General features: G+C 34.8%; 1 protein-coding gene across 2 annotated transcripts; it reads left to right on the plus strand.

Moving 5' to 3' along the window:
• Positions 1–3,634: 3,634 nt before the first annotated feature.
• Positions 3,635–44,075, plus strand: LOC124367658 (sphingomyelin phosphodiesterase 4). 2 transcript variants are annotated; one of them, XM_046824656.1, is made up of 14 exons: positions 3,635–3,795; positions 6,094–6,402; positions 7,324–7,426; positions 7,898–8,114; positions 9,299–9,470; positions 10,562–10,633; positions 12,868–13,001; positions 13,145–13,291; positions 33,718–33,886; positions 36,642–36,806; positions 37,029–37,226; positions 39,014–39,094; positions 42,176–42,313; positions 42,704–44,075. In XM_046824656.1, exons 2-14 carry the CDS (start codon positions 6,100–6,102, stop codon positions 43,082–43,084), a joined length of 2,280 nt encoding a protein of 759 aa, XP_046680612.1. In that variant the 5' UTR covers positions 3,635–3,795; positions 6,094–6,099; the 3' UTR covers positions 43,085–44,075. The 2 variants fall into 2 exon arrangements, with proteins under 2 accessions (XP_046680612.1, XP_046680613.1); XM_046824657.1 differs by lacking the exon at positions 10,562–10,633.
• Positions 44,076–72,089: the final 28,014 nt, after the last annotated feature.

Consider the following 72,089-nt stretch of genomic DNA (forward strand, 5'->3'; position numbering starts at 1 on the left):
GGACTCACTGGCCAATGTTCACACGTCAAAATAAATTCCACATCTTGTTGTGACGCGTTAAAAATTTCTATTTGAGGAGAATCTTTAATGAACGTTTGAGAATCATGCTATATTAAAAAATGAAATAAAGCTTTTAGTAATTCACTTGTATAAATATTTAGGAAAAGACAAATTTATTGTACAAAATTGAATAGGCAGGTTGTAATCATAAAAAAAGGAAGCAAAGCATTGGTTTTAAATAAATAAGGATGATATAGTGTGGTAAAAGAAAAGTATTAAAAGCAAATAAAAACGTATAAAAATATAAAAGTAAAAAAAACATATCACTTAAAATAGGCAACCTCTTCAGGGACAATAATTTTGCAAAAAAAAGAATAGTAATACTACACCTTAGAGTAGAAACCTGTCAGCTGGAAAATTTACATTGATCTAATTCTCAATAAATCAGTCCAAAAAGCTAGTAAAAGTCCAAATGGGTGCATTAAACATTTGACCATACTTTAGGTTTTGATAAAAAATGGGTACAGATTATAAATTCAATGTCGTTTTTTTCTAATTACTTCTTATGTAAAACATTCAAATGGCTCAACAAAATACAGTATAAAGCATCAGGAATACACTCTCAGTATTATACCCACATAAAAATTCAACTAACACGTGTTAAAAATGAAGAATCGTGTACTTGAGGCACAACGTAGGGACTCACAAAATCAGCTGCTACAACTGACTGTAAATAGTCCAGTAATAATAGCAAACAGTGTTACCAACTTCAAAAGATGTTATTGGGCCCATCTGGGCGTTTTCGAAACGTTATTCGCTTTCTGGAAATATCACATCTTTCTCCTGAAAATAAACCGTTACTGTACAAAGTAGATTTGAAATCTGTCTGGACATATGGAATTCAACTTGGAGAGCAAGTGATTCTACGTTTCAAATTCAAAGTTCTGAGAACATTGCTGCAAGCTCCATGTTCGTTACAAATAAGGCGATTCATCCACAGAGACACTGGAATTGCTTACATAGAAGAGGAGATCAAAAAGTTTAGTTTACGCTACCTAATTAGCTTCTTGATACGCTTGAAAGATATCTAAACCACATTGCTTTGAATTTACTGGGCATTATTGACCATGTTTGTAGACTTCAAAGGAACGACTTCCTTGATATAAGTGGTCGCTTATAAGTTCTTCATGTTTATTAAAGATTTTGGAATCTAATCAACAATTGCTTAATCTATCTTGTTTATTTACTGTTCACATTTTATTGAATAGATTGTAATAATATATTAATGTTTTTCAATTCTACACTTGATTTATATAACGGTTTAGATTTTGAGTAGAATAAAGACTAATTTTAGAAAAATACTATAAGGTTCAAGATGCTTGTTGTTGAAAAATGGTGACGGATTAAGCGGACATAGAAGACGACAAGAGTATAAATCATACAATAAAGAAGTGCAAACCCCAATTTGAACAAAAATTGAACTATTTTACTATCTGCTTTATGCCAGAGCTTTGAAAAATTGAAACGGATCATGAAAATTGGAGCATTCATTTCCATAAAGCAATGGAAGTTGATAAGTTTCTTTGAGTTAAATGCAGAACTAAAGTGAAGACAAACAATTTTTTAAAGTGTATTAACTCCTAACAGTTTTTACTACTTAAGAACTAATCAGACAATACTTATAATGAGCTCTGTTATTCTTTGCAGTCTTGGCTAGTATTAAATATTTACGTAACAATACAAGTTTTTCAAACTATTTCAAAGTTAAGGTGTGTTTTTAGTTCGTTATGTCAAAGATCTGAAAACATTACTTCCAAAATGTAACTAAATGCCGAAGATACTATGCTTTAAACCCAATTTATTCGTTGTAATAATTTAATCTGAGTTTAATAATGAAATTTTTTGTTCAAACTAGACGCAAAAAGTCGTAAGCAATGTCTTGATACAGTTTTATTATGAGTAAATCAATGATAAAACAAATAAGTTTTCGATATCTAACTTTTCTGTCTTTAATGCGTAAGAAGCAAGGGGTTCAAGGGTTCAAATCTCAAACTCTTAGAAAATTGTGAAGACAAAGGTATTTTATAATGATATCAGAATGAAACAAAAATCGTATTTATTTCTATGGTGAACTTATGCCTGTATATGCCTCTCTTCCAATTAACTTCTAAAATATAAACTTTAATTTACAAAAAACAAAATCAATCTACTTCCAGTATTTACGACTAACATACTACAATAGCATTGAAATTAAATTATGAAGAAATTAAATCAGTTTACAACTAGTTTAATATAAAATCATTACATTCTAGAACGTTCATAAAAATTCAGGTAATGCTGACGATTATATAAGTACTTGCAGGTTTATCAACTCAAAGATATACGCTTCGGCTCTAGAACCGCCACCAAGATTACGGTCATCTAACATCCTCTAATAATCCCACAAAACAGCTTTCCACACCTTGGGTTTTTATCAATTAATCATTTTAATCTTTTCGAACAGTTAGTTCCATAATAAAGGTGCAGTAACTGTGAAAGATTTATTATATATGGTTCATAATTATACGATGTTGAGAAACAAGAATTGAAGTGGCGCCGCGACGAGTTAACACGTCTATATGTGAGATTTATACTGAAATTTCCAGACAAATATTTGGGGTAATCTTTGCCTAAGCCTGAATATACTAATTATACTACAACTTTTACTACTAATTAGGATTGGTAATTACTAATTAGGATGGATGGTCACGAGTATGTACGTGTCATATTGTTACAGGATCTTATAAAGGTCCGCTAAAACAAAATAGCACTTAATAATTTCGGTCCCATTGGATCCTACCAAACAGTTGCACAGACACGTAATTGATGATAACATCACAGTAGTTAAAATGTGTAAATACCAGAGTGTTTACCAACATCATTTTAATTTTATTAGGAGGCAGAATATAAGACAATTATAACTATCCGCCACGTTACTTTGATCGTTTATCTACATCATTAGTCCAGTCTTTGACTAAAGATCCATATCACACTATTCATTGATGGCGATATTGTTTCAGAGTTGTATAGTGAATCCTTGAACACCACGACACGACAATCAAATGGGTGTGTACAAAAGGTTATCAAGTAATAACTACATGTGCATAATGAGAATTGTAATTGTAAAAAGATAAAATTGAATGAGCCATTCTTTTCGCATTTAGAGGGCATGAACGTATAAATATTTCCGGTCATCAGTGCCCCCTGTGGCAGGAAAATGTCATTTTGCCCATATTTTAGAAGTAATTTTTCTGATTTTAGGTAGAAAGTCATGAAAGACTAAAAATACTTTTCAACCGAAATAAACACATTTTCTAATACTATCCAAAGAATTCATAAAACATTTAAATAGGAGTTATATTTGATGATTAGAATACTACCCAAATTGAATTGATATATCTTATTTGTGATTTTGTAACTAGGATGAGGAATAATTTATATTTAACATCAAGCTGTTGAATCTGATCTATGACCATACATTTCCTGTAAGCTAGGAAGGAAACAACAACCCAAGAATGCCCCGGGATTAGTTTCTCGTTGTTTTTTCGTGGACATCCACTTCGGTAGTTCCAATACAGTTTTCTCTATTCTTTGGCATCAATCAAAAAATAATTCCGTTTGTTTGAACTTTTTCAATACAGAAGATGGAGGGAATTGTGTAAATTTACTGTAACTGTAACTGTTAATTATATTTTATAAATGGATAAATTTTTGTAGTTACTATTAACTCCAATTGCATAAGGTACCATAAATCAGGTATGAATACATATTAATTCTTTTGATTGTAATTCTTTTGTGGTTAATGTATTTTAGGTTATGAATTACTGTTCGGTTCGGAGTTGTTAGGAGATTTACGGTCTCGTTAATGTTTTGCGCTGAATAATTTAAAATATTTAAATTTACAAAAGGAGAAGCTCAAAGGCACTAAAACGTAACTTTCAATTTATATAAATATGTTAGCTATATCAAAGATTATCTGGTTATTTCTATTATCACTTATCTACAGAATATGTTAAATCCAATCATTCTCATAAACCCTATCTTAACACCAGTTCTTAAAAATAACCTAACCACTAAGTAAGTAAATGTTTACTGTAGCCACTTCACAATATATGTTTATTTTCAATTAAAAATTAATAAAAATACAACAAATAATTAATTGTTGGAAAGAACAATACTTTTTTAAATCTTTTAACATGCACTAGGATTGGAACGGACTAACAGTAATGCCACCACCAACCAGTGTGACAGAGAAAGAGATCCATCGAGATAGTAGCGATCAGAAAAATATAAAATTTCAAAAGGACGATCACTAAGTTAATAATGCTTGAGAGCTAAAAACATTTAAACTCACCTATTAGCCTATTCTAGGTTTTAGGTCAATAGTCACTACTGTAGAAATGCAAAAACAATTTAAATTTCCGTTATGGAGTAAGATAAAACAATACGTCTTTTTGATCCACACTGACAAAATAATAAGTATCTTAGTATATAGCCTTCTTTAAAGTGTATTTATGATACTAACTTCTACAATGAATAGCCTATGACAAAAATGTCACTCACTAGCATCACAAAAGAAATAACAATGAATAGTTCTGTAAATAACCATATAACTAAATCTAACCAATCAGAAATCCTCTTAATAACAACAGCTATCTCTATAAGCTGTATGTATTTCCCAAGATCTCGATCATAATATGTGTATGTAAAAGATATGCACAACTTATTTATGTAGGCCTAGGCTAGGTAGTGTTAGTATTCACCACGGTTGCTGTGAGCTTATTCATGTAGGTGATGTTATTCACTATTGTTGCAGTATATGTTACTGAATATTCAAAAGTGTACATTTCTTATAAGTTACGTGACAGAATTTCAAGTAATAACTCAGGTATTCTACATTTGATAATGTTTTGCAAAATGTTGGAATATTTAATTCTGAGCCATTACTGGGTCAATTTCAATTTCTTTTATGTTTTATGATGATGAGGTAGTCTTAAGGAAGTGTGAAACATGAAAATTAGGTCTCAGAAAGTTATTTAATGTTGCTGAGCGAGAAGAGTTCACATGTTGTCACTTGTATACCGGAAACACTTAAATCAGTCTTATGCATGATAGACAGCCCAATATATATATATACATCACGTAACAAGCCCACCGCCAAACGAGCCTGTTACGTAATAAGAGCCCGTAGGGTGGGGTGGTCCCATCAAGTAGTTATTTTTCACTAACAGACTGTAAATAATCCAATAACTAAGAGAAGTTTGCCTCCTTCATATCCAAGGGCTCTTTCAAATCCTTTCCGGCCGATACTCGAGGTGACTGAACATTCTAGTCTAGCCTCAAGTATTCTGCTGACTGTTCCTTTTCATTGAAAAATCTACAGATCTCTTAGTCACACTACTATTTCCTTACAAAAAGTATATATGGAGAGATCCCTGGCTGGCTTGTAATTTACATTAATTTTAGAAGTTTATTTTTCTTTCGTCAAGGTCAAAGCTGTTGCATCATTTCTCCTAAAGGTCTGAGAAGAAATTTGTCTCAGAGGGTGTCTACCATAATGAGGTTGTAACCACTTCTTCTCAACTTCCTTTTTGAAACTAAGAGGACACTTAGTCTAGATACCAAATTTGATAATTTACTTTTTTTGCCAGAAAATTAAATCCATCTCCCTTAGAGACTTAATGGTGTGTGGCCTTTGACATGATTATATTTTATGAGTTCTTTCAGCATTGGCAACAGCTTCAAATTAAACTCATATGCTTCAAACCATCAAGCTGCTTTCGTTTCTATTAAGGAACTGTTTCTGATCCCTTATTCTGTTTGATAATGGACACATGTAATTTTTAAACCTACAACACTAAAAGTCAAAGTATAGTTAGTTTTAAAGCTATTCCTATAAAATAGAATCCAATTTTCAGTTTCAGTTTATAACTGATGTAATTTAAGAGGCTTGTGAAAAGAAATTTAGTTTTATAGGTTTTAAACATATTTACAATATGAAATTGAAGTAAAGAAAGAAAACAATTAACTTACATTCACTAATGTGTTTTCCAGGTAATAATGGACAAAATGCAGCAAGTCTTACAACAACCACTTCAGTACAGATGTGATCAGATCACTCATTGGGTTGATGAATGTACTAACAAGGACCTGGAGTATGCGCTGCCCGATATCATTGAGGACATATTCGGCATCAGTAATCGGGTCGGTTGGGGCCTGCTCAATATTGAGTACACTCTGAACCCTCAAGAATACGATCTCCTGTTCAAATTTCTGCATCCCAATGGACCAATGTTCCGGCTATGCTACAAATTGCTGTCAGATCCATACATCAAGTACAAGTTCCAACTCTCATTTTTGCCCGTAAGTAGAACAGCACTGTTGTAAAGAAACTTTTTATTTGTTTGGTTGCTGAAACGTTATTTAGGTTTCACTGCCAAACACACTGTGATATTAATAGTTATTTAAAGTGAATGTTGTTTTTAGAACTAAACACTTACTATGTAAATAACTTTTATAGAATATAAAATTCACACTTATGTGTGCAAATACAAAGAGTGAGTTTACACTAGGTGCTACTCTTCACTCCTTCAAAATTGACCTGTAATTTTGAAACTAAAAGGACACTAGACTTACTCAAGATACCAAATTTATTAAGTTACTTCTTTTGCCAGTTCATAATTTTAAATCAATTGTGCTTTTTTAGTAAGTTTTTAGCTTGTATATGCTTAAGACTGAATTTTCCATAGGTAAATTATTTGTTGTTTGTATGTGAGGTTCTTATTTTTATTTATGAATTATAAGCCTTACTTGTAAAATTACAATTTATATTTTCCGTTTTTTATAGTCTGTTCAAATTTGACAAGTGTGTCTTGAATTTTGAAAACTCAAAACTAAATTATCTTTTAAAAAAAATTTCTAATGAGTTTTGTTTTTGTATTTACAAATTAAATTATTTTCAAATTTCCATAAACCTCTAACAACAAAGTTGCTTATAACGTTATCTCCATGGTCTTCTTGTTATTGGTTCAAGAATATATTCTGTACTGTAACTGTTTCCCATGTACAAGTGTTATTTTAAAATACCTTAATTTTAGACCTACTATATTACGTTTATTGTGTGACAAAGGGGCAATGAAATAAGGGGAATTCACAGAATCTTTTACAGTTTATATTTTAATTAGCCCTTAAAATAATTAACAGATTTTATTGTGTGTTCTTGATAGATATAATATAAAATGTTCAGCCTAATGAGATCTTATGTGATGTTTGTTTTAATCACAGCAAAAGATAAAACAGTCAATAGAAGAAGGAACGGCTCTACCATTCTACATGGAAAAGCTTGAAGTAGAGCCCCGGACTAGAGCGCCATTACATTTGGCTCTGAGTATCCTTTTTTACAATTATTTTATTTATTAGATTGGTAAAACTGGTTTATCAGAAAATGTAAAGTCTCTTAATTGTAAGGTTATTGAAAGAAACAATTACATCATAAACTTTATAGTGTGTTTTTAAAACCTTAATATCTACAATTTTTATTTACTGACCATGCAATAATACATAGCCATAGACAAAATTGAACTTGAATGGTCATTGCTACCCATTTGCATTGTGTTGACTACAATTGTCTTAGTGATTAGCAGTAGAATTTTGATCAAAGTCTCTAATTAGATTCTGAACTTTGATATTCTTATCCTATTCTTTTCATGGTTTTTAGACAAAAAAACTGCAGATGTGATCTAAGAAAACGTTCCTGGAAATAAACAATAAACTGAAGATTTAAGATAATTCTTTAATTTTTCTCTCTTTTTTACAGCTTGTTATTACAAAAGCAAACTTCATTCCTTAACAAACTCAGATCCGTTTGAGTTATATATGTTCCACTTCATACACCATGTGGTGAATCCCTGCTTAAAGTCAGCACCATACCAGGAGACCAAGGTGTACTCCTCTCTGTACTTACGACTCGCTGAGGAGTATCTCTGTGTGTTCCTGCCGTGTGATGGGTCGACTGTACTACCTGAGTTACCTAACCATTACATTTCCCAGAGCCCTCACCGCTCTCTTCCACAGAAGTATGTATGTTTTGTTACTACTGTTTTGTAATCAAGTTTGTAAATTCTCAGATAATTCCAAGTGATGTTAGGAGTGCCTCATGTTCCCACTTTTTCCCTTCCTGTTCAACTCGAGAACTAAACACCGATAACATTTCTCTGGTCTATATACCTCAACTAATAAATTGTAATACATTAAAGTTTGTTTAGTGAAATTCACTAATTACTGTAATGCTGCATTACCTGCATGTTTACGTCCACACTGCTCCGTTAACATATGCTAATGAAGACACTACGTAAAACAGAGCCCAGCTGTGAACACACTGCAGGCTTCCCCTCATGTGGGCATCTGGTGCAACATTACATAATCTGTTGTATGTGCAGGCCGATGAGAACATCAACACTGTTCCACCAGGACATGCTAGTCAAGATGCTAAAGCAGAGCCCAGCTGTGAACACACTGCAGGGTTCCTCTCATGAGGGCATCTGGCGCAACATTACATAATCTGTTGTATGTGCAGGCCGATGAGAACATCAACACTATTCCGCCAGGACGTGCTAGTCAAGATGCTAAAGCAGAGCCCAGCTGTGAACACACTGCAGGCTTCCCCTCATGTAGGCATCTGGCGCAACATTACATAATCTGTTGTATGTGCAGGCCGATGCGAACATCAACACTGTTCCGCCAGGACGTGCTAGTCAAGATGCTAAAGCAGAGCCCAGCTGTGAACACACTGCAGGCTTCCCCTCATGTAGGCATCTGGCGCAACATTACATAATCTGTTGTATGTGCTGGCGATGAGAACATCAACACTGTTCCGCCAGGACGTGCTAGTCAAGATGCTAAAGCAGAGCCCAGCTGTGAACACACTGCAGGCTTCCCCTCATGTAGGCATCTGGCGCAACATTACATAATCTGTTGTATGTGCAGGCCGATGCGAACATCAACACTGTTCCGCCAGGACGTGCTAGTCAAGATGCTAAAGCAGAGCCCAGCTGTGAACACACTGCAGGCTACCCCTCATGTGGGCAATTGGTGCAATATTCCATGGTGTGTTGTATGTGCAGGTCGATGAGAACATCAACACTGTTCCACCAGGACATGCTAGTCAAGATGCTAAAGCAGAGCCCAGCTGTGAACACACTGCAGGGTTCCTCTCATGTGGGCATCTGGCGCAACATTACATAATCTGTTGTATGTGCAGGCCGATGAGAACATCAACATTGTTCCGCCAGGACGTGCTAGTCAAGATGCTAAAGCAGAGCCCAGCTGTGAACACACTGCAGGCTTCCCCTCATGTAGGCATCTGGCGCAGTGAGCTTGCTGTGCAGCTCTGTATAGACTTTTGGCTTAGCATGCCCAACAGTGAAGGCTATGTGAGTGTATATTCTCAACTATTATGACCTCTCGTAACAAGTGTTCAAGTTTCAAATAATAGAATAGCAAACTATCAACACCATCTATGATTAAAAAAATTTATTAAGTTATAAAGGTCTCTATAACATTTTCATACATATTTTATAGAGGTTATATTTATGTACTGATGTCTAAATTACAACATAATTTAAATGTAGTGATTGTTAACCACGGAGTCTAAATATACATTATTAATTGTTGTATATAAGCTCAGTCTATTTTTAAGCCAAAACCACGATCATTTATTACTATGGTTATCTTTTAAAAGTTTTTCATGTAAAAAGTACAGAAAAAAACGTACCAAGGTTTAGTGATTGTCTGTTTACTATTGAGCAGTTATCATCCCTTCAGCGTACAGGCAGCAAATGCATGATAAACACAATCTTAAAAATTATGGACCTAAGTCAAATTTTTATTTTTAACCACAATATTTCACAAATATTTTATCAATCAATGTTATAAAATAAATGTATGCTACTTATTGTGTAGCTTCCGATATAGCAGAAGTCCGCCATGTGTAATACAACTACCAATTTTATCTACTAGGGATTATTCATAGGTGAAGAAGATATGAGTAAAGAAGATGATATTGATAGAAGAACCGAGTAACATCTAAGGTCAAATCATCGTTTACTTCACAGATGACTCATAAAGTAACGGACAATTGAAGGCTCTTCAAAAATTTTGTTCTGAAAATTTTTGCTTTGTAATAACGAAAATATTGAGTCTTTTTTGGTAGCGTTATTAAATACATTTAATAATGACTGATCTGTGAGTAAAAGTGGTACAATTTCAATATTGAGAGTCTGTTACGCAAATACCAGTGCAGTAATAGAAATTGAACTTGTAAAGTTACCTGTGTTAATTTGGATAGAACTTTAATTATTTAGCCTCTATAGTGCATATAATACATTTAAAGAATGAAGAAATTTTCGTAATTTGAAAAATCAAATTTTAACTGAAAAGGATTGTTATTGTGAAAGGCCAAAGATGTCAGCTGAGCACATTTTCAAACAAATGTTTTAATTTATGTTGTCTTTTGGTGTTACAGTGGGGTTATGAAAATCCCCAGTTATATGGGTTCAGTCAGTCGATGTTCTTTGCCGAGCCTTTTTCCATGTCTGTAAGTCTATACTGAATGTTGGCGGTGCTAATGTATGTGTCTAAAGTACTAACACACTCTGCTATTTTTTGTCCTTTTGTGCTCCTATGGCTTTCAGCTTCATTTCACTAGTCCTTTAAGTATGAAGATTTTTAATTTGTAAATTTTATATATTGGATAGGTGCTAAACAAAGTAATTGCAATTTGAAGTTTATTTTTTTGTCATAAAGAAGTCTCAAGACTAAAAATAAATACTAAGAGTAAAAATATTTTAATGAACAACTAGGTTCCCCACAAGCAGATGTTGAACTTGGAATTTTATTGAAAGGAAATGTATTGAGATATAGTGGTATTATACTCTTGTATTTGACCTTGGGTACCTCCCAGTTGACCACAAATTTAGAATTATCAAACACAGAGCCCTAATCAAATTTAGTCACTCTGTTAAATTAAGAGAAATTTGTTGATTAAACCTCTTGTGAAAGGGGTAGTTGAATGAAGGAAAAACAAGCAATTGAATCTGATAAGAGTTCTACATTCACTCAAGTAAAAAATTATGGAAAGTCGAGTTTTTTATTGTATAAATTACTAATTTAATGTAAATTTCCCTTTAAAACTTTGACTGCCATGCCTATGTTAACATCAGTGAACCCACTTTTCATGCTACTACTGCACTCTAATGGCTAACTGTGAATCTATATTAAAGCTTATGTCAAATAATGAACGATCAACATATAATTCTGTGCACGGAAATTTTGTATCGCAGTATTTTCTTTTTCTTTATTTTTTAGTGCTTCAGTTGGTATAGTGGGAACTGAGGAAATAAGAAATGAAATATATTATTATTGTAGATTACTCCAGTTCTTAGTCAGCTTTGAGCACTTTACAGTTTATAAACAAATATTTTTTTAATGTGATGATTTGGACTTTCTATGTTGTTTTCAACCATAAATTCACAGACATTAATTGTGCATTATTTTACATTTCAATTGTTGTAAGAAATTGATTGGTTTGGATTCCCCAAACTGAAATACTAAATATAATACAATGTAATTCTTTTTTATTTTATGGTTTATGGGATCATTACAATAGCTACTGATAGATTACGTGCCAAATTCAAATCTTTAGTGGTACTCGCCACAACCTGAAACTGTTGACAGACGCTATTTCTTGCAAGCTGTAACTGTCATTGCAAAAAACCATATTTGCCTAATAAAATAGCATTATTATTAAAGTAAATGAGTATTTTTCATATACTTTTGTTCATAATCATCAAAATAATGGTGCGTTTTTTTGCGTTTTTAATTTTGTGACACCAGCTTTCCAAAGCCCTCTTCAGAGAAGTTTGCTACCCAGTGAACTCTTCTAGGTACATATGTACAATCCTCTTCCTTGTTGGTGGCAAAGCATTGTCTAATTACTTTTCTGTATTTTAAATTTTTAGTCACAACTACAACTGTTTGGTAAAGATCTTAAAATTTCATGGATGGTGTTTACACTCACTGTAAACTTCTGTTTCGGACACCCTGATTGGAGTTTGTTCCTCGCAACCAATAGGAACAGACTTGCATTCTGTTTCAGCTTGAAATAAATAATAGTTATATCCATAAGACAACTTTATAAGGAGTCAAAGTCTCAACTTTCGTCAAGTAGTCAGTCTGTATATGGTTAGCTGAGATTGATTTAAAATTTAATGAATAAATATATGAGAAAAAACATTGCTTTGTATTTTTAAACCTTTCAATACTCTCCTATTTTGAGTTATATATAAATTTACAGTGATAATGGTAAATTTATTTTATAAGGGAAATTTCTCTATTGACTTCAAGAAAAATCAGGTGGTGGGCTTTTACAATGCAAATTAGCTCTCAGATCCGAGATTTTTCACTTGACATTGAACTCTTGCGATGGGTATCACTAGCGCTTCATCCCTCTAACTTGTTATTATTATTCATAAAATCTTGTAAATGGGAAATTTAGCCCTGGTAGTAGTTATTGGCAAAGTAGAGATTGAGGTTATATTGTGCAATGACTGAACGGTTTCATACCAGTGTTAAAATTGTCTTTTAGCATTTTAGGCCACTGGTCTTTTAATAGATTAGATTTGATTGACAATTAATAAACTTTAGTTAGTAACAAAATTACAGAAGACACCTACACTCTACACATTTTTCATTTGATGAAATAATGTCCGCACCTTATAAAAGACTGAAGTTGGAGTTGCGAAGAATATATCAATGTTGTGGTGGTTGCAGACGCAGCTGCTGTGGGCAGAAGACCAGTTGCCCAACAGTGAGCACTTGCATGCTGTCCGGCTCTTGGTCAAACACCTCCACTACTTTGCCAATAGTCTCGTAGAGGATTCCAGTGCAATGGATGAGCTGAAAAAGTATGTATGTTTCCAATATATCTGCGAGTCTCTGCTCTGTAGTTCATGTGCTGGCCACTTCCAACTTTACAATAACTATTTTATAAATTGTGCTTTAAATTCTTCACTTTAAAACAATTCACTATTAACACATTTGTTTATAGGGTGATTATTCCGTCGAGTCAACGAAGGGTTTACCATTTCATTCGGCAGACGATGCAACACTGGCCTCTGGACTCTTCCTTCAAGCAGATATTGGAGATTTGGCTGAGCTACATCCAGCCTTGGAGATATATTGACTTTAAGACCAGGTATGTATTTACTGGCATTTCTTAATCTTTTTTAACTGAGCTGGGTAAATTTACGTATCCAGGATTCGACTAGGGCGCCCAAATCCAGCAACTAATTTGAGGGGTTCTTTTGCGAGCCCGCAAGGGCCTTTTGCGCACCCCAGAAGCACACCTTGAAGCCTACCGGGGTCTATAATTTCAGCAACAACCTATCAAGTCCTCCTGAGGAACTTCACCACCCTTGGAATCCTCCTGAAGGATACCGACTCTGTGAAGATGCTTCCTCAGGTGACCTTGTCCAGTAAGACCTATAACCCGAGAAGACATTGATCTATTTAGTGAGAGAAGGTCAGACGCCACTCTGGAGGAAGGCGACTGTAGTACCATTCTGCTCATTCTCATGCTTGGATGCAACCTCCACCTTCTCTCATGTTCACCGGGAACCCATTTCGAGACAGCCCCAAAGGATTCACATCTTGGAATACCGCAGAACGGTTGAGGGTGTGTCATAATTGACACTGGGCCCTGGTTGGCCAGAGCATCAGCTCTTTCATTCCCAAGGATCCCCTTATGACCAGGAACCCAACAAACAGGCACATTGTTGATTCTGGCAAGAGAAGAAACGTCTTGATAGCAATCCCAGACAAGTTTGGATTGGAACATACAAGAGTCCAGCGCCATCATTGCTGCCTGACTATCCGTGACAATATTGATCGTCTTACTCCTATAACGCAGACAAAGATTCTCACAAGTAGTGATGGGATAACTGAACCGATGGGATAATGGTGATGGAAGGTTTTCCATTATGAATATTGAGTTTAGCTCCATTTCAACTTACTCCCATTGAAATCTGACACTTTTACAGTCTTGACTTTTCCAAATCTGAGTTGACATCCGTCTAAGGATCCAGACAAAGTTGGCGGCTTACATTCAAATCGAACTTTTTGCATTGATTCGACATCAGAGACGAAACTAACCTCAGTGATCTTGGTCGATCTTGCCATTACTAAGCAAACCGTGTGCATTCCATAATTTCTAATAGAAGCTCATAAGGTTTTAAAACTTCCCAAGAAATATTTGAGATGTAGAGGTAAGATCCCCATTTAATGCCAATGAGCTAATTCAGATTTTAGTCAGGTTTCCGATATCGCAGCAACCAGACATAATATGTTACGGAGATTTTATTCTAATGATCAAGTTGACTACTGCATTAAGAAATATTTGATTTTAAGGTTGCATGCTCACATTTTTACCACATGTGTTGACAGTAAATTTGAAATCTATTTCCAACTAATGTGTCAGGATATAATAAAGTGTTAGATTTCTTCCAATAAATTTCATTTCAAAGTTTTGGTATTACAGGAAACTTGCCCTGGAGCAATGGAGTAGATCGTAAAGACGATGTTCTTCTTAAACTTATTGGTTTTAGTGATGCTAAAAGACATTTCACTGCTCATGCAGGGTGGCCACCCGACCGGGAAAACCGTGAATTTAACGGACCGGGAAAAAACTAGGAGCAAGCCGGGAAATTTAAAAAATAATTTTTCTATCTCCAAGAACTTATAAAATCAAGACATAATTTGACTGCTTCTTGAATCAAGAACTGATTAATCACGAAACATCGTATTTTAAGCGACGTGGCTCGTGAAATTGTGAATGAAGATCGTCATATGTTCGTGAGCTACATCTGACGCCGGTTGATCTAAGGTTAACTCCACTAGTGTAGTGAGTTTATCTTGGTTAGTTCTACTCCTGTGCCGTGGCAATCCTCTGCCCCCCCCCCCCAAAAAAAACGTTACAATTCATTGGACAATTAAAATCGGCCGACCGATCGTTTCTGACTTCAGTGCTAAACGAGTGGTACACTTTAAACAGTAACGTGGCAGAGCGGTAGTAACCGCGATACAAACGGGTTTTTTGTACTTCAGTATTATTCAGTCGCCGAAGTGGGGTCTCCGGATGAAGTTGTCCAACTCTTATTCTTTAGGGAAAATAGTGTTTTGGAAAGACGTGTGTTAGATAGATGGCATAGGTCTAAAATGTACAGTGTTATAAACAGCTTTCAGAGTTCGTTTTCTTGAATAATATAATGTTTGACGGTTTGATGAGAGGTGCAGCCCGGGTTTTTGAGTACACCAGAATGTCAGTTTGATTTATACAAAGCTTAATAAGATAGGTATCTGGAGAAGAAAGTAGTGGATTATTTACAACAAGTAACATTGAGAATGGGGCGTTTGCGTCCTGTTGCACAGCAATGACAGAATGAGCTGAGGTTGAGCGGCAGGAGAAATATTTAAAATCTAGAATTGGCAGCGGACAAGCGCCATAATGTGATAGTCTCCTCTCGATCCAGCGCTCACAGCTTACCGCTCGTATCTCGGCCGAGACCTCTGTTGGTCTATGAACGATTGCTCCTCACACACTTTATGATTGTCATCAAATTACATAGGTTAAAACAAAGAAAGTGATGTTATGTTTTGATATCACGGTCACATTCAAATCTGCGTTTACACCAGCAAAAAACGGCGCAAATTTTGTATCCGACTGTAAAAATTGCTAGTCTAAACGGACGCAAGAGCTCTCACGAGCGCTGCCGCAACCAGTGCCGGACAGTTGGTTACAAGAACTGGAGAATAGTGTCGTCTATTAAAATTTCAATTATAAACTTTACTGTCATGTGTGAACAGACTTCATCTTGACTCCCGGATCAACCAGCAATACAACTGTAGCACATGCTTGCGACAGTTCTCGTTAGTAAAATTGCTTATATTGTTCACATTATTCTGCACTAGTTGTGCAAATTCTCTCGTAACTTTACTTGCCAACGCAACTAAACTGCCCCTTATAAACGCAACTAAACTGTCCCCTTGTAAACGCAACTTAATATTGTTGCCAGTCTAAAAACGGCAGACGGCCAGCCGATCGAATCAGCCACGCTGATCAGTTTTCGTTGTCAGAGCGGCATTGGTTGGACGACGGCTGGAAATCCCGTCAGTTCTCCGGTAAAATATATACCGGGCCGCACACGTGACGATCGTTTGGACGACTCAAACTGTTCAAACCAAATAGTCCAATGTGCACGAGGATCTTTATGTCTTGTTGTTTCATAGTCCTTGACTGCAATCTAACTGACTGTGTCTGCGCTGTCTATTCATGGAGAAAAATGATCGGCAGTACTCAAATTGCCGATTGGTGAAACATGTTTTTGTAGTTATTTGTGTATAAAACTATTTAGAAATATATAGCAACAGATTAACGTAGTTTATAAATAATATTATAATTGAAGTTCGTTTTTTCTGTGTCTATTTTTCAACGCTAGCGTGTCTGCTGGTTCTGTGCGCGGGCTTTAGCTCCTCGATAGTAAATAGACGATCGTTAATTCGTATTTTATCCGTACGTCGTACTTTGTTATCTTTGTATTTTCGAATTGGAGACATGTATTTTCTAAACATCACAGAAAGGCAAGTTATTAGGTATACACATTGTTATGTCAACACATTGAAAGACACAGATAAAAACTAAGGAGCTTAAAATAGGTGATAGCGATAAATCGTCACTGAATTTCTCGCATATCGCTAGCACGAAATGCTAGAGCACTGCAGCTTTGTGGCATTTCTTGCAAATACTGCTAGTGATGCTAAAACGTAATCGTTGCACTTGGCCATACAGTACGATACCAAATACAGTACTACAGTTATTTATTTGGTTTGAAAATAGACTAGATAATCGGAAATTTTCGACCGGGAAAAATCCGGGAATTTGAAAAGAGGTTTTGAGTCACCACCCTGTCATTTTAATGTACTGAGTAACTTCTTGGTGAACGCATGAAACTGGTCCTTGAGTTTGGAAATTAGGATATCTATCAATAAATCAAATGACTTTAGATGGTAAAGCACATTCCGAAAGCAGACATACAAAATTACTGTGTGATACAATGACATTTTCCAGGAAACAGTTCTCTAATACGACGACGTAAATCCGAGCATGATGTTTTGCTGATACCAAACATAAAAGTGTTCTATTCCTAAGTTATCGATTTGGTTTTCTATGATTACCTACCCAATGTTAGGCCTCTATTGCAGAGCTGTTGTGTAAAAATCACACAATTTGACTGCATAAGCCTGATGTTCGTATAGAAACAATGGTGACTAATATTATTCTGTTTTCAGATTTTAATAATTTTGCAACGATTCAGGCCGGATGACAATAATATTTTGTTCCATACCTATCACAAATAAATTTAACATAAAATGTATTCACAACAATGATATTTCTTTGCTTTCATAGAAACCAAATAAGTGAAAAACTTCTGTATTATTAACTATTACCGTGGAAACCAGGTGTCTTTTAATTAAAGGCTTGAGCTTCTTGCACGTGTTTTAACCCTAGAAGTGTGTCCATGTTACCAAAGATAAAACGTCAGTCCATTTTTGACGTGTTGCAAGGGGTTTTTTAAAAATTCGTATAAAATACTTGATATCAAGAAAACATATATTGTTATATATCGTTTTTTCTTCTCAGAAGTTGTACTATTTGAAATAGGAATAAATGTTTTGATATACTTTGGTTTAGTATATATTTTCATGAAAATAATGAGAAATTGCAAAAAGTTTTATATGAAAATTTCAAGTTTGGACCTCTGTAAGGTATTGAAATATTACAGTAAGGTCAAAATGTTAAATGTATAAAATGTAGAGAATTTTATGCCAAATTAGAAAATATATTAAAAATTTCTATTAAACAAAAATTGTAATTTTGCCATTTTTTTTTACAAAAGCGAACATGTACAAAAATGTACAAGGGTTTGGGGTTTTCATTTTTATTACCTCCAAATGTGACTATATATTTATATGAAAAACAGTTTTCTATTGTAAATTGTACATGCTATTTGAAAACACTAAAAGTAAACAACAACAAAATAAACTGTTATTTTATTATAAGTTACAAAAAAAAATCTTTTGAAAAATGAAAATATTTTGTAACAAAATTCAGAAACAAGCTACAAATTTTCACTTATACTTTATGTTCATGTAATTTTTGAATATACCCTTAGTAAGTACGTTTGTTTGGCTAAAATAAAATATAAGATATGTTCAAATACTTTGAGAAGGAACTGAGTTATGACATTTTTTGTCAACAGTCGCACGTTGAAGAATTTACTCATAAAAAGTAATCTGGTTTGCAATGTAAAAAGAATATGAAAACATTTTTTTAATTTTTTTACTTGTTATATTATGTTAGCACATAATGTTTGAAAGAAATACACTCAATAATTTTTGAAATTGAGTAAAAAATAAATGTTGTGCGTCAAATATTGTAAAACCTTGCATTGTAAAATTTTTGACAATATATAAACAATAGATATTATACTTCAAAATAACATTGTTTTATAATGTTTTTGTCATTTCATATGCATTTATGCAGTAGAGTATTTCAACCTGAAAAAATAGAGACCTAAATTATGAAAATCGGTAAAAAAATAAGCTCGTGGTGAAATAAAATGGTCAACAATGGCCGACAGGGATGGGTTGGGTTGGTCTTGATGCGACGCCGTGATTCATCTCTTTTGTTTCGCACTGCCGGAAACGTACTGAACTAAATTTACCGCTGAAAGATTGTACGGTAGATCGTTTCTTTCACTTTACACTGTTTTTTTTATTTTCTTTATTGACAATAAATAACTGTGTGAATGTTATTATACTAACCAGCATAAAATATGCTGGTTTACAACTTGAAAATGACGTATTTCTTTGACCCGGCCACCCGCGAAATTCAACTCAAATGATGACTTCTTCAGAAAACATTTCACCACGACCGTAATATTGATGTTAGAAAAAAAACGTTTATATGAAAATTGTAGAGTGGAATCTCACAATTTCAATGATACCAAAAACATGGTGATTGTTTAAAGATAAATAATTATTTTTAAAGAAAAACTGAACCGACATACAATATGCTGGTTCCGCACAACACACATAAATTACAACCAACATAAAATATGCTGGTTCCACACTTCTAGGGTTAAAAGCTCTGATACTGTAAACAAATCGCGGTTCAATCTTATTGAAAGGTAATTCCTACAGAGAGGTCTTAAGAAAGTTCAGGAGGTACACAAAGAGGAGTTCAGCTACCCAGTTGAAAGAGGTTTCCAACCAAGAAAGAGTTATCCAAATCTCCGCTAGAGGCATCTGAGCTTCGTCTTCAGTGAGGAAAAGAAAGTCAACCACCAGGGTTTCTTTTTGTGGTAGAAGACACAGTCCAGCGGAGAAGACAGAACGTTTTTTACTTCAACAGTTCCGAAAAGAGCTCCTTCTTTGAATTCTTAAGTCAGCAGAGAAGAGCCCTCTCACATCCATCTTTTTGAACTTCAACAGGACAGGCGCCCACAGAGTCTAAGGGAGATTTCCACGTTTTCTTCTGTTTGAAAGAAGACCGGGCAAAAAAAACTCCGAGGTTCATCAGACTTCTCTTCTTGAACGCTCGTCTCCTTAAAGAAAAGCGTCCGGAAAGTTTCCTGCGATCTTCACAACTCCTCGCATCTTGACGATTCTTTTTAGAATCATCTGCAACCAATTGGCCTCCTAGTATACAACTGAAATGTGGTACAGTGGTTCCAGTAATGATTCTGGGAGCCGTGCTGCATTTACAAGGTAGAGGATGACCGCTACACTACGTCGCGATGGTCGGGGCGGCGTAGACAGGGGGGCAGGACGCCCCCCACCCCAAACACAACCACCAACTTTGAAACACACAAACACCACACCACACCAACACAGTATGAGGGCAATGGAATTGGTGGACTTTCTATGAACACAAAATTTTTGTTCCTGTAACCTATTTAAATTTATGTAATAAAATCTAAATTTCTATTGTTTTATATTGTTAATCGAGTTTGAGAGAATCTAACATATAACACTATAAATAGTGCACATTATTGTATTGCCACTAATATTGGAATGACTTATAAGTTTGAATATAAAGTTTTATAGACTATTGTCCCAAAAAGGAAAATTAAAATATTTAGAATGTTTAAAGTAAATTTTCAAAAATAAAAATACACATCAAACTGACATAGATCGATGTATAATTTTACTCCTTAAAAATTTAGTGAATAGTGTTAATAAGGACTTTCAAGTAAGATACTATTTCTGTTGTGCCACAGAAAAGCATTGGGCAATTCAAGAATGTTCCAAGCTGCATTTTGTAACTATTGTGCCTAATGCTAAAGCTTCAAACGAATGAAACATTAGATTTGTGTTATATATTTTTAAACTAATAGTTTAAATAAATCAGGCAAATGTGTTTTCAAGATATTTCTAGCAACAATACAATTAGAAATGTTATTGAAAATTGTTAATATTTATTTATTTATTCAAACAATTTTATATGACAGCTACAGAAACATGTTCCAAAACAGCTATCTTAACTAAGTTACAATATATAGACATAAATAGTAATGTACAAGTTATAATGAAAATAATATTCTGACAGTCACGTTAAAAAATAACCAAAAGCATATTTTTATCTAAACTTAAACTAATTCTATGAATAACTCTAAACTCAATTAGTTAAACTAAACAGGAATATCAATATAACTAATCTAAATCAAAAAGGTTGCTACATTTCATTAAAAATACACTTAACTTATCATTAAAAACATCTAGATCGGAAGCATAACAATTTAATAATCTCAATATTTTGTATAAAGGAAAGTTAAAATGTGACAGTGTTTTACACCTTGGTAAGGAAAACAAATTAAATGTTCTTACACTTCGTCCAGGTACATATAAATGAATGTTCTCTAATAAAAACCTGCTATCGACAGAACCATTTAAAACTTTGTGTGTTAAGGATGCTAATGAAAGTTTTCTTCTCAGAGACAGTTTAGGGGCAGCAAAAATGTTTCTCAAATCGGAAGTAGGAAAATCAAAGGGACATGAACGAGAAAATCTTTTGAAATATAAATATCTTAGAAATTTATTCTGGAGAATTTCTATTTTATCACAATCAGACTTGGTTATTGAATCCCACACTACCGCACAGTATTCCAATTTGCTTCTGATTAAAGTTTGGTACAACCTTATTATGGCTTCTGTATCTTGAAAAGACCTAGTATTTCTTTTAACAAACCCTAACAGCTTATAAGATTCAGCTATCACGCTATATACGTGATCATTAAAAGTAAGAGTGGAATCAAAGATTATGCCCAAGTCCTTTATTGTATTGACTGACTTTAACGGAGTACTTCCAATATGATATAAATTATTGATAGAAACATTTCTCCGAGAGTATGACATAGCAAAACATTTCTGGACATTGAGATATAATTTATTAAATAAACACCAGGAACTAAGTTGATCAATTGAGATTTGTAACAGTTGTGTTTCATCTATGGATGACAATTTAATTCACACAAGAATTTCTTCGGGGTTTCCATTACCAAGCACATAAGATAAAACAGCGGAATTATTAAAAGAATATTCTTGCTTGGTATGGTTTTTCCGTAAATAAAAATTACATTTTTTACTTAGAACATATATTTCCAACCACTGGCAGTTCCATTCGAAGTAATTCTAAATGTCAAATACAATAAACATATCGGTCAATATGCAACAGTTTAAAAAATATTGTTTGTATTTTATATTTTTGTGCCATAATTAATTGTTTGTTTAGTTGAATGAATACCTTCAATCAGGAACTAGTTATCTGAACACATTTCCTAGATGAAAATAAATTCGTTAAATTTCGAGCATTAGTTTTAATATTCAGGTTCTTTTATAAAAAATACCACGGTACAAAATTTGCTTCAGGGGCTTGCTAATTGACTACCAATGCTGGGCAGTTGCTCGGACATACTCAGATCTAAAAAAAAATACAGCGTCTTGAAGTTTAGCAAAAAATGGGAGTTCTAAAATTGTGACGCGTATACTGTATAAGCACAATTGTTTAGCTGTAAAATGAGCCATCCTTTTGGTTCAAATAACCAAGAGTTAATAGTATTTTGGACATTTGCCTTTTTTATATGTTACAAAATGTATACCTAACACTGCATTTGGAGGACTGAAACCTACCCTCTTCACCAGGTATAAAAACTTAATACATACTAATGAACTTAAAATCTACATCTTGAGACAGTGAACTGCCACTACAAAAAGTTTAATTAAGTATAAATGAAGTTTCATGCAAAACTTAGTCTACAGACGAAATCCTTCCTAAGATTAATAATAATTTCCTGTCACTTGATACATTGACATTTTGTTTAAAGAGTTAGATTTATAGGGTAGTGTTTAAATAGTAATGTTCTGGTGAGGTAAGGAAGGTACAACGCATAAGTGCGCTGAAATCAAACCTTGTTTTCCACTTTTAACATCGAATTTCCACTCTGTTATTTTTCGTTTTACTCTAGGAATAAAAATGTTACATGTTAAATGTTTAATGTACTACTATATTTGTTTCTTCTGCTACTTTCTCATTCCCAACATGGTTACCTATAAGACCAATGTATCGCTCAGCCAAATCCTATGGAGTGACATGCACCATGATCGACCTCAGTGTTCATCATATATAAATGAAGCTTCGTGCAAAATGACAAGACACAAGTATATTTGGATGGCTATTAGAGCGTCGGCCGCGCGCTCTGATCCCTTGGCCCATTTGTAGCTAAAGCCGACTCTCGATAATTCAAACAGTCGATAATTCAAAACTCTTGGTAATTCGAACGAAAAGGCCGGTCCCTTGAAAAACTCTCGCTATTTCGAACTTACCGCAGAGGACAGACTAATTTTGAACACGCAGTAATTCGAGGTCTTGTCGGCGGAACTCTCTATAATTCGAAATGACGTAAACGAATTGAGGTTAGGCCTATACAGAACACGCAGTAATTCGAAGTTCACTTGACAGAACTATTTGCAATTCGAATTGAGAGTCGGCCGGTGGGAAACACGCATTTCAACTTATTCCTGTCATAACAAGAAACTTTGCATCCTGTGTCCCAGAGCATACTCTTTGCAGTGTTGGTTATGTTTGCGCCGTGTTGTGTGGAAGTCGTGTTTGTTGTGTGTGTAAGAAGTGTTTGTCGTGATGGCTACTAAGCAAAAATATAAATGTCTTTCTCTTTCGGAAAAGAAAGAAGTGATCGCGGCGGTAGAAAGTGGTAAAGCGAAGTCGGAAGTTGCAAAAACATTTCAAATCCCTGCGAGTACCTTGTCTACCATTCTAAAAAATAAACAAAAAATAGTTGAAGTGAGTTCCGTAGCAGGAAGAAAAAGAACGACAAAAGGTGAATATCCTAGATTAGAAGAGTGTTTAGTCACATGGCTTAGACAGTGTAGAGATAAAAATGTTCCTGTTGGAGGTTCGCTTTTAAAAGAAAAGGCAAAGGCATATGCTAAAGAGCTTGGCATCCCCAGCTTTGCAGCAAGTGAAGGCTGGTTGACTAATTTCAACAAACGTAATGGTATATTTTTTAAAAAGGTTTGTGGGGAAAGCGCTAGCGTTAGCGACAGTGTGTGTTCCGATTGGCGTGCAGAGTTGTCCAGCTTAACAGAAAGTTATGAACCACACAACATTTTTAACACCGACAAGACCGGCTTATTCTTTAAATGCAAGACATTTACATTTAAAGACGAGAAATGCCACGGAGGGAAACATAGTAAGGAAAGGTTAACTCTTCTGTTGACTGTTAACATGGATGGTTCCGAAAAATTGAAGCCCCTCCTCATCGGGAAAGCAGCAAAACCTAGGTGTTTTAAAGGTATCCAGTCATTTCCCGTAACCTACCGCTCGAACAAAAAGGCATGGATGACAACGGAGTTGTTTAACGAGTGGTTAAATTCATTGAACAGCGACATGAAAAAACAAAATCGTGAAATCCTCTTATTCCTTGATAACTTTTCAGTTCATAACAACCCTCCAAATCTCTTGAATGTGAAACTTAATTTTTTCCACCAAATACAACATCCAAGTTGCAGCCTCTAGACCAAGGCATAATTCAAAACTTCAAAGCATTTTACAGACATGAAATAGTCAAGATTGTACTGGATGGAATTGACAGTAATGAAACTCCAAACATCTCTATTCTCACAGCCATGTTGATTGTTGAAAAAGCGTGGAAAAGTGTGTGTCAAACGACAATATTTAACTGTTTTCGTAAGTCTGGATTCTGTGTTAACACACCCGATGAAGAACTTCAAGTTGTGCAGCCAACACCTTGGGAATCTCACCCTGTAATAGGAGATGTTCCATTTGAAGATTTTGTGCAAGTTGATGACGAAGTTGCAGTATGGGGAACCCTTACTGATGCTGACATCTTGGCCGCTAAAGATGAAGAACAACCTGATGTTGATAACGATGAGGAAGACCAGGAGTTCCCGCCTGTCACACTGAAGGAAGCCAGCACATCCTTAGAAAAGCTGCGCCATTTTTCTCTCCAGGTAAAAGCATCGCAATAAACTACTGTAGTTAGCCTATCAATTTGTTAAACTGATTTTAAAATGCCATATTCTCCACACTGCAATTTATCCATCATTTTTTTACTGAATTTGATGTCCGAAAGTAGCGTAGACTTTTTTTAACCTTAGGGTCTTAGGGCTGTAAAATCAGCTGTTTGTTTAGTTTAAAACTTCAATGTAAATACTGTATGTCATAAGTTATAATACAACCAACAAATTACGTAATTTTCGGCATTTGTTACGAAATACGCTGTGACAGTTGTTTTCTTTCTTTTCTTTGCAGACAGAAGTTGGGCCGGAATTGTTCGACGCACTATTTGTGTTAAACAAGGTCGTCGATGAGGCACGAATCAACAAGAAAAAGCAATCAAAGATAACAGATTTTTTCAATTAATCATTAGAAATTAATGTTCTTTAAGTTTTGTTAGTTTGCCATATGACATTATGTATTTAATAAAAGAACTCTTGGTAATTCGAATAATTTTCTTTTCCTCTCAATAAATCGAAACTCTCGGTAATTCAAAACCCTCACTAATTCGAATTTTTTTGCATGTCCCGCCAATTTCGAATTATCGAGAGTCGACTGTATTAGGTGATATAAGCTGTTTTCTACCATGATAATTGTCGCCTAGGCACTCTATGTGAATTTTATATTGAATGTCAAAATAACCCAAAAATGCCCAGTACCTGTCACATTGAGGACGATTTTGAAAGTTTCGCCTTGGTTGTGGTGGTCCTACACGTCAAATCTTGGTTCACACCCAAAATTATCGATGTGTTCAGTCCGCCTAATGTATGTCAAAGCTTGACTACTGTTTCTCTACAAAATTGGAGAAAAACTCTTTCTTGACGGTTTTTTAACATCAGAGCAGCATTTTTGCTCAGCATTTCTATGGACTTATTGGTCATAAATGGCTCCTCCAGGTTATATTTTTGGGACACCTGTGCACTTTTCTATCAAGGCACATGAGCCACGCTTCTTGGCCTTGTTCAAGTAATGAAACAAAACACAAATTGATATGGGAGTGAGAATAAGAGATGAACTGTACTGATAATGAAAGTACGACATATCACTGGATAATGAATTTTTCATAAAATAATTCAGAAATCAAAATATTGAAACTCAATCTGTGTTCTAGAACACCTAAGTTCATTTTCGATAGTCTGAAACCCAAGAAGTATTGTCCACAAGGAACCAGTTTGAAAATTAGGTTTTTGATTTATGTATGGGTGGATAATGTGGTAAAAAGCAGTTTTAATTAGTTGAAGTAATTTATTGAAGATGGGCGATTTGAAATGGACGTTTTCGAACGTTAAGTGTTACAGAAATAAAATAATGCATCTCAAGGATAATAATCCATCCTCTTGCCAGGTATAAAAAACCTGAGGCGTAAGGTTAAAGATGAAAAATTGAGAACTAATCAATATATGGTGATGAAGGATAGGTTTTCCATTGTGAATATTGAGTTTAGCTCCATTTCATCTTACGCTCATTGAAATCTTACACTGTTTTGACTTTTCCAAATCTGAGTTGACGTCCGTCTAATGATCCAGACAAAGTCGGCGACTGACATTCAAATCGAACTTTTTACATTGTTTCAACATCATAGACACACAGACCACAAAAGAGCTCTGTTGTTTTCCAGAAAATAAAGCTAAACACAACGTTTACATTGAACCGATCTTTCTCATCATAGATACGTTATGTGTAGTTTTTCTGTTATTGAAAAATTGTGAAACAGACTACAACGATAAGTAATGAATTGTCTCATAGACATCCCCCGGGCTATAAATGGGCACAGTGAGCATCTGCCCAGGGCGCCTAATTTTAGAGGGTGCAAACTTTTGGGTTAAAGAAAAAATTATAAAAGTTATAAAATAATGAAAGGCGTGATAAAATGATATCCAAAATATAGTCTACGTAAATTATAAAAAAATTTGAATGATATTAAATACACACTTAAACTTAAAGCATTGAATTATGTTTTGAACACAATTTTATTGCCCTTAATAATATTGAGTGTTGATGATGGCAACACTGACTCTGGTAGAGCTGTAGTGGTTGCGCATTGCATGACGGTCGGTCAGACGCTGCTTCTGTTCTACAACTAGTGATGGGATAACTGAACGATTTTTATAACCGACTAACCAATCAGTTATTTCTGTAGTTAATCGGTTATTTTAGTCAAATGAATAACCAATTACTTTTTCAATTCAATCCAGATTGGCTGGTTCACTTAATTATGTAGACTTCACATTAATCAGATGAATTAGTTGAATTGCCACACCCAATTTACTTAGTAATATTAATAGTTTATTTACACATTACCATTATACTTAAATAAATAGACTACCGTTCTGTTTAACTTATTTTTAATATAATAAAGCTTCCAGTGTCATATTTAAATGAAATCTTATCATTGACGAAACACCTTCATAATCTTGTAAGAAAGTTGTGCATTTGATGTTTGACATGTAAGATCTTTGATTTCGAGTTAAGAAGGTAATGTTTGCAATAGAGCCTAAATAAATCAAAATTAAAACTGGGCATCAGTTATTGTTGACATTTATTTCATGTAATTCATTTTTTCAAATCAAATCACAAATAAGACTACATTAGAAGAAAACAAAATTAGTAAGCTATAAAGAAAATCTTAATATAACATAAAAGTTATAATATAATATTAATAAAATGGGTAAGTCACACATAAAACCCTTTTTTGTACAAAACATAATAAAGGAGGTTAATTTATCATTCAATTAAAATTGCGTTGTACTTCAAGAACAAACAATGGCTGGATTAGAAAATAAACACACAAAAATTAAAAATTTAAATAATATTGGTATGTTGCAAACACAGTGAGTGCACTATGTTTTACGTCTTATTATATTTTCAATGGAACCTTAAAAGAACAAAACAATTAACGAGAAAAAGAAAAACTAATGCACTGTATTTACCAAGTAACAAAGACTAATTAAAACTTATAAAACACACAAATAAATTAAATTAAACTATCGTAAACAAAATGGTTACAAGCATTTAAAAATAAATGTTTAAAATTTTTCATTCGCGTTTAAAAATACTATTTTATTAACCACTTGATCACCCACGTCACCGTCAATTACGTAATGAACACTAAACTTAAACGCCACAATCACAAATTCGGTACCGTGTCCATCCGCCTGCGCCTGTTGATTAATTGATAGATATGGAGAGTCAGAGGGATGGTTTGGGGTAAAGAACCATACCTATTGAGACAAGAACGCAGCGCGGGCAATATATTGGTGAAGAATTTCAAATCAACCCCGAACCGGCTAAAAATTTCTATAATCATATTATTATTATTAATTCTGTTTATTCATTTTAGGTATATAATTTTGAAATGTAATATTATTATATAATATCTAATAGACTACAATATAATTACCATTTTAATGATAATATTATAATTCATTTTAATTATGAATCACCAAAGTTAACAGAAAGGTAATTGCTAAAGTACGAGACTGGCGTAACTAAAATAACTGATTAAAATAAACGACTAATTCAAATACAGACTAAGTTTGCACAATCAGTTAACTTAATGAAAATTAGTTTGTAGAAAATGTAGTCTTAGGACTAATTTAAAATAACCAATAAGAATAAAGTAGGGGAAGTGCGCTTAAATTGCACCTGTGCCTAAAATGCACCACTGATGTTGTGGCAAAATGAACAGACATACAGCGCTCCACGAGGGACCAAGGTGAAGCTGTAACAGTAAAACAGTCACCCCACTCACTTGGGTTAATGAGGGAGTTGATTGCCGTTCATATAAAAAACTTTTGTTTATTTCACAGTGCGCTAGTTATTTTTGGTGATTTTGACTTTATGGTGCCACGATCCTGTGAAGGGTGAGTAAAATTCTTATTATATCACTATATAGTAGGCAATCTTAGCGTTTAAATGAAACGTAGTTCGATTTAAAATATGCAACCTAACCTCAAACACGAAGTAGTTAGTTTCAATATGGCGATTTGCCTAAAATGCACCGCACCGGTTTCCCTAAATTGCACCTTTTTTTTACTGGTGCAATTTAGGCTAATATGATGTTGTTCATTTCAGATGGCGAATAAAGGCAGAAAATATGGTATATGGAAGGAAGAGGATATGGAAAGGGCGATTGCGTCATTCAAGAACGGTGATATGGGCATTAATGCAGTTTGTCGGGTGTACGGGGTGCCGAAAAAAACATTAAAACGTCGCCTCGCCGGAACAAATACTTATGCAACTGATTCTAAACAGGTGTTCGGTCGTCCCCAAGACTTGCCAGCTGAGTTAGAAAATGAATTGGTATTAGATTTAGAGAAAATGTTTCTTGGAGTTACCCGAGAAGATTTGAAGAAGTTGGCGTTTCAACTAGCTGAGGCCAATGGTCTACCGCATAGATTCAATATGGAAACCAAAATGGCAGGGGATAAATGGTATTATTCTTTTATTTCAAGGCATCCACAGTTGTCTTTACGAAAACCGGAGGCAACATCAATGGCTAGGGCCAGTGGGTTTATAAAGGAGAGAACGGATATTTTCTACGATACCCTGACAAAAATAGTTGATGAAAACAAGCTGCAGGCCTGTGACATTTTCAATGTCGACGAGACTGCCCTTTCAACCGTCCAGAGGCCACGTAAGGTTTTGGCTCAAAAAGGCAAACATCAAGTAGGGTCAATGACTAGTGCAGAAAGGGGTACCCTGACCACTGGGATATTTTGTATGAGTGCAGCTGGTGTTTTTGTACCACCAATGCTTGTTTTCAAAGGTTTGAGATTCAAACCGGAATGGAAAATAGGAGCTCCTCCTGGGACCACGTTTGACATGACTGAGAGTGGTTGGAGCAATGCTGAGGTATTTTTGAACTGGTTAAAAACCTTTGTGTCTTTTATCAAACCTAGTAAAGATAAAAAATGTCTCATTATACTAGATGGCCATACGTCACATACAAAAAATCTGGAGGTTATAGAATATGCCAGAGATCATGGGGTCATCTTGTTATCCCTACCATCACACACAAGTCACAGGCTACAGCCGCTCGATGTCAGTTTCTTTGGACCCTTGAAAACCAATTTCCACAAGGCATGTGAGGTTTACTTTAGAACTCATTTGACAAAAATTACTGTAAGCCATATAAGCCATCTACTGAACGAAAGCTATCCAAAATCAGCCATCGTAGCTACGGCTATAAATGGCTTCAGAGCCACTGGGATTTGGCCTATAAACAAAGACCTTTTTGAAGATCACGATTTTGCCGTTCATACTAATATGCCTGTTGTCATCAGGAACGACGCTGTCACAAGAGATCAGCCATATGATGACGTCAGACCTTCAACCAGCCAAATTATGAAGAACGGCTCTGACCGGCCTTTTATGCCAGAAACCCCCAGTTCTACTGCTTCCGTTGGAACCTCTAAAGCTAAGAAAACTACATCTATTAAAGACATTTCCCCTTTACCAGATACTAGTGTTTTGCTAAAGAAAAAAAGAAAATCAACTTCAACACAAATTGTTGAGGTTCTTACAAGTTCACCCTATAAAGCTGAGCTTTTATTGAAAAGAAAAGAGAATAAAGAAAAGAATATAAGAATGAGAAAGAAACTCGAAGGGAAGTCCTTAGCAAAGAATGACGCTAAGGAAAAAAGTGTTTCAGCAAAAAGAAAAATTAAATTTGACTCCGCAGAGGATCAATCTCGTTGCACGAAAACGGTGAAATTAAATAATGATAGGTCTAACTTTAATGAGTCATCGTGGTTTTGCAAAATGTGCGAAGAGGAGAGAGAGGAAGATATGATTCAATGTCTTAATTGTAGTGATTGGTTTCATGTCATTTGTGTGGGGGTGAAACCATCCCAAAAGATGTTTAATTGCAATGTATGTAAAGATATGGTATAGTAACTAAACGCAAAATGAAATCCAGTTATTTGAGTTAAAACATTATGTTGATTTCATTGTATAACACAGTAGAGTTTTCTTTTCATGTCTATGATTCATAATAAATTGTTTTTTTTTATGATTTTTCGTGGTTTTATTCTTCCAAAACTTGATTTTAAACACGGTGCAATTTAGGCATAATGGAGGTGCATTTTAGGCACATAAGGTGCAATTTAGGAAAAACTTTTTTTGTTTAATTTAGCTCGCAATTTTTTAAAATGGATACTTATTCTAAAAATAGCCATGAAATCTTCTTTGTATATCCCTTAATGATAACATTGAAAAAAACAAAATATAAAAAAAAAATTTTTTCCTGAAATATACATGAAAGTGCTTAAGGGGTGCGACATAGGCGCACTTACCCTACTACTTCAGACTAAGTCTGCACAATCAATAATTAACTTATTGAAAATTAGTCTGTAGAAAAATAACCGATCAGGATTAACGACTAGTTTAAGTATAGATTAAGTCTGTTCAATCAGTTAACTTATTGAAAAATTAGTCGGTAGGATAATTAGTCTTAAGACTAATTTAACTGGTTGCAGCAAAAATAACTGACTAATCGGTTAAATTAAAATAACCGAACTAACCATTTATTTTCATTCAGTTATTCCCATCACTATTCACGAGCACATTCCATAATGGCTGCGACCTCCGCCTGAAAAACTGTAGGATAAGGACCCATAGGGACCACCAGCTCCCTGCATGGTCTTACCCCCACAATTCCAGTGCCTGTGCTGCTTAATGTTTTAGAGCTGTCTGTAAACCATTCAAGCTCCGCTGGTGGAGAGAGGTTTCCTTCCCTCCGACCAATCGCTCCTAGGAGGTATCACAATCCTAAAGGGTTTTTTAAAGGAAAAGTTTTGTGCCATCTGATCAGAGACCATGTGCAGAGCATCCCCTGAATCAGGATGCTAATTCTACAGTGCCCACCGCTGCAGCCCGATCAGAGTCCCACTTGCTGAAGACAGTAGACACTCCTCCTGGTCATAGCCTGAATAACAATGTCTAGAAGGGGCAAGGTTGAGGCAACAATCTAGAGCTGGCACCCAGCGCACTAGGAAAAACCAGACAAGCTCCCGCCATCTTGGATTCCGTTTTTGGCCTCCAGACAACAGCCCATACATTAGTGCAGATCTGACTACGGAAACATAAAGCCAGTACAAAAGCCTCGGCTTAAGTCCCAAAGACACACCTATCATGCATCTGCATTTAATTTAATTTAATGCCAAAATTATTAGTAACAGAGTAATTTCCTGTTTACAGAGAATTTAATTATTTTTCTCAAACAGTTTAGGGAAAGATATGATTTTGAGACTAATAACCTATCATCTAACTCAATTATGGGGCTGAATATTTGGTATTCTCAGATGATTGTTTTTTTTTATTATTGTTTTGGTCTATAAGAATTGCTAAAAACAAATCTTCATCTCTTATCTAAGACAATCATCTAAACTAAAGTAGTAAAAATAAATACAGTGATCGCCAGAACTCCAGATGCTGTTCAGGATCAAGAATTGAATCCATCCACCCCTTGTAAGAAAATAATAAGTTAAGTTACAAGTAGAATAACTGTTATACCACTGTTCTCTCTTTTCACTATTTCTTCAGTTATGTTAATTTTTTCATGTATTCTGTACTGTCACTGAAATTTATATAAGTTTGGCTCTTTTTGTCTAACAGTGATATAACAATTATTTATGTATCTTATGGTTGGTTTTAAGCATATCAAGCTAGGGAAAATGTAATCTGAAAAAATTATAATTTTATATTTTTAACCCAATTTGATACTTCCATTTCACCTCCACCAATCCTAGTCCAGCTGACAATCGTTTACTTTCTTGGGAAAAATGTATCTTTCGATTTCAATCAAAACCAGATTGTATGCTTATACAATGTAAATTGGCTCTTTGTTTGTGGACTATAATGGTAGTGGATCTATCTACATTATGATCTAGTAATAGAATTGAGTTATGACATAATAATGTTTAAATATTTAAAAAAGCCTGTTTCACATTTAAATGAAAATGTATCTTAACCCTCCATCGGGCGCTTAAAATTAGAAACACCATCAGGCGCTCACGGAGGTTTCCTCCAGGTTGGCGAATAATGGATATCATAGTCGTTTAAACTGTTTTTATTTGTTTAAATATTCATACTGATTTAATTACAATGTAATATATTGATTTTTAGAAATTTAATAAAAAATTACACTCTTATGTAATGAATTTTCCAAATAAGAAATTCAAAATCTTAAAAAATGTTATTGTATAATAACAACATGATTAATTTTAAGGAATAATGCAATTAATTGTAAAAATGTTTAACCTTCTGTAAATATGTATGGAAATTAACTTAGTTTTTAACTTCTTACAAAAACAACTTACTTCAATTCTTGAGATATTATACAATTGTAATGTCAATTATTGCTCTGAAATAAAAATTTATTCTTTACTAAAAATTTTGTTACACACTGCACAAAATTTCAAAACATTTTCCTTCTGGTTGTTATAGCGACAATGTTCACTCCATAATCATTACTGAAATGTTCCCTAGCACACTGGTACTGTACTAACAAGTCTCTCGTCTTCATTCTCCATTTCACAAAATTCAAATAAAATATATAGTAAAATTTAAAAAGAAACCATCACAGGTCACACATTTAGGCGCACACGGATTATTACAACATAAAAACTAAACACAATAAGGCGCTCACGGTGATTTCGTCCAAGCACTACAAACACACCATCGGGCGCTCACGGAGGAATCGTCCAGTCACGCACGGAAGTAGACCTCATACTGACACATTTTGATAAATAAAAGCGGGAGGCTATTGTTTCGTTTCCCCGAAAGATGCTCGTGAAGTACACTGCGGGAAACGACTGCCGACATCAGAAAAGTAGTACTATTTTTAATAATAAAACATACACGGAGGAAAACTCCGTTTAGCGCCCGATGGAGGGTTAATAGAGTTTTTTACAGCAGAAGTAGCCTATAACAAATTGTCTGTTATGATATTGGCTGTTGTTTTCCAGATACAATAGACCACGTGGAGATCCAATGCCAGTTGACTCTCGTTGGTTACCTTTCATCGCTGAAAACCTTCTTGTGTATTCAGTTATCTTCCATCAACTCATTGAACGCTTTAAAATGCTGGATTTAGCAAGTGCCAGAAATGCTTACATGCTTTTTCGACTCACAAAGGTAACAAATCACACCTGTATTTAGTGTTTAATACAAAATTCTAATTTATATTTTAACCCTAATAATTTACTGACAGAGATGAATGAGAGATTATTTCTGGTTGGCATGCAGATAAGTGCTAATCATTACTGTATGATTTGTTGTGGCACAAAAAATTACTGTTTAAAGTTTCTGTCAGTTAGTTTTATCATCTCTATCTTGTACTATGTGTATTAGATACAAAATTAATGGAATCAACATACTTAGTGTAGTCTACAAATATAAATATCATGTATGAATTATGGTTTTATAGTATGAAGTACTCGTACTCTAGACATGCTAAAGATGTATTTATCCTTCAAAAGAGGGCTGTTGAAATTTTAACAAATATACCTCCACATAATGATTACAAAATAAGCTTCATTAATCTGCATATTTCAATACTTTTATAGCTAACTTGTTTTAAACACAGCATGTTCAATGCTCAGTAAAGTTTAAACTTTATATACAAGGTGTGTCCTAAAAGTATCCGACCTTGACGTCTGGCATGAACTGACGTTACTCGGCGGCAATGGCAATCTGGTCCCCTTCAAAGTACTCCCCTCCACAAGCCACTACCTTATTCCAACGCTCCTCCCACTTCCGGAAACACTCCTTAAATTCATTTTGCAAAATGGCTAACATATCCTTCGTCGCATTTTGTTTTATTTGTTCAACATCGTCAAATCTTTTTCATTTCAAAGGAATTTTTAATCTCGGAAATAGCCAGAAGTCACAAGGAGCTATGTCAGGACTGTAGGGAGGCTGTCATAGTTGGTTGATGTCGTGTTTGACCAAAAAACGCTGAATAAGATTTGAGGAATGAGCTGGCGCGTTGTTGTGGTGCAGGATCCAGTCACGGCTTGTCCACAGTTCAGGTCGTTTCCTTCGCACTGCATCTCGTAGCTGCCTTAGGACCTCAAGATAAAACTCCTTATTCACTGTCTGGCCTCTTGGAGCATATTCGTGATGGACAACGCCATCCTGGTAAAAAGAAACTGTCAGCATTGTCTTGACATTGCTTCGACTTTGTCTTGCTTTTTTCGGTCATTGCTCTTTGCGAGTTTTCCACTGTGAAGATTGAGCCTTTGTTTCTGGGTCGTAGCCATAAACCCATGACTCATCACCAGTAATAACTTTTTTAAATAGCTCTGGGTCACTTTTTATCAAATCCAGATTGTCCTGTGCGATTTCAAGGTGACAGTTCTTTTGGTCTTCTGTCAGCAGCCGAGGAACAAATTTTGCCGAAACACAGTTCATTTTTAAATCTTTGTGTAAAATGTTACAAACTGACGATTTTGGTATTCCTAAATCTTTTTCCAGCTCTCGAGTAGTCAATCGACGGTTTTCATTAATTGCTGCACGAACACGTTCAACATTTTCAGCGTTTCTGGCTGTTGAAGGCCTGCCAGATCGGTCATCAGTCTCCACTGATATGCGGCCATTTTTAAACCACCTAAACCACTCTTTTATTTGTGTATCGTCCATAGACACGTCACCATAAACTTTTCATATCATAGTAATCGTCTCTGATGCTGAATGGCCAAGTTTTTGGCAACATTTAATGCAAATGCGCTGCTCAACATGTTCAGTCATATTGAAATGTGACGCACACACACGGCAGTACTGTACGGAACAGAGCGCTGTGACTCACTGAGTGACCGGATCGTATTCAATGCCTAATATGGGAAGGAGCCGGTTGGTTACGCCGCGGCCGCCTACTGGTTGGCGGTCGGATACTTTTTGGACAGACCTCGTATTCATGGAGAGGCAGCCAGTCCATAGTCATTGCTCAAGGTATGAGAATAAAATAAAGTCTGTGCAACTCGGCTGACTTTGATTGCAATTTCACCTACTGTATTTAAGAGATTATTTGCCCAAGTAAGTTCCTAAGGACTCTCTGTCAACTGCTTGAGAAAACAGCATTCTGTTCGCTAACATAATTATGTAACTTACTCACTCAATCCTTTGGCCAACGATTCCCAAGGGTATTTGGCCTTGCCCTCAATTTGCCTCCACTTTTACTGAACTTCTGTATCATCTTCTGTGACCCCATCTTGTTCATGTTGTAAAGCAGTTCGTAATAGAATTTTGGACATTTACCATCGTTATATGTTACAAAAAGAGTAACATTACGTTTTCAGGATTGAAATATATCCTCTTTCTCAGGTGTAAAAAAACCTAATACATAAATATGCGCTTAAAATGTAAAACATGCGGCAATGGACTGTCACTAAAAAAAATTGTTCATAAGTTAATACCTGACTGGTACACCAACAGGATTAACTCTAGACTGGAGAAACTGAACCCAAGCGATGTTACTACAGAAATCAAAGACACAAACACACACCAATGAAAAAGAACACTTTCAAAAAATTAATACTGTAACTGCATTTTCTGGGGTATCACGGCATGTCATTTGAGACAATAAAAACAGGAAGGCGATATTCAGGAGGGTGAGTGGCTGCCACCTTCAACCTTGTGTTTTGGTCCTTGACCTAACACACCATGATATTTAGGTAATGTCTACATCTTAATCTATTTTTTTCAACACTCATCAGTCCAGTGGTCACTGTGCAACTGAGATTGTTTTCTGAAACACAAAAATATTTCCTATCTTTCCTAAACGTTTCAACGTGTGTTCAGGTGGCCTGATCTGTTATTACAAAACTTTTTATGGAGTTAAAACATTTTGATCTATGTACGGGTGACCTAAGAAATGATATCTTTGTTGCAGGTGTTCTCTCAACCGAACCTCAGTGAGTTGCTCAGACAGGTGGAGGGCAGTCTAGTGGAAATGGATGGAAGAGGTTACAGCAAGTGGGTGCAGTCACACCTGGTAGACCTTGAGGGACCCACTTTCCAGTATAAACCTATACTTGCATCCGATTCCAACATTCAGGTACCAGAGTCACCAAACAGTCTAAAAATAAGATTATCTTTTAGGAAAGTATGCTTACTTGTATAAATAGGTGGAAACGTATTCATCTCTGAAAAAAGTGTACTTTGAAGACCATTTTCATTGTAGGTACTGTGTTGTTAAATCACATGTTATTTTATTAAAATTGTACACAATGTTTCGTTGTTATATATTAAATTAGTAAATTTCATTTCTCTGTGGAAGGCCTTCATACGCCTGGTGAAGGAAGCAGAACTGCAGGCAGTTACCAGGCTGGAAGAAGAACTACGGAAAGATGAGCAAATGGGATTCTGGGAGAGACTGTTCTCCGGAGGTGGCAGTGACACTTACACTCTTGCTGAAAGGAAGAACGTGCCTATATTTCTCTCTGCATCCATCAAGAACTTCATCAGTATGTTTCAGGTAAGCTGTTGATGTAGTGTTGTAACACAGCAATCTAAACTAATTTAAATTACAATACAAATTAAAACTCAATACTTCAAATACAAATAATTAAGATATTAGAATAATTAATCATTTAGAAGAATATTTTATGAACAGTCGTTACATCTCAGATTACCATTGGTACGTAAATAATTTTGGAGTCACCCTTCCTGGGCAAAATTAATTGCAGGTTAATTTAAAATAAAAAAATTCGTGGGATTGCCAAATACTTTATTGGGATTGTAATGCTAGAGATGTATCTTTTATGTATATTGAAATAGGCTAAACTATGCTCTTATTTGTAAGGATCATTATGAATCATTAGGCAAATTTGTCTTATGTACACAAAGAACAAAAAATATTTTCAATACAAGTAATTTACAGTAATTTGAATGTATATTTATTGCACTGTATTATCCGTTGTATAATGTTATACAATACTTAAAAACAAAATTTACTTCAATCTATTATAATTCTTTTTGTATTTTTACAATGCTACGTAATTTTTAAACCAGTATATTTTCAGCCAAATAGTCATAGAAAATAGATAAAATTAAAGTTTTACATTTCATATGAATGTTGAGTTCAACTCGATTTCTGCTGGAATCTGGAGTCAACGTCCGTCTGAAGATATCCAAAAAGTTCGTGATGAAAGATCTAAAAATTAAATTCTTACATCATATAGATTCCAGGAGTCGTCTGTGACATTGCTGCAGATTCGGGACATTACACTAAGTGAAAGGTGAAATGGAGCCGAACTCGACATTTGTATTGAATCAATCCTTCTCACCATAGCTATGTTATTTTATAATTAAGTAACTTTTGTTTTCTGCAGTTTCAGAAGTTACAGAATGTTATTTGTAATTAATTAATCCTACCAAAGGCGCAGGTGCACTTGGTATGAGTACATTTTGCATGTGGCTAATACAAAATAATAATTTTTTCTGGAACTAATTATTGTAATTTAAACATGCACCTTGAAAGTTTTAGCAGAACCATAGTGTATTCATAATTGTTTCTCTGTAACATCAATACATTATTTAAATCAGTATAACTTTCAACATCGAGTACAAAATAACTGTGTAGATTCTTGTCTCCAATGAATTTAAAATGATATCTAATAAAGTGATAAACTTTATAAAGTGGAAATCTGTGTTGATTCTGATTAACCTCATTAAATGGTGTCATTGTTTTATCAAATGACACAACAAATTTAGTATCGGTGAATTATTTTTATTAAAAAGTTTGTATTGTACAAATTTACACGCAAAACTGAAATTATAATTTTGCCATAGTAAATATAATTTACTACATCTTAATAAAACATTTGACAATTCCTTCTATATAACCACTTTTATTCAGTTATGTGAGTCTGATGATTTGTTCCTTGAATATGAAAGGCCTCACAAAAATAATAAGCGTATTATTGGAGTGTTTGTTTGCAAATTAATAGAGAATTCCAATAAGAAAAGAGCTTCTAGAATTAGTTCCTTCTATTATAACCTGTTTTCTATACTCATATTTTGTATTACATAATATTCATATCCTCAAAATGCTAGTTCAGATTATACTCAGTCATAACACTAATACAGATTTAATCTTTACCCACAGATCTTTTCCTACCGAAAAAATGTATAAAAAATGTTTTTTTAATGATTAATTTTTATCTTAGTTAACCTAGTAATATATTTTTCAACTAGGCCTTGTTGCAATTGTGATTACTAGTAATTAATTAGTTCCATCGAATATTGAAATGTAACTGTCAGATTCCAGAGGACTCTGTTGATAATGTGACAAGAGCTTTTATGAGCACTCCTAGATCATCAAGGCCTGCCTCTATTAATGAAGTAAGTATAATCATTGTTACATTTTAATAAGTTTAGTAAAACAACTTTATTTGAAACAGATCTAGATGCAATTTTACTGTATTCTTAATTAATTAGTATGATACACAGTAATTAGAATATAATTAAAGTGAAATTTCAAAGATGTAATTGAATTGAAAATTAGTCACTTAAAAACAAGTGGATTTATGCTATGTCCAGACCTTTTAGAAAATAAAATAAAGTTCACAAAGTTTTTACAATTCTTCTTGTTTTGAATATAAAATTCATTCACACACAAAAACTAAATAAAGAGTCTGACTATTTTGTAAAATTAAATATTCTTTTAACGAAATTCAACTAATCTTAAAAAAATACTTCTCAATTTGTAAAGACAAATCTTGATTAAAAAAAACTGAAATTACTATTTTACTTGACTTAAAAAATGTATATTAAAATGCAAATTGCTTGAAAATTAAAATTAAATACTCCTGAAAATTGCAACACATGTCAAAATGTAGATGTTTTGTAAAAACAAGGTAAAGGCCTTTTGAAACCCAAGGTTTCATCATCAGGCGACTGTCCAAAAAATAAACCATTTGGAAAAGTATTGTTTTTATTAACATGTAGTAATTTTTTTTAATTTACCAATGGCTCTAGGAGTCTTCAAGGTAAAGAACTCAAAACTTACTCTGAAAGTTTCCTGAAACCAAACAGTTACATTACACATTGACCAACATGAAACAGGAAACTTCTTACTTTAACATATACAATTTTCCAGACTTAAATTATTAGGGAAAGTGACTTTTACATTACAATAATTGCAAATATTAATATAAAAATATTTAATAGAATCAGACGGCGACCTACAATTGATGACAACTGGAGCTGTGGCAGAATGAGTCGCTGACTTTTTTAAACATTTACTGATACTTACACTGGGGCAGTTTATCAGTTCAAGCCTGGAGCAATGGGGTGGTCAGGCCCAGCGACCAAAGAATTCTTTGGTCGCTAGGCCCCACTGATGAACAGCTGTTGAACAAAAGAAAAAAAACAGGTTTCACCAACTAGGATTGGTTGCAGTTCCAATCCAGCAAACAACCTATGTTCCAACAAAGAGGCCTAGTCATGGGGCAGTTGTCGCTAAAAATTTTAACCTATTTAATAGTACACAATAAATATTTTTGTGGGTACTAATATTGTTAGTAAATGAAAAAGTTGTATGACATATGAAATCCTGCAACAATCTTTATCTTGAAACTTTATTAATAGCTGTGATAGTTTTCATACACTTCATTAATTGTACTTAAATTCAACTAAGTTAGTTTAGTTATATTCAATTCTCAAACCAACGTGGTAATTAGTTTGCATATTTTCACATGATATTCAATAAAAATGATCTTTACCATTGTATCATATATACTCCCCATCGATTTTGAAACAAATAACTTGTTTATTGTAACAATTACACTATTATTTATGATTTTTTTTTGTTAACTCGCAAACTTAGATTTATAAATGGAATCCTGGGAAGAAGTTTTGTGATGGCACAATGAAGCGAGATTCACAAGATAAGTAATTCCTCCTTCCCTCTTAAGTAAAATGACATCTTGATATTATCTACTGGAGGAATGAGGGGCATAGAACTTCGGGGCACTCTAAAAATTTAAAACATCCATATATCAGCAATCCAAATTGTTTGAAATGTGTATACAGTAGTTCAATGTTTTGCTTTGAATTAGGCTTATCTAATTTAGTGAAATGTAGAATTATTCTATAACCTCGATTTGTTATGCACTTTAATCAGATTTATTCCCCTCCAAAGCAAAGTTCTAATTACGCCACTGATATTGTTTACTGAAACATAGATTTGATTCTTTAAATGAAAATTATAAGTTTTATTGTTATAAATATTTATTTGTTTGGATTTAATTTGTTGGTTGTACCAAAGTGGCATTGTGTAGACTTAATTCTTTTATGTTACATTATGTCAACTACTTTAAAAAAATTCCAGTTAAATAAATTACTAGTTAAATTATTGTCAGTTCTACTTTAGAAACAAAAATTATTTGTGTTCATTCTTAGAATAAATTAATTTTCTTATTGCAAAGTAGAACTAATTTATAATTTTTCAAATTTGTTTTGTATGAATCAAATCACTTTACACTACCTGCAATGTAATAAAGATTTCTCATTTGAACACAAACTTTACACCATAACTTACACAATATCTTACACCACCAATCTTACACCATAACAGAGTCACCACCGTTGCGTGCCTCTCGTGGTGGATCTATGGTGTGTCAATGGAAGTCAGGGAACAATAATACAATAATAATAATAGTGCCCGTTTGTCCATTGTCTAACAGATCACAGCATTCCCGGTTAATTTCAGGTGGCTTCAGCTTTTAACAAAGACCGATTTACTCATCAATAGAAATCTAAAATCAGAACTCCCAGTTTCAACCACATGTTTGCTTCACTGATGAAGGTGAGGTACACACAGGGGTTGATCAAAATTGAGAATTGAAAATTAGAACAAAAATTATTCTAAGGACTCTTCATTGCGTAGAGAAATTATCAATGAGTTTGTATAATGTGAATTGAATTTTTTTTCTGCTGAACACAGTGGCAGTGTATTAAGTTTTGTTTGGAGTTTTAGTCATAAGTAGTAGTTGTTCCTGTTGTCTTCAATTCTCGGGCAGTCATTAGACCTTGGCTACCTTTATCTGAGGTACTTGGTGCAGTTTAGATCATGTTCCAATGATAATCATAACAGTCTAAATTAAATGAAAGTGAAAGTTGATTCTAGACACTCTACTTTATAAGAGGTATCATTGCGAGAGTACAGTGTAAGCTAATTCAATCGGGATAAAACCCCCTGAATTAGTTGTTTGTCATCAACTATATTGAGCCATTGAAAACATTGCTTCTATTTAATACGAGTTATATTAGAGTTTTATCAGCCTATTGGTGGTGAAAGTTTTATACATATTGGAGACTAACAAACTAATATATTACTTCCTATGCTACAGTTTGTTTTGATCTGTTCAAGTTACATTGTTGCCAATGGATTGCTTTTTAAATTGATGTTTTACATCGTAGATGTCCCCCACACTGATGAGGAGAGGACTGCAGGATCTGAAATATGAGGGTGACCCAGATCTCCAGCCAATACGTTCGTACGAGTCTGCGTTCCTGGTTCGGTTTCTCTACCATCTATGTGCTTGGATAAATTATAATGTGAGTTTTGTCTGTGGATGATCCAAAATCGTTCAATTTTATTGTGAGTTTCTTTGTCAATGACAGGTAAAAATAATTCAGCATTCTTATGCTGTAAGCCGTGGATTTGAGAGAATGGCTCTTGTCTTAAAAATTAGCAGAAATTTAGATAAGGAATCAGCAATTCACCCTGACCTTATTAAGGCAACAAAAATGTTTGTAATTTTTTCTCGTACATACTTTTGAAGTGACTAGGCCTAGTAATAATAAAAGTAAATTAGAAAATAAAACCAAAGATGTAAAGTTGTTTATGTATGAAAAAGAGCTATGATTCTTAGCAAACAATAACCATATCAACTTATGCAGTTTATTCTCTACGAATATTATCAGTACTATGACATAATGTTTCAGTACTCGAGCCAGCTAGTGAGGTGGTACAAACGGCGGGATGTAGTGGGCGGAGTGGTCCGCCAAGTGTTGTGTGGGCCACAGGTGGTCTACCACTTCGACAAACGTGTGCCAGGCATGTCACCACGCGTATCGACTAGTCTGCCACCACGCTTGTCCCTACGCAGTCTGGCCAACTACTACCTGCTCGTCTACTCCGTACTGATCATGGTACTTGTTACATTTTCGACTGGGCTGACTGTCCCTGCTGTGTCGGTCGTGTTCCTCTGCCTCTGGGTGGTATTTATGGTGGTCCGGTGGGCTCTGGGCTATGCCCCATTGGTGCCTATTGTCAGTGTTCACGATATCAGTGATAGCAGACCCAATTTGTCTTTCAACGGTTGACTACCAGAAACTGTACAGAAGATTGAAACTTGTTTCCCATCTCTTCCAGTTTAGAATCAAGAATAACAATGTCACACTGTGTTCTTTTTGAGTTAACTGTAGCTGTAAGAATAATATTAATTCATGTTTTTTGTAACTACTTCATAATATGTTTCATTAATTCAATCAAAAAACTCTATTCATTATTGCACATGTGTACATTTAATAGTGTCAGATAGGTAAAACTAACTAAACAGAGTTATACAGTGATGTTACCAATATTTTGTGTAAGTAATTTATCAATTCCATATATTGTCAGGTTAATTAAAAAATCTTTTAATAATTGTGAAAATTTATGCTGAGATGCACAAGTTTTAATATGATTGTGAATACATTTAAAAAATTGTTAGAGCATTATAAATAACATTTTACTAAAAAAATTCTAGTCTGTTCTATTGTTTTTTGTCTCCCCTAGTCTTATAATTATATGTTAAACATGTGCAGTTCATATCAGCCAGTAAATTATTTTTAACAAGTAAAATGACATCATAGATATATTGCCCATAGACTGTCAAAATTCTTAATTCTTTAAAATAATTTCTAGCAGAATCATCTGGCTTCAAATTAAAAAAATACACCTAATTACTTTTTTTTGAGCTTTTAAAATCTTATCCAAGTTTTCTTTTTTAGTTGCTCTAAAAACTGATTACTGATTAGTGCTTCAAAAACTGTTGAGATTACTGGGAGAAGCGAAATAGGTCGATAGTTTTTTATTTCTAATTAAACTAACTTGTCATAGTTTTAATCACTAGTACATATTTTCGAAATAATACAATTATTTTGTTGTAAATTATTATTTGTAAGAATGTGATACCTTTTAAAATAATTACCACAGCTCAAGGTTATTTGGTTGTATTTCAAATTCTGAATGCCTATTAAAAAAGTTGTAAATTTTAGAATTTGTGTAGTATACATATTTAGCTAAAATAAAGTAACTTTTGCAAGTTTTTAATGTTGTGTTTTATTGGACCATTATTATTAAGAAATTTTAAAGTTAACCTAGAACATCCTGTGACTAGCAGTTTTCTTGAACATCATGCAAACCTTTTGTTTTACTTTTTTAACAATTATTCTTATTGCTGTAACTCATGTTTTCTCTAAAATACAAAATTTAGAATATAAATATATGGAATATAACTATTATTACATAAAAAGTTATGAACAGAGAATGCACTTTGAATGTAAGTGCATAGAACAAATAGACGTTATAACATTTGTATTCATGTACGGTATTCTTATTATAATGTTTCTATATAAAACAATAAAATACAATATATATGTGTGTGTGTGTGTGCGCGCACGCGTGCGTGCGTGCGTGTGTATTAAATAGCTATGTATACATTGTTCTGTGCAAAAGTTTTTAAACGAGTACCATGTAGTAATAAACAAATACAGTTTGGCATAACCTTTTTTGTAAATTATTAATTTTGAATGGTTATAAAAAAAATCCAATTACTGTAACTGATAATTATTTGTATCACTTTGATCTATAAAAGGGACATTTTTCTCATTAATATCCATATAGTACAAAAAATGTCAAGTTTTTTAATACTGGAAGTAATTATATGTTACTTTTTAAATAGACGCATTAGGTACCAAATGTTGATTTTTTAGCTCTTTTGATCTATTAATCTTGTAAAATATTTTGTGCTTAATATTTTTACTTGTTGAAAATTGTAAGTAAACCAAGTTTAAAAATGATAGTATAAACAACCTACAGGTATATATCCTGTATGTAGAAAATGATGGATTTTTAAATAATGAAGAAATATATGTAGTAATATAAATATATTTATTGTTTGGTTATTTGGAAATTTTTTTGTGTTCCCCAAAAATGCAGGATTTTGAGTGCAACTCAAAGTTTTAAATGTCAAATCCTCTCAAGTAACCTCTCATTTTGAAGAGTGTTTTTCTCATTTTCTTATCCGTATATTTTCTAATCTCATTAGACCCTTCTAACTGATTTAGAACACAAACGGCCAATAAACCGGTTTCTATGTAACTTTACAACAACAAAAAAGTAAGTGTAAAGATTTAATAAAAATTTTGATGACCTATTATTCTGCATGGGAAAGAGATAGCGATCGCTGATTTTCACAATTCTTTAAGATTTTTATACTCTTCAAAAAGAGGGATCGTTTGAGGGAGGTTTACATTTGAAATTTTTAATTTACCCCCAAAATCCCATATTTATGAGGGACAAAAACATTTTCAAAATACCAAATGAAACTTTATTTCCTCAATGCACCACTACCCAAAGAATATCTCCTAATATAAACTTTAGAACAAAATAGAGAGGAGAATCCTGACTTTTTATTCAACCTGTATATTAATGTGTTTAATTTGGTACAGTATAACCTCTTTAATCCGGCACATTTGGGACTCGACGCTTGCCGGATTAAATGAAAATTCCGGACTGTGGAGGTTATTTATAAAAATACAGGAGTCGTATAAAAAATAACACAATTTGCACAAAAAACTTATACTGTATGTATTTAATATTTAAACATGGGTTATATAAACAATATAAGTACAGGAGAAAATATATTAAAATTCATTTTTTAAGTACATTATATGACAAAATCAATTTAAATACAGTATAGTACTGTACTATTAGTGGTTTTTTAGCAAAGGCACTGGTAGATGGCTGGAAAAAAGAACTAATATCTACTAGCTTCTCACACTATTTTTTTAATTTAAAAAATAATTTTTTATTATATGCAAGTTCATAACTTCGGCCATACTGTATAGTTTATTTGAATCAGCACATTTTACAAACGTGTTGATTGCTTCACTTGGTGCGTTCCAAGACACAACTTTTGTTTCTTCTGATTTGTCCTGAACTGATTTTTGATTCAGAACACTTTTAACTAAGGAGTTATCACTGATTTCTTCAAATGGTGAGAGGTCTTTATCAATCTCTAACCACTCAATGATTTCGGTGCATGGAATATTTCTCAGTTCACTCATTTCACTATTTTTCTTTCTGATCTCTACCAGATTAATTTGTAGACCTACCTCTTCATCATCTTCAATAGGATCATTATCATTAGGAAAATCATTGTTCATAAAACCTGGTCAGAGTTTCCATCGTGAGTTATTAACTTTAAAATATTCTGAACATCATACCATGACAAAGCTGCAGTAAAAATTGTATCTTTTATGTTAAACTTGGCTTGAAAGTCCTTAACACTGGACTTGGAAACATGGAAACAACCAATTCTTGTATGAATGAGTACTGCCTTTGAAGTTTTGAATGACGCCTTGGTCCATGGGCTGAATTATAAAGGCGTGACATTTGGAGAAAGGCACATGACAGAAATATTACCAGAAGTATGTTCATTGGCAGAGGGATGTGCCCTACAGTTGTCTAGCAAAAGAACGGCTTTGTATCTTCTAGTTTTCCCAAACTGACGAAATGAGATTTTACTAATGGATTTTACGAAAAGTTTAAGTTTATGATCACCAGATGCACACATTCCTACAGCACAAAACTGTGAACCTGTTTTCGTTCATTTTAAAACCTTTGGCACTTTTTTTGTCATGACCTGCTAAAGTGGAGTTAGGCAAACAGCGCCAAAACAAGCCGGTTTCATCTACATTGTACACTTGGAATGGACTCAAGTCATTTTATTCAATGAAATCTTTAAAAAATATTTTAAACTCATTTGCAGCGACTTAACTTCTCCTGAAAAATCTAACCTTCGGATCCAATGCCTAACCTTAAATTGATGTAGCCAACCACTTGGAAACGTAAATTTATCCTACTCAAGATTCAATTCTTGCTCAAAGAGTTTTGCTTTTTCAATTAGCATAGGTCCGGTAACAGGTTTGCCTTCTGATCTCTTGGCAGAAAACCATGTGAAAAGAGTGCTACAGAGATTTTCGCTTTTTGGCTTCTTTGTTGTTTGTCCCATTTCAACGGCTTTATTTGTTTCCATTTTTGAAACAAATGCTTCAAGTTTGGCTCTTTGGTTCATCATAGATGTTTGATGAACAATATTAACCTATATTATAGTATTACAATTTTTACATCGATCTAATTTTGCAGTTATTTCTAATTTTTGCTCAATCTTTAGGTTTACATGCTTCCGTTTTCTGTGTAGGCTTCTTGCCATCATTTTTTTCAATTTTGAAAACATGGTACAGTATATTTACAGAAAAAAAACTAGTATATCAACACAATAATTAATCAAGCAGTCTAATGCAGTACTGTACAGTGTAATTTTACAGTTGGGGAGAGGGGGGTACATGTGGAAAAGAGGCAAAAGTGGAAAGTTTCAATTTCCCGATATACGAATAATAACCAGTTTAGTTCAAACGTTATTCATAGAACTATGTGCGTACCAGGAGACCAATGGATCCGAGATTTGCCTCGCAGTCACAATGGTTAGCTCACTCAAGTTTACTACTCAGAGCGTGACGCTTTGTGGTTCTTGAGTGTCAGCTGTAGCTGTCGAGTTGCTTACTTTACAATGTTCATTGTGAAGACAATTCTATAATAAATTTTTGTCTATTGCCGTTGATGCTGGATTATCAACAGTTTTGAACTATAGAATGCCGGATTAAGGGGGTTTTACTGTACTTAGATTTACATTAGACCATTTTTCAAGTAAGAAAAGTTTAAAAGAAATCTAAGCACCAGATTAAACACTTACGGTAACTATATATAATGCGTTAAATTACTTAACATTTCTTATTACTTTAGTAATAAACCACTTATATTAACTTCATTTCAAAAATAAATACGTACTACTCTACTAAAAAAGGCTCCAGTATAATAAGTGGCCACCATTTTAATTGAATCATCGATACCTATTCATGATTATCTAAACTACCAAAACTAAAATTAATTACATTATAGGTATTTCAAAATACAGCAGGCTGTAGTTCACTTGTTTGTATATTTAGAACAGTAATAATTTAATTATGAACAAAAAACTATCTATGTTATGTGTAAATACAAAAAGTAAAAAAAACAATAGAGTAGTTACATTTTACTATTTTGAAGGATAAACATGTCTACATGTTTTGATACAAATAACACATGTGCATAGCCATTGTACTTTTGTGGTCTTTACTCGAATACCATACAAATGATTTTACTTTGTTATGTTATGTACTGATATTCAGTACATCAATAATTTGGTATCCTGAATCAATCGTAGTGGTGGCCACTTGCTATATTGCAGCTCTAATAAACTATATACTATACTACTGTACTTAGATTAATAAACTATAGGGGTTAATTATTCCTTGTTAGTTTATTAGCCACTTTTCATCCTTGACAAATTATAATTTGCCAGGGTACACTTCCAAGTTCTGACAAAAAAATCAGCTAAGCACACTTCTGATATTGATTGCAGCCAAGCCTCCTCTTGTAGTATTTACTCTACAACATCTTCCAGGCCTGTGATTGTCGCTGCATCCTCAACAACATACCATACATTGTCTCTGACAAGTACCTAGTTGTGCACTACTATGAAACCATTGACAATGACCAGTGCAAAATCTGTCTGTACATTGATAGGGCAATGAAGTACATGCCTTTAAGAATGCCAAATACACATTCCACATATCTTCGTCCTCTGCTCAAGGACGTAGCCAGCGAGGGGGTCCAAGAGGTCCGGATCCCGACCAAATTTGTAATTTTTCAATTACTTTTTTATAAAAGATTATTATTATTTAAATAATTCAGTATTACTGAAATGTACTGCTTAAAGATAATTCTTAACAAAGAAACGGATCAAGAACTCTTTAAGAAACATAATGGGGCCTTAATGTATGTCCACTACAGAAAATATCAGTTGTGAAATGAAATGAAATGAAAAAGTGCTTCATTTTCCCTTTAGTTGTGTATACACACTTAGGTCCCCACAGTGAACCCAACTTCAAACACTTGACAGCATTGGTCAAAATGACCGTCAGCTGGCTGGCTTTAAACTATAGGAGTATTAAATACAGTACAAAATAAACTGCTAAACTACCAAAATTTTCACAAAACGAAATTTGTACAGTAAAAGAGAAAAAGTAAAAACACATTTACATCCTAAAGGCAGTTAATACAATATGTTACGTTGATACAAATATACAGATACAGTACAGAAAAAGGAATATAAAAGTAAAGAATGAGTCCTTATCTTAATGGTCTCTCCTGTGTTGTATAAGTGCAATATAAACTCATAATCTACGTAACTATGTACATTATAACTAGCGCGTTATGTTTGCACAGTTTTCCTTACTTATTAAGAAATTAAAAAAGAAAAATCTAAAAATTTAATTCCTGTATTAAATTCCACCAGTACCTCCAAGCGTCCTTCATATAATCCCCTAACGCCTGCCAATCCCTCCCATTCAAAAATTCCAAAAACTCCCTTTTACTTAATATACAATTTCCTAAACGTTGTTTTCGAATATTCCTGAGAATAGGACATATTATGGCTACAAAGTGCAAAACTGTTTCATTCTCTTGCAGGTTGCACAAAGAACAGGTAAAAATTGAATCTGTTAGCCAAGGCTTGTAATTTAAGCTGACAAGTTCTGCTCGAGCTTTAATAACCCTTGAAATAGTACCAACATCAAGGTTATTACTGATTGCACTTCTGTCCCCAAGGTCAAGATCAAGGGTCAGGTACTGCTGGTGATAACGAGAGGTCCTTGCTCTGCCCACACAGTCTGCATGAAACCTATCCCTCAGCCCCTCTACCACACCCATCAGCTGTGTCTGCAGTATGTCCAACTCATGCACACTGAAATCTACCTCAACTCCCACTCTGACACCTAACTCTATCCACCTCCTGCACCATGCGCTCTTACCTTCGATAGTTTGTCTTGCTAGAATGTTTGGTAGGCGGTCTTCACCCCAGGACAAAATTTTCATAAAATAAGAAAGTTTCAGAGTGTATATGAAAATAGTTTCAATATTTACTTCTAAGCGGATCGCATAATTAGGTGTGTTGTGCGGCAGCCGGAAAAGTCTCTTAATAAATTCTCTTTGAACACTTTCTATTCCGTTGCTTTCGACACCCCCAGACTTGTGCTCCATAGCAAAGTATTGCTCTAATAACAGCTTCAAAACATTTAAATTTTGCACTGATTGGGACCCTGGAGTTACCTATTAAATTGCCCCACATTGTGTTCATTGTCATTCTCGCACATCTGGATTTTTCTTTGAATTGTTGATTCCACGATAATGCGGATGTGAACGACATACCTAGATACTTATAGCTATTGACCACATCGATTCTGTTTCCTTTATACCACCACTTACATTCAGAGCTCAGCTTACCCCCTTTCTTAACACCATAATCTTAGATTTATTCAAATTAACAGACAGATTCCAATTTTCGCAGTAATTTTCTAACCTTTTTATCATATGCTGTAGTCCTGTTGGAGAGGGGGAAATTATAACTATGTCGTCCGCGTACATAAGCATATTTACTTTAGTCCCTCCAAAACTGCATCCCCCTTCTAGCACCTGGCAAATCATTAATGAACAGTGAAAACATTGTTAGACTAAGTATGCAGCCCTGCCTCAAGCCCATGTTAGTGTCAAAACTGTCAGTGACTCCATCCCTGCACCAAACACCTGCAGTTGTTCCGTTGTAATAACTCTTCAGTAGGTTAATAATTTTCGTAGGTACACCCAAACAAGATAACTTATAAAATAACTTATAAATTAACTTGTCTGAACCCCCCCCCCACCTCCAAATGTTTTCTTGGCTAAGTTCTTACCTCTGCTCAATCGATAATTAAATATCCTTTTCTCAACTGTTTAGTGTTTCCCTCCAAAAGGCCTCAGTAAGTTTTTATGTAACCCAAACGCTTCGTCTACTACAAAGAAGTATGGTATTTTAGGACTTTCTGTACCTGGAAGAGGCTGTTTCTCGGGTAAATGGTTGAGACCCACTTTCTACTGATCTCCACAATTTGGACATCTTAAATATTGATGAATCACATTCTTTACCATAGCTTTCTACACTAACGTAACAAGCATCTTTGTAATTAAAGTAAATTGATCCTGAGTTAAATTGAGAGGTCAGTCTTATATGCTTACCGTTGACAGCACCAAGATAGTGTGGAAAGTTAGCGTGTAACTCTTCTCACATTACTGACCAAATCGCTGCACATACTTTTTCAACAGTTTTTCTAGCCATTGAAATTCCAACCATGTTGCTATAATGCAAATCCGCAAATGTACAGCCACTCGCCAAATACCTGAAAAATCGCTATGTATTGTTAATATTTAAATTATATTTAAAAGGATATCAAAAAAATATACAATTAGTACATTTGTATCTTTATAGACTAAGAAATAACCCGAAGGTGAACCAACCTCCGAAATTGTTTCATAAAATCAAAAAAAGATGAGAAAGCTGCAAAAAAGTGGATCTTGGACCCAGAAACGTAAGAAATGTGTGTTTTCAGACCAGCTTGAATTTTTTGAAGATGTACTCCGAAAGAAAGTACGGTTGACAACTTGCAACTAGAAATTAAAGGAGTAGGCCCTAATGGAAAAAGTGACGTTCCAGCGCTGAACCAGACGTTTATACCAAAGTAAACCTACCATCTACCTGAGGAAGAAACGCAAGAAGCCAGACGAACTTGAATTACATTTTCATAATCCAATTTTTATATATTTCTTGTGTGCATGTGTATGTCACCGAACTCCTAAACATTAAGACCAATTTTAACAAAATTTGTTGTGAATTCGAGAATGGTTTACAAATTTAAGCAGTTACAAATTACATTTATAAGATAAAAGTTTTCAAAGCGCATGCGCATTATAAACTGGAATTACAAGACAGTTACATTAAATTTATTAAATAGCCAAACACTATTTAAAGGCGCTAAGTTATAATGTGTATTTGTCATTAAAATAATTTTCTAGTTGAACTTAAAGCTAGACTGTTAAACAGGGCGCTCACTGCAACCGAATCGGCCCGGTCTGGATTTTGTAGGATGTCAAGATACACGTAATCAAACTGAGGGCGGGTACATCTCGCAATGCGCGGAGGCAGACCGGCAAAGCCGGAGTGAGCCAGGCCGGGGCGGTCGCAGTGGGCGGGTACATCTCGCAATGCGCGGAGGCAGACCGGCAAAGCCGGAGTGAGCCGGGCCGGGGCGGTCGCAGTGGGCGGGTACATCTCGCAATGCGTGGAGGCAGACCGGAAAAAGCCGGGCTGGGCCGATCGCAGTGGGCGGGTACATCTCGCAATGCGTGGAGGCAGACTGGAAAAGCCGGGTCGGGGCGGGTACATCTCGCAATGCACGGAGGCAGACCGGAAAAGCCAGTGAGCCGGGCCGGTCGCAGTGGACGGGTATATATCGCAATGCGCGGAGGCAGACCGGAAAAGCCGGGCTGGGCCGGTCACAGTGGGCGCCGTACTTTAGACCACTTTATAATTAAGTGCGTGTACGTGTAGCGTGCATCTTTTTATAATTTAATTGTGGTACTCAGGTCACCTCAGCCTACAAAAAATTTAAAACCGTCTATAATTCAATTTATAAATAGGAGTAGTAATGACCATCATGAAGTAATTTTTATTTTTAACTCGAAATTACCATATATATAAGGACGTAGTATATTAGGGCTTTTAGTTGTAACAGTGGTATATATTCGATGGTAGGATTGAGTTCTTAATTTCTGCCAAGAAATGTTTTATTTTTATTTGTTTATTCATGTTAAAGCCATGATGAGTGAGTTAAACGTAGTCTGCAGTCAGTTGTATTATCATACAACCATGAGTGAGTCAACTCTTGAAATCTGGAGTCATGTTCGTCTGAAGAAGTCGGCGACGAAAGAAGTTCGAAAACAAACGAACCTTTACGTTCTTTCGACATCAGAGACATAAATAGGTGGAGTGACTGTCTCATTGTTTCATAGGTGCACAATTGAGTGCACTATAATGTTTCTGACACGATGTCTATGTATGGTGGAACAGAACAACCAAGTGTTCTACACATGATGTAGCTATGGTAAGAAGGGTAGATTCAATTTGAATGGAGTTAAACTAATTTAGCTCTACTTCACCTTCCTTTTATTGCAACATCTGATATCGGATCGGACGCTGTCTCAGACTTGACTACTGGAATCTGAATCTTAGATGTCGTGTGAGAAATATCGTAGTGCACTCAATTGTGCACCTGATGACATAATATGATTGCCACTTAACCTATTTATAGTGTCTCTGATGTCGAAACGATGTAAAGGTTAGTTTTGAGCTTCTTAGTCGCCAACTTTCCTTGGATCTCCTGAGACGAACACGACTCAAGATTCCAGGAGTCAAGTCTGAGACGGAGCTAAACTCAACACTCATGGCAACCTTTATTTTATAATTAATGCATATAGTATTGTTTCGGGGTACACAGGAACGTTTCTATATATAACAAATGTTACTATATTTAACTCGTATATATTGCATTTTAACCTGTATCGTCTCAAATAATAAAATGAGAAATTAACACTGTCCCAGGAATGACGATGTACTGTAACCATATGGCAACTCTAGACTACTATTATGGGTAATAATACACGTTCTTGTTTTGTACATAAGTACAACAATGAACTAAACTTAATGTTACCATGAATACTATGTAATCTAAGCCGACATATCAGACTATCATGGAACTGATTCTATTAGTCAGTATAGTTGAGAGGTGAGTGTGAATCCCCCTTTTATATACTGCGTTAGTTTATAGCAGTAACCGCACAGCTAGCTGCTTGGATCTGTGCTGGGACTGGAACTGCGTGGCCCCCTGTATGGACGTACGACCAGATACGTCACAATCACCACCCTTGCTGACGTCATCTCGCTGTTTTTGTTTCTTGAGGTAAGCCAAATCTATTATAATATAGTGAATATTACTTTACCTACTACATCTCACGCTGCTTTATTCATAACAACTCATTGCACACGAGAGGTTGTTATTAAATAGGCGAAAAATAATCAAGTATAATAATTATCATTCTCATTGATTCACTAAACTAAATTCTTTAGTTAAAATGTTGTCATCTACTCCATAGCTCAGTAAACTTTTACAAACTTCTTTTCGCTTACACAGAGTGAACCACTGGGTCACTGATCGTAGCGGTATAATAAGTAAAGATAGAAACTAGAGAGCTTCAACTGTACCATCCCCTATTTTGTAACCAAATAATTCGATCAAATTATTTTGAACGTCCCAAAAAATCTGTAAGGGGTGTTTTTTAGGGATGGGGAATTGTTTTTGGCAAATTTGTATGTTTGCTTAATAACCCTAACTCCGCCTCTTTAATAAAGGCATTTTCATTCATTTTTTTCATTTACAAATCTGAAAAAAGCGTTGTTAGGTTTTTTTATATTTACTTTATTTTACAACTTATAAAAATCCAAATGTTACCCATAACAGTTGAGAACCTAACCTCCTAAAAAAATATTAATAAAGTTCAGTTCCCAAAAATGTTTATATTACAAAAATTATTACATTTTAAAATTAAAAATATCTATATATTTAAAAATATATTAAATACAACCGCATAGTTTCCATTACACCAAATTTAAGGTATTAAAAAACTATTTTTTGAGTATTTAAACTTTGGCTTTATCTCAAGCGGTTTCGGTTCTGTAAGCAAAAATAATAATTTCAAATTATTTATTCCAGTTTGTTTTCAAACAATTTTATCCCAGGTGGTCTGGTTCGCGCTGTATTTCAGTTTATTAATTTAACAATCTACTTATTGGCTGAGCGTCAGCGAAGCCTATCACTCGTGGGGATGGAAAACTCATTCTGTCTGTCTGTACGATATCTCGAAAAAAAGTGACATGTGTATGCTTGAAGCTTCATTTCTGTATGAGAAACAGTTTGATGATGGTGCATGTCACTTCATTTGATTTGGATGAGCGTTATAAAAATAGAATTTTACTTGCTCCCATAGGTAACCATAATGGAACGAGAAAATAGCAGAATAAATCAATTTGTAAACAAACCCAGTATACTCATTAGTGATTTTGAAACATGTAGCCCAATAAGTCCAACACTATTGGTATGTATACGTTTATTTTTTGACACACAACTTATATGAACCCCGATTTAATAAAAATATATGAATATATAAAGTGGCATGATGTTTCAATAAAAGATTCCATCTGAATCTGACTTAGACAATAGGAAATGAATTCTATGATGGTGCATGCCATGCCCAAACATGGAATTTAGCTGAGCGTCATTAAAGCCTACCACTCAGAACATTCACACAATATCTCTTATGGTTGCCGGGAGAGGAAGACATTTCTTTCTTATAAAGAGTTGTCGCACAAATGGACAGACAAAGATACGATTTTTCGAGGTAACCTTAATAATGTAAATAGAAAACATTTACATACAATATTTAAAAGATTATTCAAAATATCTGTATAATAAGAACTGAATAGCGGAGCTGAGTAAGTTTCAATAATTTATAAAGTAGTTTTTTTATAGTTTATGATTGCTAATACTCATTGTATCCGTTTAAATTTAAATGGAAACTACTGAAACTATGACCAAATTCTAGTACCATAAATGCCAAGACGATGTTTTGATCATCAAGGGGGTCTGTTTAGTATCAGACATTTTAGCAGCGATGCATAATCTTAATTTGTGTTTTGTTTTAACCTGAAATAAGGTGTTTAGTGCTATGTGAATAATAAACTAAAATATTTTCATGAGCTACTACAAGTGATTTTGGTATAACTGTTAGCATTAATTTAAGATGGCAACGTCAGTACAGTACATAGGAAATGATTGTTCATACGGGTTTTAGCTTTTGCTACAATTAGTTGGATAGATCTAACCTAGCTTTGCTAGTTTTACTAGTACCACTTATATTTCGTTGAGCTTTCAGTGCTCGTAATTTTGTTCTGATCTTTTCTCCAGCCACTGAGTTATTCGTCGTGTCTCAATTGCAAGGAAGCCAATTTCAGATAGTCTTCGTGCATGGATTCATAGTTTTATTCAATAAATTTGTTTCTATAGCAGTATTATTGCTAATGCGATAATTTTTTTAAAACAGTTACCGCGTCATCATCTGGTGTAAAGATTAAACTAATTTTGTCTCAATGCACTATAGATGAAACAAAATTTTGTTACAAAATTAATGTTCAAAACTATTTTTTAACTAAAATTTCCGTTATGATGTTTTAACGTTGTGCACAGTAAAAAAAACTATAGGATGGGTTTAACTGAGGAGTACTTCACTTCAAAACCTTTTGTATAAACAAAGTTTTCAACCTATCCCACCATTTTATTCACCTCCATGCATTTAAATTGAACTATTTCAAAGTGCGTTGATAACCTAAATGTTTTCGCCCAAAAATGTGTATTTAATACTAGTGGAGTGAAGTTCTATAGTAATTTAGATTGGCAAATATGCTTTGTTGTTATTCCAGTATTTATATAGTGTAGGTACATAAAAATTTAAACTTCGTCGATTTAATAATTTGTGCTTGATGGAAGACAGATGTTCCATGCGCAAGTTTATTCTTCTACCGAAACTCTGAATTTCGGAACGGAACCCGAGTTTCAACGTTAACAACACCCGTGCCTCAGGCCGCTCAGAGATGGTCGTCGGTCTACTAGTAGAAGTCCGGGCTCTTAGTGGTCTTGAAGAGATATTGTAGAAATAGGGCGCCACCTTGGTTTGAAACAGTCCAGGGTAGCAACCAAGGAAAGATGCCCAGGCAGGAATAGATAGATAGGACGGAAGGGCTTTAAAATATATTACTATTTATAAGTGGATCAATCAGACTCACCGTGATAGACTCTAGTCTGTTCTGTCATATGATAGATTACACCGTAAGTGCTCAGACAATTTGGTTGTAGTAGAGTAAATTGTAGGCTGTTAGTTATATTTATAAAGCTCTAAATACAGAATGTGTTTATACATAAAACTATTAAAGTGAGAAAGTGTATTTTCAAACTAATATACACGATAAAGTGGATCTCACTACCCAAATCAAATTATGTAATTTAAATAATAAAGTTAGCAAGATTTTAGATATTAGGCCATCAAATAATATCGACAAATTATTGCAGCAGCAACAATGCGGTGTCTAATTTTGTTCCTAAAATTTACGACACACTTTTAAAATATATGAACTTTTGGTATTAGTAACCACATAGAAATAAATAAGTGTACTTTTCTTAGGCACTCTAAAATACATACTAGGCCTACTCGTCGGCCGACGCTAAGGTTCTTTAGCATAAAGGGATAAACATGATAAATATAATTATAAATAATAAGTTATTATATAAGTGATATTATAAATTAACAACAACATGTAACACGCCAGGGTTTGACATATACTCTGAACTAAAATTATGCTCAATAATAATAAGAGTCCTAGCTTTGGTTTGAGCACGGTGGTGGTTCGATGGAGGCAACCCTCTTGTGGGAGTGGAGGGACGAGAATGTCCCAAGAATATCCGCTAGGCTTACACACGCTCAGAGGGACCGCAGCATCCTTAGTCGCGGACCAGAATGACAGACAAACACGCAGCATACAAATATGATGAGTACCCCCGTAAATTCACTCTCAAACTCCAACAATTTCCCTGGTACCATATAAATTCTCTAATACTGTCATACATAGTTATAAATTTAATACACTATGGAACAGTAAGAACATTAATAATTTTACAAAAAGAATACTTACAAAAAAAACCCGAACTCATCTTGATTTTTGATACTTGGTAGCTCCGTCGATGACCTGTAAAACCGGATTGACTGCGTCATTTTACAAAAACTATATACAAATTAAAATCACAAAAATATATACAAATCACAATGGCGATGAATGCAGAAAACACCCACTGTCCAATTCTTTTAGGGAATAGATTGGCCTCTCAACCAAACAGCCTCTCAGATGTTTCCTAAACTTCCCAAGCTCAAGATTTCGCACGTACTCCGGCAGGGTGTTAAAAAGGTTAAGAGCTGAAGTAGGGAAGCTCCTCTGCGTCACAGCGAGCCTACATCGAGACACATCCAGCTGGCAGGCCCCACGAGTACGGTGATCATGCACCTGGCTCCTTCTGTCAAATGAATCAATGTTGTCCCGTATGTAAAGGAGGGAGTCAAGGACATACTGGCCATGCAGTGTGAGAATTCCCAGATGCTTAAAGATGGACTTACAGTGATCCAGGTGGCCAGCACTGGCTATCACCCTAACAGCCTTTTTTTGTAGTAGTAGGATGTCGCCGCTAGCGGAAGAATGTCCCCAAAGGAGGAGTCCGTACATTATAAGACTGTGGAAAAGGGAGTGGTATGCCATTAATAAAAACTCCTCAGTTACATTGTATCTCAGTTTGCGGAGCAGGCAGATCACTCTAGACAGTCTTGAGCATACCTTGGAGACGTGCGCATTCCAATTTAGTCTAGAATCCAGCCAGAACCCCAGCAGCTTTGCAGCCCCCCCCCCGTCTGCCCAACAGCTCCGCGCTTCAGGCTGCAAAGAAGGGTTTGGGTTTTATCTTCATTTAATTTTAACTTATTGTCTGCAAACCAAGTTTTGGCAGTACGTAGCAATTCATCAGCCTCCCTAAGTACCACCTCAGGAGTCAGTAGCTCTTGAAATCAGGGTAGTGTCATCAGCAAATAGAAGTGTACATCCGTTTAAGTACAGGTCATGGAATATACGGTATAATGGAACTTTATAATAACCTGTGTTTATGAAACTCATAAATGTCTTCCTTCAAATAAACACGAATTACAACTGGTTTTGTTGTTATAAAATGTAAGTTATTACATTTTGCTAAATACCACATATATATTTACATCTTAAGACATTAATTACAGTTAGTGGAGGGGACATTTCCCAAAGTAACAAGCTTTCAAACAAACAAAATGTAGTAAATTTGTGATCCCTTTGTTTTGGAATTATCACATTATAATCAGTATAATGTTGTAAATAAAAATAAATTAGCTGCTAGATGCTGAATTGAATTTATAATAAATTATCAAATTTTTAAACTAATGAAAGCATTTGTAATGTAATGTGTATTGAGCATATTTTCGCTTACATACAAAACAGCTCTTTTAGAGAAATACAGAAATTATACTCACAAACGTATTAAATTATAACATTTAAATTTTACCCCGTTTCAAGGGGTATAAGTTACAAAGGTAGCTTGAGGCTTTATATAAACATTAACTACATTATATAGGTTCGTACACGAAATAAAGTAGGTTATAGTTTTAAGAGAAATAACTAAAGAGTAGATATTAAGCTCTGTTAAAATTAACTTATTAATAACCAAGACTTATATATGCCACGTTTTCAAGTTTTAAAAGTAGTTTTTATAAATCAAATGAAACTACAATTTAACCTTTGAATAACATATAATTGGTAAAATTGGCATCAACAAGAGAGAATAGGGAATAATGCAGACTGAACTCGCAAAATAAAATATGTAGGTAAGATAATACAGAATAATTATGTAAATAGAACGATAACATTAATGGCACCCTGAATCAGTAAAGATATAAGAATTGAACAACAATATACAGTGAAATAAATATTGCTTATAAGATAACATCACAATAATAGTACAATACACGATAGCCGTATAAAACCTCAAGATAGCCATGTTCTATCTGACAGAATAGACTAGATTTCTTTTATTGAAATTCATGAAGTTTTGATTTATGAAATCGTAAGGGAATGAAAGTAATTAAATTCAATATTGCTCTTACCTCTACCAGGATAGTCCAATATTACATGGGCATGAGGGAGAATAGGGAACGTTTCACAGCAACTGTAACACGCGTCAGTCCAAACCACAGCGTATCTTCGTCCTGTCTGGCCACAATGTCAGGTCCTATATCAGGGTCTTCTTCACTCAGGACTTCTGACGTCAAGGACAAGTATGTCGAGTGATAACATACTTACTGGAAACCTGATCAACCGTCGATCAGCTGACAACGACGCGCTCGCACAACTCTAAAAGCTGGGAGATATCCAACTGCAGTTAAAGTGTCCAAACATCCCAATTCTCAAATACGGACGAGTATATAACCACAGTGGTGTTACAACACGATAGGTTAAAGTGTACTGTTTTTCGGTGTGCAATTTTATAATATTTTGTTAATATTAATACAAGTTGTTGTCAAATCACCATTTTAACTTTAATTCTTGACCGTGTAGTTAAAAACCTTGGCACCCATATGTGGCAGATACGGCTAAAAAGAGGATCAGCCTCTCCTTAATACAGTGTAGCACTTAAGAATGTATGATGGCCGTACTCTGTTAGGAACGTGTGACTACTCCATATCTAATAATACAATATCTGTTATTGTACGTTATGTGTAGAAAAAGGGTAAGACAGACATCCGGCTTTAGAAGGACATGTCCTTTTTAATGTTTTTGCTTCTGTTCTCCTGGATTTTGAAAATTACGTTAAATTTTCTGCTTTTTGGCAAATGCTTAAATATTTGAATATTAGTAGCATCACATTAAAAAAATCTTCCGATTTCCCAAGTTCCAAACTGATAATTTCTTATATATGTTTGCAAGTTAATATAGCTTATTAATAATTTTATAAAGCAATGCAATTAGTTAATTCCAATTATTTCACAAAATCTATTTGCAATGTCATTCTAAAAATGTGAGTTCAAATCAGTCCTAATTTTCAAAGAAAAAATCTAACAATGATTAATTTAAATTTAATCTTATCCCACATACAACGTAATAGCCTCAAATAATACCACCAGAATATTCATTCTTATTTCAATTTTCTATTTATATGTCAAAATAAATCCAATTTGAATTTTTGTATTTACATTACTTATAATATGCTCAAATACAGTGCTAATTTATGTGCGTTTTTTTTTTCAAAATAATGTATAAATAAATGTTTTTGTAAAGTTTGTAACAGTTTGAATACTGTCCTCCTTTTTGCTTTAGTTTCCTCCTTTTTCACCTCCAAAAGCCCTCCTTTTAGGAATTTGCGTCTGGTCACCCTGGGCGCAAGATCTTACTGTTACGTGGTTTTAACATACGAGATGGCTCGTATTATCGAGATGGCTTTATTAAAAAACGTTAAGTTCAAGCACTTTTTTTAAATATTAAGAACGTCACTTGTAAACACAAAAGTAGCTGGTTTCGGTCAATTGTTGTCTGTGTCTTTTTGGACATGTAAAAGACTGTGAAGGACTTTCGTATTTGTTGTAGGATTTTGTAGTCCAATCTGTAAACTACGTCTTCTAAAATAACTTTTAGGTTTTTATAAATAGTATTTGCGTTCAGCGTTTTCTTACTTTGGCTGATTAAGGGTTCTTCTACTCTCGAAATTATTAGTTCTCTTTACCATCGCGTATTTTTTTTCTTTAAGGAAGTTCATTAATGCTCACCGACATTTTTTAAATTCGTACACCAATAATTTGGACCCAGGAAATCACAAGCAATATTGCACTGTTAAGCAGATTGCTTTACACTGATCTACTGATCATGCGTTGGTGTCCTGGCAGCGGACAGTCAATTACTAAAAAGGAATTAGTCTCTCTCCAACAAAGATCCACAGAATTTATCAATTTTGGAAAAAAATATTAAGGAAATAGTAATTTCTTGACATACAAGGTTTTGACAAGGATGATATTCATACTGATCGCAGTTAACAAAACTGTAAGAAATTACCCCTAGGACACTTTTATTACAACTTTGTTTTAAATAATATAACATTTTCCCCAACAATTAATTAAAATTTGTTGTTGCCATGAAAACAACAGTTTGGCATTAGTAAAATTTTGAGTTGTACATTGCAGTGGCTCTCGGAAGCGTAATATATTGAAAAGAAGATTTCCGCTTTACACCAGAATAAACAGGCTCTGGCGCTGGGCTATGCTTCGCACAACTACTGGACTTCGGACCTGCATGGCGCGCTATGTTGGCTTGGCAGGAACATTCTTCAAAACGATAAGTCAAAACAATATACAGTAGTTTGATTAATTAATGACTAGTATAGAATATAGTCTACATTGTAGTTAGACTAGACAGTATCTCCATTAATCTTTATTAGTGGTCGGTTGTTTTGTGTCGACCTATTTTAACCAGTATTCTTAGATTCATGTATACTAATTAGTGTTTGCTTCATTAAATGCTGTTTTAAAGATAGTGTGAATGGATTTGACACACACCATGTTTGTTGTGATTCCTAACAATGCTGTGGTACAATTAGTCTATTTTAGCCTAGATTGTCGTCAGGTATGTGGGCAGTTATCCACTTGAAGAGATAAGATCGCAGAAAATACGTTCTAAGTTGTGTTCCCTTTAACAGTGTAACTAAAATTTCACCCTTAAATCCCAGGATTGTAAGAAATACATGCTATAGGCACTTTAATTGCCCATAAACTCTAGTGCTTTGACTGACTATTTAGCCTGTTTAGCTGCACTTACTGTAATAATTTACTGTAACTCTACATGTTGATTCCCATCCTGCTGTCAAGACAGTTTTCTTTAGCCGGGTTTACTGTAAAACTGTAACACTTATTACTGTCTCTTGTCCCCTTACTGTTCATTCTGTTTTAAGCACGTTTAAAATAATAAGTTGTAACATACATTAACCCAATAACTGTAGTTCCCTGACTGTTTAACCTGTTTGACATAGATTCGTTATATTGTAATATTCGTTAACTATAGTAAATTAAACGCATATTACATACTGATTCTAGTCAGCAGACTCTCTAGTCTGTTGTTACCTATGATCGCAATTACCGTATGACTTATAACACTCATTACCTACTGACTAACCTGTTTACTGTTGTAGCTCTAATAGATATACTGACCTTATTCCCCCTACAGTCTACAATGTTTCCTGTGAACATGTTTACTTTTTAATTTGTAGCTTAGATCGATTACCTACTGACTCTAACCCCGCGACTGTCTACCTTGTTCACTGTGGACATGTTTACTTTTTAATTTGTAGCTTTGACCGATTACCTACTGACTAACCCCGCGACTGTCTACCTTGTTCACTGTGGACATGTTTACTTTTTAATTTGTAGCTTTGATCGATTAACTATTTACTTTATCCTCGCGACTGTCTACCTTGTTCACTGTGGACATGTTTACTTTTTAATTTGTAGCTTTGACCGATTACCTACTGACTAACCCCGCGACTGTCTACCTTGTTCACTGTGGACATGTTTACTTTTTAATTTGTAGCTTTGATCGATTAACTATTTACTTTATCCTCGCGACTGTCTACCTTGTTCACTGTGGACATGTTTACTTTTTAATTTGTAGCTTTGACCGATTACCTACTGACTAACCCCGCGACTGTCTACCTTGTTCACTGTGGACATGTTTACTTTTTAATTTGTAGCTTTGACCGATTACCTACTGACTAACCCCGCGACTGTCTACCTTGTTCACTGTGGACGTGTTTACTTTTTAATTTGTAGCTTTGATCGATTAACTATTTACTTTATCCTCGCGACTGTCTACCTTGTTCACTGTGGACATGTTTACTTTTTAATTTGTAGCTTAGATCGATTAACTATTTACTTTATCCTCGCGACTGTCTACCTTGTTCACTGTGGACATGTTTACTTTTTAATTTGTAGCTTTGATCGATTAACTATTTACTTTATCCTCGCGACTGTCTACCTTGTTCACTGTGGACATGTTTACTTTTTAATTTGTAGCTTAGATCGATTAACTACTGACTCTAACACCGCGATTGTCTACCTTGTTCACTGTGGACATGTTTACTTTTTAATTTGTAGCTTTGATAGATTAACTACTGACTCTATCCCCGCGACTGTGTACCTTGTTCACTGTGGACATGTTTACTTTTTAATTTGTAGCTTTGATCGATTAACTACTGACTCTATCCTCGAGACTGTCTACCTTGTTCACTGTGGACGTGTTTACTTTTTAATTTGTAGCTTTGATCGATTAACTACTGACTCTATCCCCGCGACTGTCTACCTTGTTCACTGTGGACATGTTTACTTTTTAATTTGTAGCTTTGACCGATTAACTACTGACTCTATCCCCGCGACTGTCTACCTTGTTCACTGTGGACGTGTTTACTTTTTAATTTGTAGCTTTGATCGATTAACTACTGACTCTATCCCCGCGACTGTCTACCTTGTTCACTGTGGACATGTTTACTTTTTAATTTGTAGCTTTGACCGATTACCTACTGACTAACCCCGCGACTGTCTACCTTGTTCACTGTGGACATGTTTACTTTTTAATTTGTAGCTTTGATAGATTAACTACTGACTCTATCCCCGCGACTGTGTACCTTGTTCACTGTGGACATGTTTACTTTTTAATTTGTAGTTTTGATCGATTAACTACTGACTCTATCCTCGAGACTGTCTACCTTGTTCACTGTGGACGTGTTTACTTTTTAATTTGTAGCTTTGATCGATTAACTATTTACTTTATCCTCGCGACTGTCTACCTTGTTCACTGTGGACATGTTTACTTTTTAATTTGTAGCTTTGATCGATTAACTACTGACTCTATCCCCGCGACTGTCTACCTTGTTCACTGTGGACGTGTTTACTTTTTAATTTGTAGCTTTGATCGATTTAACTATTTACTTTATCCTCGAGACTGTCTACCTTGTTCACTGTGGACATGTTTACTTTTTAATTTGTAGCTTTGATCGATTAACTACTGACTCTATCCCCGCGACTGTCTACCTTGTTCACTGTGGACGTGTTTACTTTTTAATTTGTAGCTTTGATCGATTAACTATTTACTTTATCCTCGCGACTGTCTACCTTGTTCACTGTGGACATGTTTACTTTTTAATTTGTAGCTTTGATAGATTAACTACTGACTCTGTCCCCGCGACTGTCTGCCTTGTTCACTGTGGACCTGTCTACCGTATAATCCGCTATATTCTTTTATTTTACAATTGTATACGCTTGTGTTATGTAAAAGCGAATTATATAGTAAACAGGCACATTTTTTCTAGATTCAAAAATCTCTTGAACTAAGTGATGGAGATTTATGTAGCAAACAACGACAAGGAGTCATATAATTTTTATATGATTCTAAGCATTCTTCAGATAAGTGATATTACGTTATATAGCAAACAAGGATGTCGTGGTCATATTATTCTTTTATGTGATATCCTCAACACTCGGGAGTTATGAGATATTGTGTTATATAGCAAACAATGACATCGTGGTCATATTATTCTTTTATGTGATATCCTCAACACTCGGGAGTTATGAGATATCACGTTATATAGCAAACTGGACATCGTGGACTTTTTTTTTTTTTTTTTTTTTTTTTTTTTTTTTTTTTTTTTTTTTTTTTTTTTTTTTTTTTTTTTTTTTTTTTAGTGAAATTCTAAAATCTCCTAAGATAAGTGATATTCTAAACTCTCCTAGGATAAGCGATATAACGTTTTTATATCAAACAGGGAAATCGTGGTAATATTCTTTTTAAGTGAGATTTTAAACGCTCTTGAGATAAACGATATTCTAAACTCTCCTAGGATAAGCGATATAACGTTTTTATATCAAACAGGGAAATCGTGGTAATATTCTTTTTAAGTGAGATTTTAAACGCTCTTGAGATAAGCGATATTCTAAACTCTCCTAGGATAAGCGATATAACGTTTTTATGTCAAACAGGGAAATCGTGGTAATATTCTTTTTAAGTGAGATTCTAAACACTCCTGTGATAAGTGGTACCGGATTATATAGCAAACAGAGACATCTTGGTCATATTCTTTTTATGTTAAGTTTTAAACACTCCTAAGATATATGATATCATGTTATATGTATAGCAAACTGAAACATCGCGGTTATTTTCTTTGTAAGTGAGATTATTCACACTCCTGAGATAATGAAAGTCACGGTGAGATATCCAAATATCCTCGGTGTTTGGGGATCCTAAAGTTGGAGCGTGAGACAGCTATATAACTCCGTCCCACGGTATTTGATTAAATAACTCATGACTTGATAAAAAAATTAACTCCTTTTAAACCAGTGTGAAGGAATCCTAAAGCCGTGAGTCCTTATCTTTTTCAGTTAACACACTTATGATGTAATAACTGATGAGGCTTTATGTAATTTTGAAACGGAAGTAGATCTGCATAGCTGCATGTTATTTCAGTTTTGATAGTTAAGAGCTTCAGATGTTAAGTAATATTAAGGATGGCTCTTATTTTAGGCTGACGCTATGGTTGAACTGCCTTGTATAAAAAAATATATGTGTATATAGAAATATACGTAGGTCTGAAAAGCTTACATCAGTCAATATATGAATTTTGGTCTTTGTAATATAATCCGGTCTAAGGTATTTTCGGTACCTTAGTTGATTCAGCGTTGATGCTACGACCAAGAAAATGTTTATATACGTAGGTAAGAAGCCTGCGCCTGTCAAAAAACAATTAAGGTAGGATTTGATAAGTCTTTTTGTCTGTAGTAAAATATAGTTGCTTTATCTTTAATATCTGCATTACACCACTGAGCAAACACTGCGTACTTAAAATGTGTTTAAATGTACAGTTAAAAGTTTTTTTTTTACTAAAACTTCCAACCCCGATAACTCTATGTTCAATAGTGATTACAGAAAAGGTGAAATTAAGATATTGTTACCTCCTAGCTTACTTTTAGCTATATTGTCTCGACTGACTGATTCATTCATCAACACCCAACAAAAGCCATACAAGATTGACATGAAATTTGCTACATTGGTTTATCTTGTGCCCCAGAGTGACACAATATAAAGAATTTTGAACTGGAGTTAGTTTTGGGTTCTGTTGGTCATTTCGGTGAAAGTATCCAGAAATGTTCAGTAAGTACTACCATTGGAGCGATTGCAATACGCTGATTGTGTATACAAAATCTACCTAAAATTTCTACTAAAGCCTGATAATTCAGGATTCAATTTGTTCAGTGCCCGTAAGTTTTAAAACTCTAGACATTACGATGTGCAGCAGATACGAGTATCTACCTATATTAGTATCTACCTAAAACCTTGGCCAGTGAGCTAAGTCTTCTGTTTGATTGATAAGGTAAGGTGGTTTTAATTTGCACCAATTTAGCATTTGGGTTCAAGAAGTTTCATCAAATAACACATTTATAGTTCCCTAACAATTTTTGAAATAATGGATAATTAATTTTATTTATAACGGTAATTAATGATTAATAAGTTAAGTATAAGTTTTCATTTTTCTCATCAACAAAATATAAGTTTAAAACGATAAATATACATGTTACATAAATTTAATAAATACTAATATTTACAACTGTAAGGAATTTATAATTTCTTTTGCATATATTTAACTGTATAATGCAAAAGAAATGAATATTTCATACCCAAACAAAGATATAGCGTTTTTACTTTTAACTTTATTGTATCTACTTAGAAAACTATCCCTTTTTTGGCTGCTCTCATATTGATTAAAACAAAAAATACAAATTATAGTGCTGGTACTGTATAACCATTTACACACAAAGCTCTTGAACTGTGTTTTTCGACGGACGAAGAATTACAGAGTAAGATTTATTCTACAGTGTTTTTGTACTTCAGATTGGCGCAAGATCTGGCAGAAAATTCCATCTTAGCTGCAAGCCAAATTACTCTACGAACAACTTCCTTTTCTGAGTTTCTCAGTAGCCCACTTCTCATCATTTTAGCTGCAAGCAAAATTACTCTACGAACAACTTCCATATCTGAGTTTCTCAGTAGCCCACTTCTCACCATTCTTTACTTTCCTTATCTCCTCTTTGGCCCTTTAATCATTTACAAATCCATCCATGAATATATCTTTAATCAGGCCATTTATATTCCAGCAGTCCCATAACCCAATAAGTGGTAGATCTGTCTTCTCCCACCACATAGTATTATTTCTCTCACTCCCCCACACTCTGTCTCTCCCACTCTCTCTTTGTCTCTTGTCCGTCCTGTCTGCCTGTCTCTTGTCTGTCCTGTCCTGTCTCTTGTCTGTCCTGTCTGTCTGTCTCTTGTCTGTCCTGTCAGTCCGTCTCTGTCTGTCCTGTCAGTCCGTCTCTGTCTGTCCTGTCAGTCCGTCTCTGTCTGTCCTGTCAGTCCGTCTCTGTCTGTCTGTCTGTCAGTCCGTCTCTGTCTGTCCTGTCAGTCCGTCTCTGTCTGTCCTGTCAGTCCGTCTCTGTCTGTCCTGTCTGTCTGTCTATGTCCGTCCTGTCTGTCTGTCTATCTATGTCCGTCTTGTCTGTCTGTCCCTCTCTCTCCCGCACACTCTCTCTCCCCACACTCTCTCTCCCCCACACCCTCTCTCCCCACACCCTCTCTCTCCCCCACACTCTCTCTCCCCCACACTCTCTCTCCCCCCACACTCTCTCCCCCACACTCTCTCTCCCCCACACTCTCTCTCCCCCACACTCTCTCCCCCCACACTCTCTCTCCCCCACACTCTCTCCCCCACTCTCTCTGTTTCTTGTTCGTCCTGTCTGTCTGTCTCCTGTCTGTCCTGTCCGTCTGTCTCCTGTCTGTCCTGTCTGTCTGTCTCTCGTCTGTCCTGTCTGTCTGTCTCTCGTCTGTCCTGTCTGTCTGTCTCTTGTCTGTCCTGTCTGTATGTCTCTTGTCTGTCCTGTCTGTCTGTCTCTTGTCTGTCCTGTCTGTCTGTCTATGTCCGTCCTGTCTGTCTGTCTATGTCCGTCTTGTCTGTCTGTCTATGTCCGTCTTGTCTGTCTGTCTCTCTCCCACACACACTCTCTTTCCCACAATCTCTCTCCCCCACTCTCTTTCCCACACTCTCTCTCCCACACTCTCTCTCTCCCACGTTCTCTCTCCCACGCTCTCTCTCCCCCTCGCTCTCTCTCCCACGCTCTCTCTCCCCCACGCTCTCTCTCCCCACGCTCTTTCCCCTACTCTCTCCCTTCCCCACGCTCTTTCCCCTACTCTCTCCCTTCCCCACGCTCTCTTTCCCCTACTCTCTCCCTTCCCCACGCTCTCTTTCCCCTACTCACTCCCCCACACTCTCCCCCCACTCTCTCCCTCACACTCTCTCCCCCCCACTCTCTCCCTCACACTCTCTCCCCCCACTCTCTCTCTCTCCCACTCCCTCTGTCTCTTGCCCGTCCTGTCTGTCTGTCTCTTGTCCGTCTTGTCTGTTTGTCTCCTGTCCGTCCTGTCTGTCTGTCTATGTCTGTCCTGTCTGTCTGTCTCTTGTCTGTCCTGTCTGTCTGTCTCTTGTCTGTCCTGTCTGTCTGTCTCTTGTCTGTCCTGTCTGTCTGTATTTCTCTCTCTCAAAATAAATCGCCGAAATCGCTTCCTGCCAACACATCACCATTCCAACTTCACATCCCTGGACAACATTTTCAGGTAATTATATAAGTTATTTTAGTTTTAAATATTTTATAATTATTTAGTTTAAGAATATATATTTATGGTAATTCTTCGTCCGTTACTATATAGTTCAAGTTACGTAATGTATAATGTTGTGATTATTTATAAGTTGTTTAAGTTGTATATTAAGTTGTTACTAATCCAGTTGTTTACAAACTATTTTCATGCAATTACGGCTATTGGAAAATAACTTCCATGAATATAATTAAATATTGGTTTTAGTCTAGAGCATATATTTTAATAACTATAGAACATTTGCATCCGCATCCAGATAAGGATTTATAAGTTTTATTTAAAATATTCTTTTAGCTGTACATTTTGGTAATATTAAGTATGCAGTTCTTGATCAGTACTGTAATGCAAATATGAAAGACAAAGTTATTACCTAACTTTGTCAAACTACCTAACTACAATATTCGTATACAGTTCAAAAAGGTACATATATAACAACACGTTTTTATTCATCAACTATAAGTCTTAGGCAGAGTTCCTTTGTTGTTCATTAAACCCGTTATTTTGGAACTTATTGAAGTATGTGCCAACTGGATACTGAAAGCCTCGAGAATGCTTTCACTCAAGCTCGTAGTCAGACCGGATTTTTCGAACAATTTTACCGGGGCTCGGGCCCTCAGGGGCCTGGGCTTGGCCCCGCCACACGTTTATTTAAAGAGACCGTGTTGACGTGTACCGATTGTATTAAATTGTAATTCTGAGGTAACTGGATTACCGGTGGAAGGAGTAGGCCCAGAAGAATGATAAGGACTGGACAGTACAAAAGAGGCTTCTATCAGCGAGGCGCGCATCGCAGATGGGAGTGTTTGATAACGAAATTGAGAGGTGGGGTGAGGTAGACGTGCCGTACCTCCCGTCTCAGTTGATCAGTAGTAGCAGTAACGAGTAAAGTCTTTAAACGTGCTTAGATTTATTCTTGCTAAACGTCATGGAACCTGCGGGTAAGTGAACTTTTTAACTGGAGTCCAGTCAATATTCATTCTTAATTATTTTGAATAATTTTGGGGAAAGAAATATTGTACAAATTCAATTTAATGGGAATTTAGGAACTTTTCCTTTTGATCTGTGCAATATAAAACTTGTTGGTGCAGTGAGCACATGTATATAAAATTGTATGTAAAAATACTAAAAGAGTTTTTAGAAGTAATTTTAATTCTCTAACACTGAAGAATTCTTTATTTCTCTAACACTGAAAAGAAGTAATATTTAAAGTAAAGTAAAGAAAATTAGTTACAAAATAAAATTGAATTTTGAAGATAAATTAAAGTGAAGAACTGCCAGATCAGATTAGAGTGTTTTGAATTTTGAAAATTGAATAAAAGACAAGCTGTAAGAACTGTGTAGCCTACATTTTTGAGTGACGAATATATTACAAGTTTGAATTTAAAAGTCATCAAGAAGTTTTTATTTAAATTTTAAATCCAGTAATTATTTTCAAGAAGAAGTTTTATTTTAGTTTGAACTTTTTTTATTTCAGAAGGTTTTCTTTTCCTTTTGAACCTTCACAAAAATTTAAATTACAAAGTTGACCCCTCACGTGCTAGTAAAACGGTACAGACGGAATCGGAGCATGGCGGGACCCGGCCATATATCATTTTTGGGGCCCTCCAAGACTTAGTACGCCCCTGCTTTCAATACAACATTTCTGAAACATTAAGCTATGAAAGCACGCTGCTTATACTGGTACCAGTAATGTTATTGATATCGTCATAGTATTAATTAGCGCAATATGTTCCTGATTTTTAAAATTTATACAGAAAATTCTACCAACAATTTTGGTTTCTAATTACACCAGGCATGTTAAGCCTACAGACCTCGCAGTTTCAGGTATATGGCAAATTTATGTACGAAGATCTAGAGCTGTGTCGCTCTATGTAGCGAGTCTCTTTGTTTGGTTTTCGGAGAAATTATGGAAGGCTGGGCTCCGGATATGTGAGAATTCCCAGTCTCAAAGTTTGAGTCCTCTGGGAGTCCTCGGCATCTTTCGGATCACTATTTTAATACAAAATCAAACAATGATCAGATTATTCGCTTTCGTAACGTAAAGCCAACGTGGCCCTGGATTTACCGATATCTAACATTACCATACATATTCAAGTATATTGTTTCTATTTCTATTTGTATTAAATTAAAGTTTTAAGTAGTCGCTCATAGAGACAATAAATTAATAACTATTAAATACTTTAAGATTTTACTAAATAAATTATTAGTGTCAGGAGCTACCGTATCTTAAATTATTTTTGTTTACAATTAAATTCTTTATTAGTGGCTCATATAGTCAATAACCCCTCTATATTTTATTGAATGAATTATTATTCTTATGTCTTTTTCGTTTAAAATAAAAGGGGAAATCTGACTGCCATAATGGGAAATGGAGGCAGTTTTAAAAGTAAATTTGTGTAAGATTTATGTTTTCCAAGATCACAGTGGTATTCCATTAAATAAGCCTCATTTATACACGGTGTACATGAATGCCTTCACACATATATCAAACTGTTATATTTTTATGAGTATTAGAATTTTATATTATCAATAATTTACCATCATTAACCTATAAGCATTCAAGTTTTAAGTGTAACTCGTAGTGTATATTAATATTTTTTTGTGTACTATCGCAAAATTTGATGTCAACATTT

Source organism: Homalodisca vitripennis, chromosome 8 (genome assembly GCF_021130785.1).
Source record: "Homalodisca vitripennis isolate AUS2020 chromosome 8, UT_GWSS_2.1, whole genome shotgun sequence".
Classification (NCBI taxonomy): Eukaryota; Metazoa; Arthropoda; class Insecta; order Hemiptera; family Cicadellidae; genus Homalodisca; species Homalodisca vitripennis.

Excerpts from the sequence above, each read along its gene's own strand:
- LOC124367658 (XM_046824656.1), top strand. The coding sequence starts at position 6,100 with ATGGACAAAATGCAGCAAGTCTTACAACAACCACTTCAGTACAGATGT. Across the intron at positions 9,471-10,561 it reads TGCCCAACAGTGAAGGCTAT|TGGGGTTATGAAAATCCCCA; the intron begins GTGAGTGTATAT and ends TTGGTGTTACAG. Across the intron at positions 13,002-13,144 it reads GCAATGGATGAGCTGAAAAA|GGTGATTATTCCGTCGAGTC; the intron begins GTATGTATGTTT and ends ATTTGTTTATAG.